The sequence below is a fragment of the Monodelphis domestica genome, chromosome 6 (assembly GCF_027887165.1).
Source record: "Monodelphis domestica isolate mMonDom1 chromosome 6, mMonDom1.pri, whole genome shotgun sequence".
NCBI lineage: Eukaryota > Metazoa > Chordata > Mammalia > Didelphimorphia > Didelphidae > Monodelphis > Monodelphis domestica.
In genome coordinates this window covers 15,803,210-15,875,298 of record NC_077232.1, presented here as the reverse complement: position 1 = coordinate 15,875,298, position 72,089 = coordinate 15,803,210, and the positions used below count along the sequence as shown (strand labels likewise).

The 72,089-nt window shown below is 34.0% G+C and overlaps 1 protein-coding gene across 2 annotated transcripts; it reads left to right on the top strand.

Annotated features, from left to right (window-relative positions):
• The first annotated feature begins 27,133 nt into the window (after positions 1–27,133).
• VN2R618 (vomeronasal 2 receptor 618) lies at positions 27,134–52,036 on the top strand. Of its 2 annotated transcripts, XM_007497302.3 has the most exons (6): positions 27,134–27,378; positions 30,998–31,289; positions 33,788–34,591; positions 44,705–44,923; positions 46,534–46,657; positions 51,132–52,036. In XM_007497302.3, exons 1-6 carry the CDS (start codon positions 27,134–27,136, stop codon positions 52,034–52,036), a joined length of 2,589 nt encoding a protein of 862 aa, XP_007497364.3.
• The last annotated feature ends 20,053 nt before the right edge of the window (positions 52,037–72,089 follow it).

The window sequence follows — 72,089 nt, the reverse complement described above, 5'->3', positions numbered from 1 at the left end:
GAGGAATAAATGGAGGAAATTTCATGGTAAAGGGGAAGAGGAAATGGAGGACTAGTAGTGCCAGTATTCTACTCTCATCTGATCTGGAATAAAGAGAGAAAATATGCAATTAGAAGAATAAAAATCTTAACACATAGAGAAACAAGAGGGAAAGTTGTGGGCATGAGAGGGACTGGGATAGGATATGGGAAGGATCAAGCAAAAGAAGGCTCCTTAAGGGATTGAGGAACTAAGAGAAGGAAGAGTAGATTAAGCAAAAAGAAGGCAAAGGCATAATAAAAAGAAAGAATACTGAGAAGGAAGTATCAAGAAATAGGGAGATATGGTGAGGGGATATGGGAGGGACTTAGAATAAAATAAGTGTGAGGAGGGATATAGCAATAAGAAAGGTATAGAAGGATAAGCAGTGATGAAAAATTAGAATGGAGGGAAATACACAACTCATACTTTTGATATCAAATGTGAATGGATAAATTTACCTTCAAAATAAAAATGGAAAGAAGAATGGAACAAAAATTGAAGCCAGACATTATGTTGTTTATAAGAAACACACTTAAAAATGAAAGATATATATGGAGTAAAAATAAAGGGTTGGAGGAGAATGTATACTATCTGATATAAAAAAACCCACAGGAGTACTAATCATTATCTGTGACAAAGCTAAAGCTAAAATACATATAATTAAAGTGAAAAACATGGAGTGTTTGTTTGGGATAAAAGGCAGCATAAATAATTAAGCATTGTTGATTTTAAATTTATATTCACCAAATACTGTAGCATTCAAATATTTTAAAGAAAAATTCAATAAGCCAGAGGTGGAAATAGAAAACAAACAAAAAAAAGCACTAATCAGGGACTTTAATCTTCTTCACTCAGAAATAGATAAATCTACCTGAAAAATAAACAAAAAAGAAGTCAAGGAGAAGAATAGAATCTTAGATAAGTTAAATATAATAGATATCTGGAGAGAATTGAATGGGAACAGAAAAAAATTATATCCCTTCTCAGCCAGAAAACTGACCATATATTAGGGGAAAACTATTATAGTTAAATGTAGATAAGCAGAAATACTAAATACCACATTCTCTGACTATAATGCAATAAAAATCATATATCATGAAGGATAATGAAAATAAAAAGTAAAATAAAAATGAGGTTTAAATAACCAAATCTTAAAGAATGAGTAGGCTAAAGAGCAAATTATTGGAACAATAAATAATTTCATTAAAGAAAATGAAAATGAGACAACATGCCAAAATCTATGAGATATAGCAACAGCAGTAATTAGAAGAAAAAAATTATGTTTCTAAATGATTGCATTAATAAAATAGAGAAGGAAAAGTTCAGTGAATTGAGAATATAATTTTAAAAATCTAGAAAAAACACATTTTAAAATCCTAAAAAACCACAAAGTAGAAATTCTAAAAATTAAAGGACTTTGGGCTAGTCCTCAAATTGTTGTGGGTCTCAGTTTCTTCAGCTGTAAAAGAAAATAATAATAAATTTACTACCTTTCAAGAAAAAAAAATAAATAACTTAAAAAAAATAAACTGTCCTGTCTAAACCCTTAAAAAAAAGAAATTGAATAAACCATAAATGAACTTCCTGAGAAAAATCTACCTGGAACAGATGGATTTACAAGTGAATTCTATGTACTATTTAAAGACTAAATAATTCCAATATTAAATATATATGTGTACATATATATTTGAAATAACACTTGAGAAATATTCCTTTTATGAAAGAAATATGGTATTGATGCCTAAACCAGGGAGAGCAAAAACAGAGAAAGAAAACTAGAGATCAATACTATTAATAAATATGGATTCACAAATTGCAAATAAAACAAAAGCTAGGAGATTATAACAATAAATTGCAAAGGTAATACATTCTGACTAAACAGAATTTATGCCAGAAATTCAGGGATGGTTGAATATAAGGAAAACTATCAACATAATTGGTAATATCAATAACAAAAGTAACAAAATGTATGATAGATCAATAAATGCACAAAAGCCTTTGATAAAATACAGCATGTATTCCCATTAAAATCACTGTAAAGCACAGATATGAATGGATTTTTCCTTAAAATTATATGAAGCATATACCTAAACCCATTAGTAAATATTATCTGTAGTGGGGAGAAGTTAACATCAAGAATGATACAAGGATGCCTATTATCACAAATATTATTTTTAATATAGTATTATAAATACTATCAGTAGCAATAAAAGAAAAAATTGAATCAAAATGGACAAATATGAAATAAAAATTTCTCTGTTTGCTGATAATATGATGGTATAGATAGAAAATCCCAAAAATTCAACTGAAAAGTAATTTGATTCTATAAATTATAGCAAAGTAGAAAGATATAAAATAAATCTGCACAAATAATCAGCATTTTCATATATTACTGCCAAAGCACTGTAAAAAAAATAGAAACTCCATTTAAAATAACCACAGATAAAACCAAATACCTGAGAAAAACAAACTCAAGAACTATATGATCATAATTATTAAACTTTTTTACACAAATAAAGTCAGATCTAAATAATTGGAGGAATATTAATTATTCATGAATGGGGAGAGTCAATATTATCAAAATGAAAATCCCACCCAAACCAACCTATACATTCAATGCCATACCCCCCAAATTGCCAAAAAATGTTTATTTTGAATTGGAAAATTGATAACAAAATTCATTTGGAAGAATAAAATATCAAGAATATCAAAAGAATTAATGAAAAAATATAAAGAAAGTCTAGCAGTTACCAGATTTTAAACTGTATTGTAAAGAGGTAATTATCAAAACTAGCTGGTACTAACTAGGAAAAAGAAAGATAGATCAGTGGATCAGAACAGATATACAACAAATAGTATTAGAAGATTTTATAAATTTAACATTTGAGAAAACCATAGATCCAGGTTATTGGGACAAGAAATCATTATTTGGTAAAAAAAATGCTGGGATAACTGGAAATTAATTTGGCAGACATTAGGTATAGACCAATATCTTAAAACATTCAATAAAATAAGATCAAAATGGAAATGGGTCTACATATAATAGGAGATACCATAAGTAAACTAGAAAAAGAGGGAATAAACTACCTATCAGATTTATGGGTAGGAGATGAAGTTCTACATAAACGAGATGAAATACAATATGAGATGTAAAATACAAAATATTGAACACATTAATTTGGAATGGTTTTATACAAATAACATAAACTCTGCCAAGATTAGAAGGAAAACAGAAAATTGGGGGGGGGGTTATAGACAGCCTCTCAGATGGAGATCCCATATCTAAAATATATAGTGAACATCATCAAATTTATAAGAGAAAGAGCCATTACCCAATTGATAAATGAATTCAGATTAAGAAATCAAAGCCATACACAGGTATATGAAAAACATTCTCAAAATCGCTACTAATTAGAAAAATGCAAAGCAAAACAACTCTGAGATATCACTTCACACCCACCAGGTTGTCTAAAATGACAAAAGGACAGAGTGACAAATGTTGGAGGGGATATGGAAAAAATGAGGATACTAAGGTATTTTTGGTGGAGCTGTGACCTGATTCAACCATTCTGGTGAGCAATTTGGAGTTATACCCAGAAAGTTATAAAACTACGTATGCAAATTTCCCAAGGAGTTCAAGGAGAGAGGAAAAGAACCCTTGTGTTGCAAAATATTTATAGCAGTTCTCTTTGTGGTAGCAAAGAATTAGAAACTGAAGGGATGCTCATCAACTGGGAAATGACTGAACAAATTGTGTATAATTGTGATGTAATACTATTGTGCTATAAGAAACAATGAATAGATTGATTAAAAAAACATGGAAAGAACTATATGAGATAATGAACAGTAAAATTAGTAGAACCAGGAGAATATCATATATAGACACAGAACTAATGCTGGAAGGATGAACTGTGAATGTTGCCTCGGAAAATGAAAGTAAATGTAAAACATGAAAGACTTAATTTATATGAACATTGACCTCCCTGATGGTGATGCTTTGAGATATGGGGAGGGTGGGGAGGATCAGGGACATTTGTGAGAGGTTTTTTATGTATATATGAGTTCAACATATAAGAGATTTGTGGTTTCATTTGTGTACTATAGTCTTTATCTTTATATATAGAATTGCTTGTACTGCTTGGTTTTGTAAACATTTGGAATAATTAAAAATGGGGGGTAGAATTGTAAAATAAGGAAGGGAACTTAGAAAGCAATCAGGGAAAATGGAATATTCTTAATTAAATAAGATGTTGATTGTGGCCCTAGTAGAATCAACCACAATAGGAAATTTGTACTGTCACAGCTTAAAGTTGAATAACCAAAGATTATAGACATTATAGGTGTTATTGTTGAATGGGATCATTAAGCTACTCTATTTCACTTTTCTAGTTTTATAGAACTGGGATCAAACATCTAAAGACATGAAGTGGAGAGAAGTCAGCAGGTAATCTGAATTTCCAGATTAAAGGGTTAGCCAATAATATATTTAACAGTAAAATTCAAATCTCCAGAGTCTTATACTAATCTCCTTCATGTTCTTACCTAATTAAGGTCAGCTTTGTCCAATTAGTTTTAAGCATGCTCCTAAGGATAACTAATGTGTCACTTCTAACATGTAAAGGCATTCAAAGAGCTGTGACAAAGGGAACATGTGAACCATGCTAGAAATATTTAGCCTAAAGGGAGTAGCTATTTTCATTTCATTACTAAACATGGGAGATCTGCTTTGTTTCTTGTAAGTTGTTATTCATTCAAATTTTCTCTACACCAACTGGAAAGCAAGCGTGAGTTTTGAAAAATTCCCCCAAAAGATCTAGCTGAACAATTTGAGCTCTTGAAATCTCAGGTCAAGATAAAAGAAGTCAATTTAGATCCTGATGGAGCTGAGAAGAGATGTTTCAAAGAACATATGATCTATATCTGTAGGAGACAGAAAACCTCACAAAAAATGTTTATCTATTTTTTTTAATTTATGCCAGAGACATGGCAGTATGATAAAGTCAATGGTAGGAACTTCATCTCAGAAAACATAGATTTACAAAGGGTGCTAGTGAAAATTAATATATATATATATATATACATATATTTTCCCACCCAAATTCATGGATCCCTTAAATCTATCCAGAGGACTCCAGCTAAGAATCCATATTTAAAGTGTTTACAATCATCTTCCTTTCCCTACATGAAGTATCTCTTTTAGGAACATAGAAGAGTAACCAATTATTTGATTTTTTTCTTGGTTGTAACTATATTTTTCAAAAAAGAGACTATATTGTAGTAGTTAAAATTAGTTTCTCTGCTAGAAGTATTATATTTTAGAGGTTTATTAAAGATTAAGAATTTAAGAAAATACAAAATAAGAAAGCACATGTCTAGGCCCAGAGAGCCCATTCACAACCACTCACATCTTGCCTGCTAGGTAGAGAGCCACTTGTGCTTGGAAGCGGAAGTAGGAAGAGAAAGCGAGAATAAGGCAGAGTCCATTTAAAAACCTCTCTCTCCTCTCGGCCCAGGTGATGACCGCACTTGGGATTATGGGGAACTCTGGGAGCTACCAAGGACTCCTGGGAATTGAAGTCCTGGGTTCAAATCTCCATTTTTACAATATGGAAGTAAACTCTTTGGAATAATAAGAGAAAGTGTTCTCTAATAGAGTGATTTAAAAGTTTGGAAACCATAATTCTAGTCCTGAGTGAAATTCACTAGCTACAAGACATGTCATCTCTCTCGGCTTCCTTTTACTTATCGTTAAAATAATCCTCAAGATCCATGTTTAAACACCAATTTGAGTTCTGTGAAATAAGTTTCTTAAAGATACCTGGAGAATAAGTTAAATGAAGTAGAATTCTATTCACTTTAAACACTGAGGAAGCAAAGATTTGGGGAGCTTGAGAGGGTTACTCCTAATAAAACATTAAGTATATGAGGATGGATGAAAATAAGTTCTGACTAAAATTTCAGGTTTTGATTTGCTAGGTCTTACTTTTTTTTCTCTCATGATGCTCATGAAATAGATAACCTCCAACTTTCCTTTTAGTTTGCAAGTAAATCAGCCAACTATCAAAAAATTATTCTGTGCTTATTCTTTCAGATACAATGACTGCCTCCAGGGAGTCAAAAAGACCAAAAATGAAATAGTCAATCTTCAGGGAGATTATGCTGTATCATATGAGTCAAAATGGAGAGTTGAGAGATAGAGAAATGGATGGATGAATAAATAGGTAGACAGACAGACAGACAGACAGATAGATAGATAGATAGATAGATAGAGAAAAAAGAATGAAAAAGTCCCATAAATAAATATAGAAAGGGATAGAGAGAAACTGGATAAAGGAAGAAAATATTTATAAAAAATTATTGCTTGGAATTCTAAATACAAACTTAAATGAGACAACCAATCCTTACCCTCAAGAAACATTCTAAAAGAGAAAGATAATATATACATATATGATTCATATTCTATATATGTATATATAACCTATTTATAGATATTTATTTCTATAAGATATATATATAGGTAACATTTATGAGTGCTTTAAGTTTTTCAAAGTGCTTTAAATATATACTTTACTTGAATATACAAAGTAAGGGCAAGGTATTTTGGATTTTTATATTTTGTTCATTTTGATGGAGAAGGTATGAGTAGAAGCTTTGCTCATGAAAAGGACCATGTAATTTGGAAAAGGAGTAGGTGTCAGAGAAGGGCATATGAGATGGGAGGAGGAAACAAGGAAACAATTGTCTTTTCTTCATGGGATCCACCTAATAGCAATATTTGGATATAGTAGATTAATTCACCATATGAGAAAAATCATGTTTCTTTGAGGAGTCTGTTGACATGACATAACAGTTTCATCATGAAGAAAAAAAAATTTTAAGTGAGAGTTCATATGTTCTGTCTCAAGTTAGTTACACTTTCAGATCTTCCACATTCTTGCTGTAATGTTTAGACACAAATCATTTGCCTTGATGTTCATGTCAAAAGGAATAGAGTTATTATCTCAATTCTCCTATGCAAATAAGTATTTTTATTCTTTTTCTTGCCCTGTTTCTTCTACTAATATTTTCCTTTGATTTTAGGTAAACTACTTCACATCAGCAAACAGGGGAAACTTCACCATCATTACTGAATTCATCCTGATGGAATTTTCCAGTATCTGGGAACTACAGATTATATATGCTCTTCTCTTCTTGCTTATTTACCTAGCAGCCATGATGGGGAATCTTCTCACAATCACAGCAATTGTCACTGACTCACACCTTCACTTTCCAATGTACTTCTTTCTAAGCAATCTATCACTATTAGATGTCTGCACAATTTCAGTCACAATTCCCAAATTAATTTGGAATTCCATGATTGGTAGTTGCTCCATCTCACTTCTTGGATGTACTGCTCAGATCTTTTTCTTTATATTTTTTGCATCAACTGAATTTGCTTTCCTCATTACAATGTCCTATGACCGTTTTGTGGCCATTTGCCATCCTCTTCACTATGGCATTACCATGACACCAACTAGGTGTCTTTGGGCAGCAGCTGGCTCATGGATCAGTGGGCTTCTTTATTCAGTGTTGCATACAGGCAATATTTTCCGATTTCCTTTCTCAGGATCCAATGTGATCCATCAGTTTTTCTGTGACATCCCACAGATCTTGAGGATCTCATCCTCTGAGGTATTTAAAGCAGAGTTTGTATTGATTTCCATTAGTTCGGGGATTTTTTTGTTTTGCTTTGCATTTTTAATAATGTCATATGCTCAAATATTCTCCAGGGTGCTCAAGATCCCTTCTGTTCAAGGCCGCTACAAAGCCTTGTCTACATGTTCCCCCCAGTTGATCATCCTCATCTTATTTCTACTTTCTGCAATATTTGCAGTCTTGTGGCCTCCATCAGACTCATCACCAATCCAGAATGCTCTTATTGCAATAGTCTATGCAATATTGCCCCCATTAATGAATCCCATCATTTATAGCCTAAGGAACAGGAAAATCAAGATTGCACTTGGTAGGATTATTCAGAAGAAATTTTATCCAAAAAAAGGAATATCCATCCTTGAGGAATATAAAAATGAGGCGGATATATTGACAAATTGTTGTAGATATAAAATATAGCACAACAACTGGATTAAAAGTAAAAGAAATATTTAGGTGTTTTATATGTAAGGTGACTCAGAATAAACTGATAAATTCATTCACTTATAAAAACCTACTATTTCCCAGGCACTGTTCTAGATGATAAGAATGCAAATACAAAAAGGGAAATAGTTCCTCTACTCCTGGACCCTAAATAATAGCAATAAGGTCAAAGTAACCTACAGCAGGATTAAGCTTCATCTGTGTGAAAAATTCTATACCACATGATCAAGCTTCCAATAATTCCAATCAGAATAGGAATATAATTACATTTGTCTAAAATTAGATACGGTCACTTAACAGTTCACTTCAACCAAATGTTTTCTTCAGAATAGAAGTAAGACTCTCCACTAGACATATTTCTTCATTACATACCTTGAAGGTTTACTTACATTCTTCAATTTTTCCCAAACATTGGAAGCATATTCACCTTTCATTCATCATTCATCATCATTTATAATAATCCATGTTGTTTTCCTTGAACACTTTGGTTAAAGATAACCATTGCTTATACTTTATATAGGATTGTATTTTATATATATATATATATATATATATATATATATATATAATTTTGATTTGTTTACTGTGTAATATTTTCTCTTACACCAATCTGTATCAATGCTTTACCTGTTTCACTCTATTAGCAACTTATTTAGTAGTGGAAACTTGTGTAACTATATATTTTTTCTTAACAACTAGTGAAATCCTATATTTATATAGGAAGTTTTAAAAAATATTTTTATTTAATATTTTCTCTTTCTTACATGATCACAGTATCCCACCAATTTCTTTCATTCCCTCTCCCTGAGAGCCATCCCCTAGCAAATAACATATTTAGAGAGAAAAAAAGTCAGAACAACTAGTCAATACATTGAAACATTCCAAAAATATATGCAATGTGTAACATCTGTGTGCCTCCATAAAGGGGTAGGTTGAGGTTATCTTCTCATATCTCTAAATTTGAGTTCCATTTGAAATTTATAATTTCTTACATTAACTTTGATTTTTTGGTATGTCATTATTCTTTTCATTTATGTTGTAGTTACTTGTACATTGTTTTCTTGTTTCTTCTTACCTTCTATATCAGTTCATGTAAAGCTTTCTATCCTTCTCTATATTTATCACAAGCACAAATTTTTTAAAGTTTAGTAGCATTCTTTTTTTTTAAACCCTTACCTTCCATCTTGGAGTCAATACTGTGTATTGGCTCCAAGGCAGAAGAGTGGTAACGTCTAGGCAATGGGGGTCAAGTGACTTGCCCAGGGTCACACAGCTGGGAGTGTCTGAGGCCAGATTTGAACCTAAGACCTCCCGTCTCTAGGCCTGGCTCTCAATCCACTGAGCTACCCAGCTGCCCCCTAGTAGCATTCTTTTATATTTATATGCCACAATTTGTTCATGAATTCCCCAATTGATAGGTATCTAATTTGTTTCTCTTTTAATTATCACAAAGAACTCAAATATAAATACTTTGAGTTTATGAGGACTATTTTTCTTGTTGATTGGTTCCTTAGGGAATAAACTGTGTCAGAGAGTCTTTGGCTTAAAGGTCAAGAACATTCCTATGAATACATCATGCCCATGAGTTATTTTTGATTAGTTATTTTATAAAAGATCTATTTCCTTTTTGAGATAAGATTATTGAAGATCTCAGTCACATCTTTTGAGAGTTTGAATATTTTACTATATACTATATATACTATACTAATTTTGAAGGTATTCATTTTTTTGTGTTCTCAGTTTTGTGAGTGTATAACTATTCATGATATTTTCTGACCACTTTTTAAAAATCCTTTTAGTTTTTCTATGATTTCACCTTGCTTATTTGTTATTTCATTGATTTATTTTCTACTTTATTCTTGCAAACAGATTAGTTAATGTTTATTGATTTTATCAGTCTTTTAAAAGAATCAGCTTTTTGTTTTTATTATAGTTTCAGTATTTTTTCCAACTTATTTTCTTTCTAATTTTCAATATCTGCTTTTTTGCTTATCTTAGATTTATTTATTTTCTGAAATTTTAATGCATTTTTAGATAATTAATCTTCTTTTTCTTTTTTGTTAATGCATTATTGTAAAGATATGATTTCTACTCTGACAACTGCTTTAATTCCACCTAAAAATTTTGGTATGTTCTATAATCATCACTTTATTTTACAAAATTAACAATTGCATATAATTTGTTCTTTGGTCTACCCATGATTTTTTTGTCTCTATTTAGGTCTGATATAATTTATTTTTGATCTCTGAATGGAACTATAACAAATCTGAGGTTTAATTTACAACTATACCATTATTGGGAGGCCATCTTACCAGCCATGAGAGAGTGTGTAGACAGTACAGATAAGTGTACAGAATCTGAAAAAAATTAAGCAAAAAGAGGAAGAGACACCCTCCAGATTCATGGACAGAATAATTGAGTTTGGGAGGTTGATACCTGGATTTTGACCTTTCTAAGGAAAATTGCATGAGACAAATTAGAAGGCACTTTGTCAATAACCCTTGCAAAATGATTAGGGATTATTTTAGAACACATTGCCCAAGATGGCTACTGATGAATCTTGAAGAATTATGAAATACTGCTCTATATGTTTTAAAGGGAAACAAAATAAAGGATGAAGAGACTAATGATCTCATGGAGAAAATTGAGAAATGATTGACACATTTAACAGATAGGATTGTTAAACTGGAAAGAAAAGGGCATGATACTCAACCAACGGCATTTGTCCCTCTCTAAAAATCTAATTATTGATCCATTACCTGTCAATTCTGTGAGAAGTAGGGCCATAGAATGATAGAGTACAGAATTTTATTCAAGGCAATCAGAAAGAATAGGAAGTTTAATAACAACTATAGAAATAATAATTATAGAAATAACTATAATAATGATAATGGAAACCACAACTTTAGGAATGATAACTATAGAAATAGATACTGGGAAAATGATAACTCAAACCAAATGACTCGACATCAATATAACTTAAGTGGTAAGCATCCAAAACATACTTGGGGTGCTAATGCCCCTCAGACGGGTGCCCAAGGAACTTCCCAAATACTATGAAGGTGTCCGGGGGGGGATTTGGGCACAGGAATCAGAGGATACAACCTTTGATTTTCCAGATCCTGATGTCCTACTAGCCATTGTCCTTATCCACAGCCCTCCTATACTGATGAGCCCCATATTACCTTAAAGGAGGTTAACATCTATTATGATTATCTTTTGGACACTGGAGCTTCCAGGTTTGTATTAAAGAGTACACCTGATATACATTTCTATTTCATTGGGTCAGAGAGTGTAATGGGAGTGTCAGGGATACTCCAAAGAGTTAAAAAGCTTTCCTATAGAATGGTGTCTGTAGGACCCCTAGAAGTACAATGTTCTTTCCTTTTGATTCCTGACTCCCCTTTAAATTTGCTGGGGAGGGATACTCAAACTCAAAGCCACAATAACTTGCTCCCTAGATGGTTCCTTATCATTGGAAGTACCTGAGTAATCTTTAAAATTACTCTCTGTACTTCTCTCCTAGAGTCAGGAGGGGAAAGAGCATCCCACCTTTGTAATACTTGCAGATATACCAGAGTCTCTTTGGACCACATCTTCTTCCAATGTACACTTACTTAAGTCAGCTGTTCCTGTGAAGATAAAAACTAAATTTAGCCTACTTCCTTCCATTCCTCAGTATCCCCTCTTAAAAGATGGTATTACCCCAGTAATAAACTCATTAATTGATCAGTGAATAATAACCCTTGTAAATCTGAATATAATTCGCCTATCCTGCCCATTAAAAAACCAAAAATAGGCTGCAAGGCAAACAACTCTATAGATTCATACAGAATTTGAGGGCTGTGAACAACCATTTTATAAAGAGACATTCTGTAGTTTCCAATATACATATGATTATTTCTTCTATTCCTAGCATAGCTACATACTTTGTAGTAATGGACATGTGCTCAGCCTTTTTTTCCATATCCATACATGACAACTCCAGGCATATCTTTGCTTTCACCTGGAAAGGCTCTAATTTACATGGAATTGTCTGACACAAGGGTTTGTGGAAAGCCTGAGTTTATTTGCACAAATTTTGAGCCAAGACACAGATAATATAACATATAAAATATAACAGTTAAAATTTAGGGAGACTGAGACAGGTAGAAATTAGTTTCTCTCTGCAAAGAATATTATATTTTTTAGAGGTTTATTAAAGGTTAAAGATTAAAGAAAATACAGAATAAGAAAAAACACGTACCTAGGCCAGAGGCCTAGGCCAGATAACCTCACATCACAGAAGAGACACATCTGCTCCAAAATGGAAGTCCAAAAGACCCTCAAAAGCCTTTGTAATCAGATTAAATACCTTCTCGATCTTGCCCACCTCAGAATTCCATGGGATTACAAAGCATTTTGGGGAAGTGGAGCAAGGGCTTGTGGGGATTGAAGTCCAGAGTTCAAATCTCAATTTTACAAAAAGCAGTAAATTAATCAAATAAGTAGATGATCTACTCTTGGCTTCAACAGATGCAGAAGCATGTCAGGAAGATAGTAAACACTTTCTTTTGGAACTGCACAAAAAGGGGCACAAGATCTTGAAGAATAAAGTTTAATGGTGTCTCCATAAAGTAGAATATTTGGGTTTCATCCTGACTGTGGGTGCCTGCTCTATTTCTCCCAAGTGAATTGAAAATATTCAAAATTTAAGTGCTCCAACTACTATGAAACAGTTGAGAGAAATTTTAGGAGGAACAGGGTTTTGTAGACAATGGATTCCTTGCTATGGGGAAATTACTAAACCCCTTATAGCACTAACAAGGGATTTGGTCCCTTAACCCCTCAAATTAGAGCCAGAACACTAGTGTCCATGGCAGAAAAGCCTCTCTTTCTCTCTCTCTCTCTCTCTCTCTCTCTCTCTCTCTCTCTCTCTCTCTCTCTCTCTCTCTCTCTCTCTCTCTCTCTCTCTCTCTCTCTCTCTCTCTCTCTCTCTCTCTCTCTCTCTCTCTCTCTCTCTCTCTCTCTCTCTCTCTCTCTCTCTCTCTCTCTCTCTCTCTCTCTCTCTCTCCTTCCCTAAATTCCTTCTCTCATTATTAATTAAAATCTCCATAAAATCCCAGCTGACTTGGGTAACTTTTCGTATTTGGGAATTTCCCATGGTGACCACTTATTTTAGATTTTAAGTCAAAACACTAAAATTATCCTTACAGTTTTGGTGTTTACAGTTTTTGGCATTTATAGTGGTAAGCTTCACTGCTCTCTAATATTTGTGCTCAAGGGGCAGAACTCATAGCTCTGAAACACGCCTTTTTAATAGCCAAGAAAAAAGGCAACAATTTATACAGATTCTAGATATGCTTTTGGCATTTGTCACTCATTTGGCATGCTATAATTCCAGAGAGGATTTTTAACTTCAGCTGGAAACTCTATAGCTAATGCAGAAATTATTAGTTCTTTCTGCTCTTCATCTGCCTGAAGCCCTAGCTGTAGTTCATTGCTCTGCCCATACAGGTGACACTGTCCTTGTCTCTAGGGGAAATGACCAAGCAGATCTTGCTGCAAAGCTAACAGTCATTGAAGGACATGAATTAATTTTAACATTAACAACCAATGATGACTTATATTTGTCACTTTCCTATAATGAAAAGGAAGTGGAAAAATAGAAGCAAAAATTCAAAGCAAAACACATTAATGGAGTATGGGTGTCATCTGAAGGTAAACCCCTGCTCCCTAGAAGTTTCTATCACCAAATTTGCCGATATATTCATAAAAATAGTCACTTTGGTACCCAGGGAATTGTGGACTCTGTTAAGAGAGTGTGGATAGCCCCTGGTATAACTACTATAGCCTGTAAATTGCATACAGCCTGCTCAACCTGCCAAGCATATAACCAACATGCCTTTTGTGGCAAAGCTTTTGGTGGGAGTCCTCTGGCTTACACACCTTTTGAGCACCTAGAGATAGATTTCATAACAATGCTGTGACCATGAAAATATGGTTTTAAATAAAAAATAAGTGGTCGCCATGGGAAAAATTCACATATATGAAATACCCAAGTCAACTGGGTTTTATGGAGATTTTAATTAATACAAATGAAGGAATTAAGGAAAGAGAGAGAGACAGAGTAAGAGGAAATAGTAGGAAAAAGCCTAGTGCCTAGGCCAACTGGCCTAGGCCTGGCCTAAGCCTTAAGAGAGATTGGTCAGTCTTTAATCACTCATGACAAGATTTGTCCCATTAAAAATCCAATTCTTCACTGAAATCCTCAACTCCTGAACTGAGTTCTGAGACCAGCTCTGACTCCTGACCTCCAATTCAGCTTCCAAAAGCTGAACTCACTAGAGACCTCAAGCTCCTTCCTTTTAAAGAGAATTTTCTCCTATGTCACCTCCCCTAAATTTTCACATCTACAAATCACAGTAGATGTTTTCCAAAGGACTGACCTTTCTTAATTCACATCTTGTTATCACCTTCTTAATTCACATCTTGTTATCACCTTCTCTGGGTAGACTAAAACTTTACACCTTTTGCTAAGCTTTGCCCTTTGTAAGTTGCTTTGACCTTTTAGTGATTAATTTGACCTTTATAGGTACATGACACCCTTTTGTAATAGATCTAAAAATAGACCTAGCTTAAGGTTTTTTTCTTCACTATAAGTATGAGTTAAGTACCTTTCATTGTTCAGTAAGGAGTTTTACAACTTTATCTTCTCCTAAAGTATGCCTAAGTATGGGTGGAGTAATGTTAGAGTTCTCACATACATTTCTGATTAAATAGCTCCATTGTTTAAAATGGGGAAGCCTTAACAAAATGTTTTTTGTTATTTTTATCTTCTTTTGATAATTGACTCATACACCCATTACTCAACATTGCATCCTGAGCTGAACTGGATGTTTCTTAACACCCACTTTGTAGGGGAGGTTGGATTGTATTTTAATAAAAATCCAATATTTTGAAATTTAATTTTGTTTGAGAAAAGATATTCAAGGAAAGATTCTTAATAACTCCTAAATCAAGAGAATGAATTGTTGCAGAAATATGGCAGAAAACCTACACTACATCAAGAAGATCCAGACTGAACTTTGGTTGTGGTTGATTGAACTGAAGTTTGATTGAACATTTATTTGAATGTATACCCTTATGCCAAAAGGGGACTGCCCCCTAATTGGTTTTTATCAATGCATACAGCATATATTGATTTTTCTGTCTTTCTCTCTTCTGTTCCACTCTTCTATATACTGTAGTTTCCTCTTAGAAGGTGAAATTATGTATGCACCTGCAGTTTGGATTTGAATTTGAAGGTGCAAGATGATTGTGTTTAGTGATCAATTGGGGAGACTAGTCTCCCCATTATTATCAGAGGGGATTGTGAACTTTAGATTACTTCACCCTACTTAGTCTAACAAAAACAGGAATGTCTACACCCAGACTTAAAGATTTTAAGGATTTAGGGCCTATGACAGACATGTGCTAGCAAATGACAAATCAGAAACAACTGACAGATCCCTGGACTGTCCTAAGTCAAGCTTAAGCTACCATTGGTATATGTGAGACACAGGAAAGTGATGTAAAAACCATCTATATATTTCATGTCACTTCCTCTCTCTGCTCATTTTGGTGGCTGAGAGGTGGCTAGAGGCAGAGTACTGAGTGTCTTGGCATCTTGGTGTGGCTTCTGCTATTGTCCAGGTTTAGTGGTGAGTTTTCCTTGATACCGTACTGGGAGAAGCTGAGTAGCCTACATCAGGAGAAGTGTCTTTTCTGAGCTCTCTCTGAGTTTAGGCTGATTCTTTCTCCTTTACTTTTCAAACATTATCCTCTTAGAAAATCTCTAATCTTCTTCAGAGACCTCATGGAGGGAATCTTGAACTACCCCCCCCCCGGGCACAGGCCAGGCATGAGAAATCCTCTACCCTCTTTCTCTCTCTTCTCCTCAATTCCTTCCCTCTATTTTAATTAAAATTACCATAAATTTCCAACTGACTTGGGTATTTTATTTGGGATTTCCTCTGGTGACCAAATTAATTTAGATTTAGGTCACAACCCTAAAATTATCCTTACAATTATTGCTATATTACATATTATGTTATATATATATAAATGAATAGTAACTTAAAAGAATATAAAAATAAATAAAAAGGAATGAGAAAGAAACTTCTTATATTTTGGTGAAAGGAACCAGAGGAAAAAATATCATAGATAACATCATAGAAACTCCAGAGGCCATTGCCCTGGCCTTGGGCAGTGCTAGGCAAATTAAAAGACTGTGATTGGTTTCCATAAAATGGAGAAGGGACAGGAAGTGACAAGGAAAAAGGACTATAAAAAGTCATGAACTTTCTTTCCAAGGGACTTCTTTGGACTTCTCTTTGAATTTTTTCTCCTTTGGAGTTTGTCTTTGGACACTATGCATTGATGAGCTAAACTGAAGGAGGAGACTCTTTCCCTGGATCCTGTGTGGGCTTACTGGGAGAATATCTGGCCTTCCTTTCCTGAAGGAGGCTCTGTTGGTAGAACTCTAGCTGAAAAACTCCACTGGACTTTTTGTACAAACTGCTGTCTAAGCTGTCTGACATCCCTTTCTTTGGAAAGGTTCAGTTCTATATATCTACCTCCCAGCTCAATTAGTCTGTCCATAAATTGGGAGGGATTTTCATCTATTTTTTTGTCTTAAGTTTTCAAATTTCTTCCATGTGCCTGGTCTGTTAGAACATGCCCTCATTGATGTTAATAATTAATAATGCCTCTCTAGACTGGCATAATCTTATGTAATCATGATCATTATTGGTGTTGCATTTTGGGTCATCATGTGGCCAATTAATTTCTTTCCTTTCTTGAACCTGATTAACAAGAGAGATAATCTTATTTTTCTCTCTTTCTGTAAAAAAGGCTTGTAGTAGGTTTTCAACATCCACCTATCTGGGGTCATTTGTGAGAAAGATACCTTCTAGTTTCTTGATTACTACAATTGGTTCATCTTCAAAAGAAGGATTACCTTGTTTGAATCTTTCAATATCCTGGGGGTGAATGATGAAGAGTGCCTAAGGGAAACTATTTTAATATTTTAATTTAAAAGTAGTCAAAAGGAGATCCTGTCTTCAGTCTAGTGAGGTACTAAATAGGGGTACTTAAGACAGTGTTAACTCAAGATAGACAGTAGAGTAAAGAATTTGCTTTCACACTGCCTTGTATAGGGCTTTAATTCTTCACTGCAAGATTAGACAGGGGCACTATCCCTTTCCATTCACTTGCACAGGCAAAGTGTCCAAAGGACTGTCTTGTATTGAGGCTTGGGTCTCTCACTTTGGTGTTGGGCAGAAGCCCCATTATGGGCTTCAAATGAATAAGCACAGTATGGATAGCCTTGCACATCAGTTTCAGTCCTCGTTGAGAATTTGAGAAAGAGCTCTGCATCAACTCTTGCATTTGAACCAGTCAGCTATACTGTGGACTGCTTTGCCTTGCTGTGAGATTTTGCTATGAATCCATAGCACATTCATATGAATTCAGAGAATTTAAGAGGTATTCACAGGGATACTCTTATGTTGACTTGGGGAATGTCTTTGGTTTTTAGAGCTTACTTGAATACAGATATACAGATTCAGAACTCTGAATAGTTGTGTAGAATAAGGGGAGGCTTGTTTTTGGCTTGTGCCTGTGATTCTAGGTGTGGTCTTGCTGTGGGATAGGTCCCCCTCTCACTTCAGTGAACCTATCTCTGTCTACCTTTTAAAGTCTTTTCTGAAGGAAAATCAACTCACTGTTTTCTAGTTGGTTCTGCCACTCAGGTATTCATTTGGAAGTCATATTTCATTGTTGTCTTTACAAGATTCTCAGAGAAATTTGAGCTTTCCTTACCTCAACTCTTTTGTTTCAGGAATGTCTCTAAGCTTTCATATTTAAAAATAAATTTTATTTTATGTAGAATCTTTTTTAAAAATGAGCACAAACACTTAAAAAAACCAAAAGACAAGATTTGTCTATTGGTCCATATCTGAACTGATCTGCTTTTATTTTGCAAATCTCTACTTTAGACTGATATAAAGTCATTTTGTCCTCTCTCTGTCCTACTCTTTAGAGGAAGTCAGTCAGCATTTATTGATCACCCATTGTGTGCAATGCATTATGGTAGGCACTGTGGATATGATACTATGTCATGTTCCAATTTAACTGTAGGTAATCCTTGGCATGGAATGAAATTGGTTCTAAGTATTCAATTTAGATAGTGTTAAAATGAGCCAATAAAAAAATTACAAACTCCAATTACTTAATTAAAAGAGTGAGATTTTAAAAAGAAATTTTAAAATAAATATTGTCAGATGGCAGTTTGCTATAATGAAGGTCTTATAAAGGAAATTAGTATAGAGATCATCATTTCTAAAAAGCATGGGTACACTATATGGGGCCTAGATTATCTGGTAAATGTAAAAATAAACCATTAGGTGTCAGTGTGTTCCATTTGTATTATTTAGAGAAATTAGAGAATATATGCAAGATAAATATTAATTCCCAAATGAGAAACCAATGGGAGTACAGAGACAAGTCTCTCCCTCAATTGACAGTTATATCTGTATCATGATCAAAATCTATGATAGAAAATGTCACCTTGAGGACTTCATACCAGGACCTGATGAATATTTCAGATAAATTACTTAGCTTTGACCTTAGCCTCATGTGAATGAGCATAAAGATCTAAGTAGACCCCAATTTATTTTGTCATTTCACTTTTTAACTCCAGAAGTAAGATGGGGGTGCAATGTTTTAGGGCATGATGGTTTCCAGCAACCCTCACTTCTAGATACTCTCATCATATTTGTTTATCTTGCACTCCAGAGGCATAACTATGTGGCAGCTTCCATTATTTACCACACATGGAGCAAAGTGAATAATATGCAGGAGGCAAAAATGCCTCAGAATTATGTTCTGTTCTGGGTAGCTCTCTCCTTTGTCCTAAACAGAGATATGCCATGTATCTCACATTACAATTTCCAAATTATAAGGGACAGTTCAAGCCTGGAACATATATTAGAAAAAAGAATCTCTAGTCACAGAGAATATGTTAACATGAACAAAGACCCTCAGTCATCTTAAGATTCCCCTACTTCTTAGCTTTGTAGATTTTGAATAGTGGCCATGGACTTGGGTGAGCTGGGATTCTCTTTCTCTAGATTATTTGTTATCCTGATTTTTCCATTTTCATTTTCTGAGTACCATATAGGAAATCATCCTTGTCATTTAAAAAGAGAGTACAGTCTCACATATAGAAAAAGAGGGACCCAGTCATAGAGGGATTCTTCTCCTTCTTTGTGATGACTGAGTCTCAAATTCCCAGGACCTTCTTCAAGTATTCTCTTTAGCTGGATTGGTATAGATAAAAGGTAAGATGTTTTGTTCAGTGTTCCTTTTTTCAGATTTATGAAATACAGTTATTCATGTGTCTCTATGATTGGCCTTGTGAGTAGTGTGGTGTTTTATTTGGGCTCAGAACTTTGGTTAATCAAAGACTTAAGTAGAGTAGCTTCTTTGCAGCTGATATCACAGAGTAGCAGCTCTGCTATATAGTTGAAGCTTCCTCTGAGTTGTGAAGCTAGCATACCTTCTGGGTCAGATTTGGCATATTTAGTGGGGTCTGGTAATTTAGCATCTCCCTTTCCAAACTCAGGTGGAGGTTCTTCCATTGTTCACCTTGTCATCATTTGTCAGGGGGAGGTCCTGATGCCCTTCCAGAGTGAGAACAAGGGAATGGGATATGTTATAATGGAGGACCACTATAGGTAATTAATTATTTCTAAGAATAATAAAAGTATTTAATAAAACAGAGAAGGCACAAAGCTGATGCCTAACAAAGAATATCACAGATCATAAGACATAGAATGGATAATTGAACAATCTACTATTCACACTTAACTAATGTTGAAACTACAGGTGTTGCAGTTGATTTTTAACTAGTGAGAAATATAAGATTTCAAAGTATGAGGGTCCCATTCCTATTAATACCCCCTTCTACTGACTGTCAGTTCACATCACTACCATTATTACAGTTCTTTAACCAACCAAAAGCTTTAGGATTTATATGTCTGGTATAAATTTAATGTTGGAAAAAGACAAAATCTTTATTTTTGCCTATCAGCTTTTAATGGCTTTAGGACAACTTAGTCTAAGCTGCCTCATATTGTAGTGCTATCATTACAATTGTACCATCAAAGTATAAATAAAGTGCAAAACAACACAAAGTTTACAATGACCAAATTGGCAAGGTGTATTAGATATTTGAAAAAATTCAACATTTATATTGACTTTTTACTATTTCTACACATATAAGTATCATAGAATCTCTGGGACAATTTCATTCAATTGAATTGAACAGTCTGTCCACTCTGTGATGTTGTGAACAAGGTATTAAAAATAAATAAAAACTCTGGGCTCCAAAATTGTGTCATTTATTATTACAACAAAGTTAGCTGTATCTGAGATATTCATTTGTGCAAATAATGCATCTTCTGAACAATGACATTCTGCTTTTTGAGCCTTTAGACAAAGGGTTTAGAAGGGAAAAAATTCATTTCATTTCTCATTATTAACCCTAATCTTTTTACTCTGCTTTCTTACCTTTCATCTCCTCTGCTTTCTTAAACCTTTTATGGTTTTAAAATGTTAGGAAGGACCAGAAATTGGATCAGATGTTGGAATTATCCTCAATAGATGCAGAAAAAGCCTTCAGCAAAATACAACACCCATTCCTAATATTTTTATTTTATTAGATTTTATTTTTATATATTTAAAAATTTTTGTCTTTATTTTTATTCCAATAACAAATTTACACACACACAATTACATGATTCATGTTGTGTCCCACCTCCATCCCCTCCCCTATCCTGGAGCTGACAAGAAATTTCACTGGGTTATACATGTATTATCACTGAAAACAGATTTCCAGATTATTCATTTATGTAAGAGCACAATCTCATAAAAACCAAAACGCCCAATCATATACTTAAATAAACAAGTGATAAATCATATGTTTTCATCTGCATTTCAACTCCAACAGTTCTTTCTTTAGAGGTGGATGGCATTATTTTCCATAATTCCCTCAGAATTGTCCTGGATCATTGTATTGCTGTTAAAAGCAAAGCTAATCACATTTGATTGTCCCACAATATTTCAATTTTAGTGTGCAATGTTTTTCTGGTTCTACATCAGTTCATGTAGATCTTTCCAATTCTTTCTGAAATCACCTTGTTCATCTTTACTTATAGCACAATAGTATCCCATCACCATTATATACCACAATGACTTCAGCCAATCCCTAACTGAGGATCATTCCTTTAGTTTCCAATTCTTTGCTACCACAAAAAGAACAGCTATAGATATTTTTTGTAAAAACAGGTCCTTTCCCATTTTTAAAGATATTTTTGGGAAATAGACCTAGTAGTGGTTTTCCTGGATCAAATGATGTGCATTCTTTAAAAACCCTTTGGTCATAATTCCAAATTACTTTCTAGAAACCATTCCTATTCAAACATTAGAAAGCATAGAAATAAATGGATCTTTCCTTAAAATGATAAGTGAAATATACCTAAAACCTTCTGAAAGTATCATCTGCAATAGGGATAAGTTAGGAATCTTGCCAATGAGATGAAGGGTGAAGCAAGGATGCCCATTATCACCACCTCTATTTAATATTGTATTAAAAATGCCAGCTTTAGCAAAAAGGAAAGAAAAAGAAATTGAAGGAATTAAAGAAGGCAATAAGGAAACTAAACTATCAGTCATCACAGATGATATGATGCTATACTTAGAGAATCCTAGAGAATCAAGTAAAAAACTACTTGAAATAATTAATAACTTTAGTAAAGTTACAGGATACAAAATAAGCCCACATAAATCATTAGCATTTTTATATATTACCAACAAAGTCCAGCAGCAAGTGTTAAAAAGAGAAATTTCATTAAAAATTACTCTAAACAATATGAAATACCTGGAAATCTACTTGCCAAAGCAAACATAGGAATTGTCCTTATAGGTTATCAAATGTTGCCAGAGATAATGGAATGGTATTGTTGTCTCTTGTAGGACATCTCTAAATTGTGATTTTTGAAATCCACACTATTTCTTATTTCTCCTCTGCATCTTATTTACTCAGTGGGTGAAGCTGATTTAATATTAGGAAAACTATCAGCATAATTGACCATATCAATAACCAAATCACATTATTATCCCAATAGATATAGAAAAGGATTATGCCAACATTCAACACCCACTCCTGTTAATAATAGTAGAATTCGTAGGAATAGATGGGCCTTTCCATTAAATAATAAGAGGTATCTACCTCAAATTATCAATAAGGATTTTCTATAATGTGGATAAGTGAGGAGCCTCCCAATAAAATTAGGGTTAAAGCAAGTATTCCCTTTATCACCACTATTATTTAAAATTACACTAGAAATACTAGCTTTAACAGTAAGTAAATAAAAAGAAATTGGAGTTAAAGTAAACAAAGAATAACCAAAACTATCATTTTTGAAGACAATATGATAATATATAGGGAGAATCCTATAGAATCAACAAAAAATTACTCAAAATATTTAATAATTTTATCAAAATTGTACAGTCCAAAATAAATCAATATGAATCATTATATTTTTAATTATACCTTTGATTTTTAGAGTTTCTAATTTATTCCTTAATTAAGTATTTTTAATTTATTCTTTCCGTTTTTTAAGTTGTATAGCTAACTCAATGATGTTTTCTCTATTTTATTGATGTTGATCTTTAGAGATAGACATTTTCCTCTAGTTACTGTGGCTGTCGCTCATAACATTTTGATATGTGTCTCCATACTTTCTTTCTCAATAATGGCATTATTTATTTGTTCTTTGACCCACCACTTCTTTAGAATTAGATTGTTTAGTTTCCAAATAATTTTTGATTTCTCTTTCTGGGGAACTTTGATGCTAATTTTTATTGCATTATGATGAGAATAGGTCCTTGTATTGCTCATAAGAAGGAATACATCTTTCTATTTCCATTCAATTGCTCCAGAGAGCTTTTATATCTAAAATTTTTAAAATTCCATTCACCTACTTCACTTCTTTCTTGTCTACTTTTTGGTTAGAGTGAGGTACCATACTAGAATTGTTTTATTGTCTATTTTCTTCTCTAACTCATTTCATTTCACCTTTTAAAAATTCTGAGGCTATAGTAGATGTTTAATGTTGATATTATTTCATTTCAATCCCCCTCCTTACTAAGATGTAATTTTCTTCCTTATCTCTTTTAATTAGAACTAGTTTTGCTTAATGATCTCTGAGATCTAGATAACTAATCTTGCCTTTTTGCACCAGCTAATACATTTGCTCCATCCTCTGACATCTGCTCTCTTTCTATCTCCCTGCCTCAAATGTGTTATTGTAGACAACATATCATGAGATTTTGATTTTTGATTCACTTTATCTGATTCCATCTTATGAATGAGTTCATCCCACTCATATTTATTGCTTTGATTACTAAATGTTCATTCTCTTCCATCTTATTTTCTCATCTTGATTCTGCCTTTATCTCTATTCACTCTTCCTTATCCAGACAGTTTGATTTGAACTGCTGCCTCCCTCATTTCATCCTCCCTTCCATTAATTCTCCCTCTTTGTCTCTGCTCCTTTGTGTGACCTTGCTGTGGAATAATCTCCTTTCTCACCTCACCGTAACTCACCCTTTCTTTCTTTCTTCCCAGATATTTTCTATAAAAAAGTTGTTTCACTCTGTTTCCTTGTTGGTTCTATTCCACCAAAATTCTTCTTAAAGTGCTATTTCAAGGATATTTGGAGAGTATAGTCAGAGAGTTTTGAGCTTTCCTTTCCCCTACTCCACCATCTTGGCTACACTTCTCAGCTTTAACATTTCAAAAGAATATACTCTTTTATTTAAAATGTAAAAGAAAATACTCCAAATTCTCTAAAAATCTTGTAGAAGACCATATTTTGTCCATATGTCCATATCTGAACTCAGGTGCTTAAATTTTTCCATACTCTACTATGGACTATAGTCAAGCCATTTTGTCCTCTGTTATAAGGGTTCTCTGACCCTTATAGATTATAGGTATTGGTATGGGTATTAGCAACAGCTGTGCCCTGATTGAACAGGCTGTTGATTTGACTGTTGAGAAAGATGACTTCTCAAAGCAGTCTAAAGAATTCTGGCTCAGGCTAGTTATATAAAAATATTTGTTGTAGATATAAAAAAATTAAAATAATGGACAGCAAAAGGAAAACCAAGTAGAAAGATATTTCTTATATTATGTAGGTCCCTATGCTAATAAATATTAACTATAACCATCCAACCAATCTGGTCCATGAGGACTTGCTTCTTCTTTGACATAGTCGAAGAAATCCTCTCTTCCTATTTATCTAAAAACCTAAAATCCTTATCTATCTGAATAAAAATTATAACTTCATAAATAAAAGGAATAAGTAAGGCTTATCTTCTCTGTTATGCAGATCTGAATTTCAACTGGTAAGAAATTCCACTGTCTTTTCCACTAAACAGGTCAGACTTTACCACCACCTATTGGAGCAGCCACAGGAACTGCACCCAATAATCTCCTTCACTTCTCTGACCTGATAATTCTTTTAGATGTGAATTCACTGAAATTTTCCAACTTCACAGAGCTGCTCTTTGGACCACCTTCCTTAAACAGGGTCAGCCCAAAGACTGAGCCATTGGATCAACTGCCTTTCTCAAGCTCCTTTAGAAAATTCTCTCCAATATTCTCTGAAATTCTATTCAGATTTAAAGAAACTCAACTCATTAATCTCTCTTATGTATCTATGAATAACTTATGCTACCTAACTATTTCCTGATGTATTTTAAATTAATTAATAAATATTTCACTACATATCTTCCTATCTTGCTTTTGAGAGCAAGAAATCAGCCAGCATTTGTTCATCACCTCTTATATGTAAAGTGCTGTTCTAGACATTGCAAATAAAATGATTGACCACGCACCAATGTAGCTGTAGGTAATCATGGGCTTAGAATGAAATTGTTCTTAAGTAGTTAATTCAGGAAGGGTCACAGCAATGAGTTGATAGAACATTACAAAGAAATCTCTAATTCTTTAATGAAAAGGGTGATATTTTAAAAATAAATACTTTTATTAGGTATTATCAAAGTAGAGTTTGTTATAAGGAAACTAGTGTAGTGATCATTATTCCTTATATGCAAGTGTAAAATGTAAGTAGACTGGATCACATGATAAGTGTAGCAATAAGTGATGAAGTGATAGCATATTCTTTGCTTACATTTGCCTTGTTTTGAGAAATCAGGGATACGTGTAGGATAAGTGGTGGTCCCAAATGGTAAAGTGATGGAAAGTGTGAAGATTTAAATTGTAACCCAGGCCTATTTTTAGATTTTAATCTCCAAAAGTGTAAACGCTTTACTTAAAAATTGAGTATGAAGATCTGCCCATTTTAGATTTAATCTCCAAAGGTTCAAACATCCCATTCACACTTGAGTGGGGGATGTCTGTGACTCATGTGTGCAATAGTGGGTGACAAATCAGAATTGACTGACTGCCTTCTGGGCAGTCCTAGACAGGGTGTTAACTGTGATTGGTAGACATAGAATTAGGGGAAGGCACAGGAAGTGATGCAAGAGAAAATGTCTTTAAAAAGGTGTGACAACTTCCTGAAAGGAGTTTAATTTGTCATGTTTTCGAGTTGATACTGGTGAAGAGGGTCAGAAGAAACTGCTGACTGGACCTGAGACCCTGTTCCTTTGAACTGACATATGGTGAATGAAAAGCTGACTCTTTCCTGCTGAATTTTCTGGAAAAAAAAACTAACCTCTTGAGAGAAACATGGATATCTTACCTTATCCTCTCTCTGATTTCTTACTTTACTCTTTCTATATTTTGTAAATAAATTGTAAAGAAACTCTTTTTGGAATTAATTAGATTCCTGGTGATCATAGTCTTAAATAATCAAGTCCAACACTTTTAAAATTATTTCCTTCCACCCCCCCCTTACAGAAGACTGAGAAAAGGATCTTCCATAATAGACCTGTATATCTGGGTTGTGATCTAAGTCTCTGGAAGAAAAACTGATGGTAAGGGTATCATCAACTGTTGAATTTTTTATTACTATTAGATAGATAGATAGATAGATAGATAGATAGATAGATAGATAGATAGATAGATTAGGTAGATAGATAGATTTAGGATTGATTTAGTGTGTACTTCTACTGGCCAAAGCCTTGTGGTTAATATTATCAAGGCTAGAATCAATACCTTCTAGGAATTGTTGGACCTTGTCATGGAAACTATCACTCACCCTTTCTGCCTTTTCATCTAGCTGGAGTCGGCCTGGTGTAATATCTGGAAATACTGAGATTTTCCATTTCAATTGTAGAGATTTAGTTTGGTGAGAGTAGAAGTATCACTCCAGAAGTCCTTAAGCACTCAATTAAGGCAGATCAGACAGCACTTTGGACATCTCAAACCCCAGAGAAGCTGATAATATGGCAAGGATATAAACAAGAAAACAGGTTGCCAAACTTACTTTATCACCTGAGTTTTTAAATCAGGAGGGAGAATGCAGGTGAAGAGTTGCAGGGCAGGATGGTCCCCAGATGCTCTCACTTTTAGATTCTGGTCAACATATTTTTTTTACTAAAACTCCAGAGGCATAAAGCTGTGGCAGTTTTCACTCCCTATCCATAGGGAATAGGGTGAATAATATCCAGAAGGCAAAAATGTCCCATAAATATATCCTATTTGGGTATCATTTTCCTTTATCCTAAATGGAGGCCCATGTCATGACTCCTATTAGGATTTCCCAAATATATGGGGATGTTTAAAATAGAACAGTTTTTAAAAAATTATTAGAAAAGTAAAGTCTTTAGAAACAGAGAATGTGTCTGTAGATTCATGAAAAAAGACCCCAATCCTATTAGATTTCTATTTTCCTTAATACTTCATAAATTTTGCAGTTTGGTTATGGGTTTTGGGAAACTGTGGCTATTTTTCTCTACGTTATTTGTGATCCTGATTTTTCAGTTTTCTTTTTCTAAATATCAGATGCGGGAGCCTCCTTGTCAGTTAAAAAGAGATTACAGCCCCACATATACAAAGGAAGGAGACATAGTTATAGGAGCCTTCCTGTCCTTATATATGAAGCCTGAATGGCATATTGACAAGAAATTTTTCAAAAATCCTCCAGTACGGAAAACTGTAGAAACATGGTAAGTTGTTATTGTGTTATTTTTGTCATTGGTAAAATGTAGTCATCAATATTCCTGATTTCCTCTGATCTTGTGGGTAGAATTGTGTTTTACCTAGCCCCACAGCTTTGGTAAGGAAAATATTTGGGTTCAAATGTTATAAGGAAAACTATATACAGAACCTGGTAAAATCATAGGGCTTTTTGATTGTGTATTATGGAGCAAGCAGATAGACAAAAAGTATATATACATACTATGTGACAACATAGATAGTGAGGAATTTATCACCATGGATAGAAGCAACTCATTGAGAACAATGATTAGGGAGACATAGCAGGGAGGGAATACACTTAATATTGAGATTCAAGTGGCAAAATTAGGTTCCCCAAGAATATCCTTATTTGAGAAAAGGTTATACCAGTCCCAAATATAGAAAGACAGATTTCTTATCAGACACATATTAGTGAAGAAGTTTTGGGGATCACTTACTTAAAAATCCTCTGTTTGGATGCAGTTTTCCAGGGAGCAGTCTCTGAATCTGATATAACAAACTAGAAGCAGGATCTATCATTAACCAGAAAAGAGAACTAATTCAGAATTCAACAATCACTCTACAGCTTCATCCAACCAAAACCTTCACATCTCATCTGTCTGAAAGAGATTAAGCAGTGGAAAAGTACAAAATGTTTATCTTTCCCTACAAGCTTTTATGGGGTTTAGGAGAACTTCCTGAATTTTTTTTTGCTGAAAATATTAGAGTTTTATCATTATAATATAATAGCAAAATATAAATAAAATACCAAACAATATTAAGTTTTAAATGACCACATGGGCCATGTATTTAGATGCCTGAAAAAACTGTCAATTAAGAACATGGCAAAAATAGCAATATTTGACATTATTATTTGTGTCAATAATTCCCCTTTTGAATAAGATTGCTCTTTTGGAACCCTGAGAGACTGAGACTTCTCTTGATTAACCCCAATCATTTTACTCTGATTTCCCTATTTTTTCTTTCCTACTCTTTCTCAAACTTCTGATATTTTTTTCTTTAGTTTTAGAAGAGAAGATAGTGATTTAATCTGATTTTAGAATTGCCATCAGATGATTATCACAATGTCCTCCAAGAAAATGGCATCATGCTGTCTTCTAGGATACATCCAGTTGTGTGAAGTGCATTATATTTCTTATTCCTCCTACACACATTATCTAGTCAGCAGGTGGAGTTTTGCTAAGCCATGGACATTCAAAGTCTCTCACAACTATTTTCCTTCCTCTCATTTAATTCTTCTCCATTACATATGACAAGATATTATGGCTTCTCATATCCTTCCTTCAAAGTTGTATTCCTTTTTAGTCCTTTTCTTGGTTAATAATTGTTTTCTTTCTTTCCAGAATTCCTTCATCTTGTCTTTATTATGAACATACAATTCTGAGGATGGAGAAAGTATTTCAGCAATCACATTAGGTTTTGTTATGACTAAAGGATTTCTTAAAACTAATAAATTTCAGCATTCTTTTTTGAAAAATCTTCAAAGTTAGTGACTGACCACTCTTCTGCATATAATGGAAGGACCCCAGTCTTTTCAATCAATATTGTCCCCAAATGCAATAACTCAATTCCCAACTTTCCTATGGGCTTAGTGAAGTACAAGAATGCAATCCATCATCTTTTCAGAAGACACAGAGCTAGAAGGCTTTAATAAAAGAAGGAATGTAAACTCAAGTCAAAAGCTGTCTTGGAAGAGGTGATGATAGCAAAGGAGTCAAGGAAGGAGAATCTTGACTGTGCTATATGCATTCTTTACTTTGCCTTTAAAATCTGCAATACCAAAATAAAACAACTGACATGGTTACAATGAGAAAAAAAAAGTATTGGAAAAATTTAGTGAAAAATGAAATGATTGAAAGAGAAGAATTTTCTTATACTACAAAAAATGTGAGGGTTTCTCAGTATAAAAGTCTAGTCAGACTACTTTTGGTGGATTGTGTTATATTCAGCATTGTAGAAAATTCAACAGAGGTTGAAGAGCATGTGGAAACCTAGAAAAAGACATGTGTAAATGTTATCATGTACCAAAGGTTGATTTGGACAACTTACTTCCTTTTTTAATGGTTTTGAATCAAATTCATAAATATGAGAGCTTTTTTAAATTTGCCAACACAGAAATTTAGGGTTCTTGGAAGGAAATACTTCCTAATGGTTAAAGTGATGTAAATATTGAATGAATTCCTTTTAGATATTGTGGAGTCCTGAAAGTTAAAAGAAGGCAGAAGATCTGATGTATCATGGAAAGATTAGTTTTTGGTAGGAATGGTTAGGTCTTCAAAAAGCTTCTAGAATAATATTTGATTAACACAAAGTGTTTGTGTTAATATTATTCCTTGGTTCCAGGTACAAAAAAAAATCAATGACTAATTATGGCTTACAGGATCAAATTAGAGCATATCTGTTACAGTTTTAGAGCTTTCAGGCTTTGACTCAAAACTATGTTTCCTTTAAAAGTTTATTGCACAACACTCTTTTTCAAGCTATTGACAATGAGTCTAAACTGATTTACTTGCTTTCTTTCATCCATGAAATCACAGCTGTTTCATGATATTTTAACACAGACAGTTACCTATGTCCAGAAGATGCTTGTATGCCTTCTTTATCTCTCAAAATACTTTTTCTTCCTTTAAAGATGATCATGTGCCCAATTTCCAATGAGGATTTTACTTTGAATCTTCAAGTTATTGTAACTAAATTCATGAAATTTCTTTATAAGTTTTTTTGTGTATCTATTTTGTACTTTTATTGCATGTGTATATGTATCCATACAAGCTATTTGATATGAATCAAATATAAGGAAAAATACACATTAGGATTTAATTTTTATATAGATTTCTAGCTCCAAGAATTGTTTTTGGTACAGAAATGTATTTTGCAAATAAATATATAAATAATATATGATGGAGAAAATCAAAGGAAGGTACAAGTTACTAGTCTTTTCGAGTGTGGAATTTCTGTGATAGCATGACTTCTCAAACAGCAATAATCACTTATATAAGTATTGTCAAACACCTACCCCAGATTATTCCTAGTAATTATTACTTCTCCTACTCAGGTAGTATTAAAAATTGAGAGTATCACAAAAACTTGCAGACTGATTTCACTACAAAATTTGCAAATGTATAGTTGTATACTGCTATGAGTGATTTCTTTTTCATCTTTCCACAATAGCTATTCTAAATCTACACTTGCATTTGCAAACTTCCAATATATCATTATTCTCCTAAACTTCAATTGTGGTGTTTGCCTTAAAATATACTGAAAACAGAAGTCATTAAGTTTATTTGTTAATCCTCCCACTCTATTGCCAACACACTATTCTTGCAGTTATCTATCCTTTATCCATTGATTCCAGTGTCTGATGAAGAGGTATATACACTCTCTTCCACACTCATAATTTTAACTAATGTGTAAACTTTTCCACTGACATCTTTTTTCCTTCACTCAATGACAGCCCTTTAAGTATTAGTCATGGTTTATATATAGTCTTTGAAACATTCATGACCCATTTTTTATCCATCATGATACTTTGCCATTCTTGTGCCTTCCAAGTTGTGCCTAATTCTTAATTTCTCCTTGTCACTTTAGGTACATGCTCAAACATTACCAACATTTTCTCACTGTCCAATTTGCTGTGGATGAGATCAACAAGGACCCCCATTTGCTGCCCAATGTGACTCTGGGATATCAGTTTCTCAATAACTTTCATCAAAGTCAAATGGCTGTGGAGAACTCATTGATGTGGTTGTCAGGGAAGGGGCCAACAATCCCTAACTATAGCTGTGACAGGCAGCACAAATCAATGGTTGTCATTGGAGGGATGTCATCTACACTGTCCATGGCCATGGCCACCTTGTTAGGACTATATAAAGTTCCACAGGTAAGTGAGAGAATACTGTTGTCCATTTTCAACCCATATGATCTCTGTGTTTATAATACCCAATATTTAATATAATCTGTACTGACACCAGTGAGCACAATCACATTCATCAAGAAGACGCAGACACAGATTTGAAATAAGGCATAGAAAAAAAAAGAGAAAAAAGTCCCTTCCTTGAAGAAACTCTCTGTTCTTTAAGAGGTGATGCTATATTGAATTATTTGTTTTGAATGATGATTTTGAATCAAATAAATATCTTCCCAAGCAATAGTCCTATCCTCTCAGTTCACCTTGATATATTTGACTAAAATTCTGAGGAATTTAGGGAGGTTTTCTTTTTTTTCCACTTTCACAACAGAAAATTGTCAGGGTAAGGATTATGTTCTTATTCATTGTGAAATTAATTTGTACATTTATTCTACATATATGAAGCACTTGTCCATCCCTTCAGTACTCTGTTCTAAAAATTACTATTCAATTTCGCATTTACAGTTGTCTTTAAATTTCAGCTGAAAATGTGTTCCCTTCTTTAATCTGGGCCTCATTTGTCAAATATGTGATATATCCTTTTTTTCTTTTTTCTTTTTTAAACCCTTACCTTCTGTCTTTTAATCAATACTGTATATTGGTTCCAAGGCAGAAAAGTGGTAAGAGTTAGGCAATTGGGGTTAAGTTATTTGCCCAGGATTACACAGCTGGGAAGTATCTGAGGCCAGATTTGAACCCATAACCTCCCATCGCTAGGCCTGGCTCTCAATCCACTGAGTTACCCAGCTGAACACTGTAGTATATTCTTTAGACCCAAATTGTTTATCTATTCAATTTAACTTATTTCTGGGGAATAAGTATCAAATATCTAATGTGCATTCTCAAACTGGATCTTTAGAGAATATTATTATGAAGAAGAAAAAAACCCCTGGGTGGTCTGGATATAGAGTCATCATCATGACAATGAAGCAGGATCAAGAGCTGGTTAAGTGCAAAGGCAGATTGCCATTTATTTGCTTGTTGAAACCCATCCCGCCATAGGCAAGGAAGCTGGATATTTGTATTAAGGAAGTAAGAAATTATATATTTTGTTAAATTTTCTGATGTTTCTCTACTACAACTTACTTATAATGTCATTGTTTCTTTACATTATCCTTTGGGAGTCTCACAGTTGTCATTTTTCAAAGATCATGATGATTCATCATCCCTTTTTTTTTTTTAGCAGTTTCCTATGAGTAGTAGTTGTGAATATCAGCATTCATTTGAAGTTAGGATTACTCAAATGCATGAATAATTGCCCAAATAGGAATCAGTACAATTCCATTCAAACCGCATTGATTTTGCAGTGTCATGTGATATCCAAAATTAGTATTAAGGAAAATATAATTACAAAAAAATAGCAATATCCTCATTATTTTATGTAGTTTTTATTATTCTGTGGGGTCAGAAAATGGATAAACTAATTATGTAATACTCATAAGTTACTTTTGTACTTCCTTTGCTGCTTTACCTGCCTTCATGACCTTTGGAACAAATTGTTCTCATCAGCCCATTTTGATGCAGCAGCTCTTCACTTCCTTGAGATAGACATCCTATCTGCTTCACTAGTTTGAGGTTGGACACTTACTCTCCACCTGGTTTAGACTATCTGCAAATAAGGTTTTACTGGTATGTGGTCACTTTGCACATTAGAGCTCCTAGGAGCCACAGGTGAGTGTTGATGAACACCAAAAGTTATTGAATTTTCCGGGTGGGGGGAATAACAACTCCTATTAAGACTTACTGAGTCCTATTCAGGGTTGTCCAAATTATTCCTATATACATATATACACCTGATTTGTAACTTTTGTGGTCCCGGTGATTAAAAACTCTTTAGCCTTAAATTTCTCCTTCTTATCCTTACATGAATTAAATCCTTGGCATAGAAAGGTTGAATAAATGAATAGCTGCTGTATGAGGTTAAAAAGCAATGAGATCGATTACAAGGACATGTAACTATACTTTAATATTAAACTTATGAGTTTATTCAAGAGACTTAGTCTGTTCTATTTGCATCAAAATTAAAGAATTTGGAGCAATGAGTAGATGTTCCAAAGAAGCTGATTTTTAAAATTATGAATGTAAGAAAAGAGCGACAAATAGGAAGAGTTGTCTAAAAGTAGAATAGTTTTTTAGAGGAAAATTATATTTCTTCATTACAAACTTTGAAAGAGAGAATTAATTTTTTAAGGAAACATGAGAAAAAGGATTTTTGATCCAGTATAGATTGAGTTCCTTTGAAATTGTCACATTTTTCAATTCTGTCATTTTGTGATCTGTAACTTGAATCCACCTACAAAATTGACTTCTCTTAAATCTATTGTAGTCAAGATCTTTCCAATTGAGTTAAAGAGAATTTATCAGTATCTTCAATGTATAAGGCTCTGATCATTACTTGAGATGAAATTTAAAGAATTCAAAAAATACTTTTATATCAGCACTCCAGTTATTTCTTCTTTATATTCATGTAGCTCACCTATGGCCTATTTGATCTTCTCTTGTCTGATGAGGTCCAGTATCCATTTGTCTATCAACTGGGCAGCAGGGAATCCACTCTGCACCTGGCAGCAGTTCAACTGATGCTACATTTTGGCTGGACTTGGGTGGGGCTGGTTATTTCAGATGACCTGACAGGGGAACAATTCTTCAGGCTTCTGAAAGAGGAGATGGCCTCGAATGGTTTATGTCTGGCTTTTACAGAAGGAGTTCCTAAAAATTTTAAACATGAAGATGACGACATTAAACTCTTGTCTAGGATCCTTGGGTCCTCATCCAATGTGATTTTCATCTATGGAAATACAGACTCCCTTAATCTATTTTCTGAATTATTGGCTTTTTTTGTATTGTATGGGAAGATGTTGGTCATTAGCTCTTCCTGGGATTATTCTGCAGATTCTATTAATGAAATGATGATCAATTTTCATGGTACATTAATATTTTCTCAATCCAAGAGGGAGATTCCTGGTTTCACAGATTTCCTAAGAAGTGTGCATCCTTGTGCCAACCCTGAGGACATTTTCCTAAAGTCTTTCTGGGAGGTGGTCTTTTCTTGCATACTTTCAGAAAGAAGAACATTAGATATGTTGTTTTCTCAATGTGATGAAAGTTTGTCCTTTGCAGAGGTACCTCCTATTTTTTTTGACAAGAGCATTATGGAAAAGAGTTCTAATATCTACAATGGAATTCATTTATTGGCTCATGCTCTCCACCAAATACTTCAGACTGAGGCAAAAGATTTATCAGAACTTGTAGCAAACCCACTTCTTTCTTGGAAGGTAATATTTTTTTACAACCTAGAATTTGGCACAAGCTACTCACAGTTATTTTTTTTGCTTTATCTTTATTTTATTTTAATAACAAATTTTCATGTGTTTTCCATAATTGTATTATTCATACTGTCTCCCTCCTTTTTCCCTCCCCACTCCTGAAGTTTAGAAGCAATTCAATCTGGGTTATACATGTATTATCACTCAAAACATATATACATTTTTGGAAGTGAATAATCTGTTAAAACCCAAACCACAAATCATATCCCAAAATAAACAAATACTCACATTATTCAATGATATATATCATCTCTTATTTGTATGATATTGCAATCATCTGAGACTTTAATATGATCACTTGCTCCCTATTTTTTGTCTTTTTTAGTGATTAAATGACATTCTGTGCAAAACCCAACATATTCTCTAAGATAATCCCCATTTACTCCAATTCTGATATAATAATCTTGGTGAAAATATTGATGTTATTCCTTATACACATTTCTCAGGATATGAGTCCATGTGTTAGGAGAGTTCCATTGAATCAGCTCCAATTTTGGGTATTTATTCTAGGCTGGATCACAATCCTACCAATACTATGATGCCTATATACAGTATCTCATTAATCAATTTTGTTTTAACTTCTAACAATAAATGCATGCTGACCAAAATATTTTATATTTGCACATGAATAAACATACACAGAGTTGTCTGTCTTTCTTAAAAGATAGAGAACCCATTAGTGAAATTTGTATTCCATATTTTATTCTTACCTCCTGGAGTAACTAGTTGCTTTAGTGGACAAGTTGGGAACCTAGAAGTATAAGGATTTATCTTAGCCTAGTAGAATTCATAAAATAAGCTAGTATATCTAGGTACAGAAAGCCTAGACTTTGCATAAGCATGCTTAAAATATAATTATAAAAAATATTTGCTATGAACTACAGGATCAATCACCAAAGGACAGATTTGGAAGTTCAATGAATTTTATTTAGTAGTCATTAAGAGTGTGAGGGGCTAAAATTTGGTGGGTAGGAATTTGAACAAAACCAGTGTACAGTTTATTAAATGCAAAACACTTTGCTTATTATTAGGAAATATGGATAGGAAATAGAAAAGAGGAAAGTGAAAGTAATCTTATAACAGCTTATATCTATACCCTGGATCCCAGTCCTAACTAAAATTCTCTAACTAACCTTAAACTATCTACCTTCATGAACAGTTGCTTCTGCCAGTGAGGTTCTGGCCTATTTTTTTTCTACTCTTACTTTCTAATAAATTTCCCACTCCCTATCTACCTATCTTTCCAAGATAATCAATAATCAATAAGGCTGATAAGGACTTATTCCATTTCTCTGCCTCTAATCAGAGAGAGTGCCAGCAGCACACCCTCTCCCCAGGATCAGAGACAAAAAGCCCTTTCCAATTCTCTGCAACTAATCATTCTATTACACCCTTCTAACTGTCATTAACTGACAAATAGCACAGCAGAGGGTCTCTAACTGCCAACCTGCATGGGGGGGAGTCTCTTACTTAAAAATATTATTGCTTCTTTTTCCTCTTAAATATGAAAAGGTAGAAATTAATAAAAACTCTCTTAATATATCTCCCCTGAGATCCATGAGACCTATCTCCCCAATGGATCTTTCAAATAAAACTATTCTATATTTTATATTATAATTAAGGAGAAGTACAGAAAGTAAAAAAGCAAAACAATTCTTGCAGTATACAAGACTGAAATAATATAAAATTCCAAATATTTACAATTACAGAAATTATAATCATAAAATTCATACTATGCTCTACATAAATAAAACCTATTATTATTATACTTTATAGAAATAAGAACCTAAAGATATCAATTCAAATATACCTTATAATTACTGTGCACACAAAAAATAAACAAGAACCTCATATATACATTATATGTATCTCTAAAAATATATAAGAACCTTATATACACATTAATAAACATCAAATATATACTTTATATGTGCATATACATATATATATATTATATATATATATATTATATGTACCCCTTAGGAGGATCTTGTTCAACACATAACATTTTATCATTTACTTATCATTTAGTTCATTTTAACTTTTTCTATAATAGTATATTATATATAATATATATATAGTATATCTATAACTTTTTCTATACTCCTATAAAAGTATATTACTAATTATTTCTACTTAGAAATCTTAACTCCTATAATATAATATATAACAAATAATATAATAAAATAACAATATAAATTATATTTACCCATTACATTCCATTTCAAACCTTTATGTACAAGAAACCTTTATTTACCTGCAAAGTTTAATGTCCTTAATATAATGTCCATTTGTAGTAGTCCTTGTAATAATCCAGTGTTATTTTAAATATGTTCCAATTGTCCAATTGTCCACTAGTAATCTTCTTCTTGAATTTCAATGTCCTTAAAAACAGTGTCCAATTGTATCTGTAGTCTTGTCCTCAATGTGTGCAGCTAATCATTTTCAATGACAAGTATCTGGAATGGACCTTCCTAGGCTGGTTGAGTTACTTCTATTTGCTAAAAGTTTTTATATCAACTGTATCACCCATCAGAGTCTTTACATTTCACCTATAGTTCTTAGGCCATAAAATAAAACTCTGTATATTAGTGTTTTTTTTACTTCATTTGTAGCAAAGAACCATATTACAATGTGGTTCATACCTATGTAGGGAAGAATGGATTGGGATAACTGGTGAAATTATATCTGTTTTAAAATCAAATGTTTCACTATTTGATTCCAGAGTCCTTTCTCCCCTGGCAAACCTTCATAAAGGACCATGTGCACCCCCTCTGAGATTCCCCTCACTGAGGAGCAATTATAATTTGGCTATTACATGGATGTGCCCCTTTGTGGTTTTATTGTAACAAGTCATTTGTCTCAGTTGTTTACTGTTTCTATTATTCCCATAATTTCCAAAATTTGGAAATTCTTTCTGTTTTTATTATTATTTGTAGAATTGTTATCGTGTCTAAAATACTTATTCCTAAACTTCCCACCATTATTTCTAAAATTTCTGAGTATTTGATTCTAGCATCTGCAATTTATCATCAGGTCCAGTTTTTCCACACAAGTAGCACATAGGCCTCTGGTTTGAATATGTTCTTTGGACAAAAAAGACAAAAAGACAAAAAGGTCTTTTCAACTGTTTGCAACTAACTAACCACACTCAACCATAACTTCTAACTGTCACTGACAAACAGCACAGGAGGAGATCTTGTAAAATCTAAAATTATAGCTCTAATAATAAAAATATGATATGTTATGAGGTTTATTAAGTATCATTAGACATCAAGGCATAAATAGGATACAAATAAAAGCCATGTGCCCATGGCTGGTTAGCAATTTCCCCACTCACCACCATCACTGCTGATTGTTGCCCAAAAGAGAGGACTTGGGAGTAGTTACTGCCAGTTAAATACCAATAAGGTGATTCCCACCAATGTGGAGATGCAGGAGACATTATAGGGAATTTTAGGAAATACCAAGGACTTCTGGGTAATGAAGTCAAAGGTTCAAAATCTCCATTATTTATTCCTCCCCTGAGAGCTGAGGAAGACTAGTCTCTCCGATGGGTCTTGTAAACATACCAACTTTGAAATTACAATAATTTGAGGATAAGAGGAATAGAGAACAAAACCAATGATTGCTAGTCACATTGACAAAAAGCAAGTTAGGGGGCAGTTCCCTTCAGCATGAGTATACAGACAAAACAAATGCATTTAAACCCCACACAGTTCAAATGACCACATCTCAAAGCTCACTCTGGATCTTCTGGTACATGGTGTTGTCTGTGCAAGCATCTTAATGATATCTTCTCCAAACAATTCACTGTCTGGATTTGGAAAGGTAGCATGTTTCTTATCCTAAAACTACTCTTAAAAAGAATTTAAATTTTTCAATTTAAAATAATAATTATACTTGCTCCCCTGAAGAGGGTGATTGAAAAACATATGGATCACCTAGGGATGCAAGAGAAATTTTAAAAAATGTCAAAAAATTCAAATAAAAGAGAAAAGATAACTTCTGGATGAAATATAGACTAACAAAGTCTTATGTGTAAAAATTCTAAGTAAAAGAAAAATAAATTTATAACAGGTCCTGGTTTCATGGCCCAATTAAATTAATGTCTATCCTACAAGTCTGTAGAACAAAATGTGGTAATATTTCACTTGCCCATTTGCAGCCAAGACTACAAGAAGTTGCTGTACTATAAGAGAGAAAAAGATACTGATATGGAAGTGTCATTTCATGGTCTGATTTTACCTTCACTCTCAGGGATAAGGGAGCCAGAATGGTCAGTTGTTAGGCACTGTTATAGAAAGCATTTTTTCACAAGGGGTGTGGTTCAAAGAGTCCTGCATTTAACACATGTTAAACAGCCACAACCTCAAACCCCAAACAAGTTCAAGTTCTCTTGACATGGCTTAGAAGTTCAGCAATCCCACATGGATTGGTTTCTTTTTTGACTCGTGTGAACTTTTTGACACTATTCAGGTTGCTTTATTCTTCTCTGGCATTGTTCAATGGTTCTTTTTTTATTCCCTTCTCCTGGAATCTAGCAGAATCATTAATCAAAGTCCAATAAATATTTTTAAATGATCAATGGAATCATTTTTGTAGTCTAAAGCTTTTTGGTATGCATTAATATTATAGCAAATATATTTAAACTAATATTATTGCAAATTCAAAAAACCTTAAAGAAAATCTCAGTACTGGTGACATGTGCTTTAAATACAAAAATGAGAGAAAAACTGAAAAAAACTGAAATAATATATTGAGCATGCAAGAAAAACAATAATAAAAGAGTTTGAAAAAATATATAGCTTATCATCAGTGACACACTGTGTCAGCCATGTGTCAGTACAAAATTATTTTCAGAATAAAACAGTAACACAGTACATAATGCACATTCAAAAAAGTACCAATGTCCCCCAAATTCATAATAGCCCAGTTAATTACAATAACAAACCCACTATCATATTTTGCATAAGTTGCTGTGTGACATTAAAAAAAAACTTATGAACTAATGGATGTTTGTCCCAATTTTTACAGATGTAGCAATTCTTTCCACCTGTGTAAATATAATTTTAAACAGAGTAAAATTTATTTGAGTGTAGAACATCATCAAGAAATGTAGATTGTTCTTGTGGAAGTAATTAAAATGAAGAGTTTTGCAGGAGCTCCTTTTTCGGCTTCCTGATTCATAGAAGCCCCCTGGTAGGAACATTTCTTTGTTTCTCTACCTTTAATACAACATTCTTTATTATTTATATTTATATATATACATATATATGTACATATGTATATTTTTTAAAATCTTCCATTCAGAAACTACTAGTTACTAAAAATATTTCTGAAGACCCCTTAGAATTACCATTTAAATTCTTATCTCATTAAATTTTCCAAAGGTTGCACACAATTTAACCAGTTTTGATGAAGTCCATCCATCCTTTATGTAACAATTTCCAAAGCCAAAATAGAAAAAAGAACTTTTTTATATGAGCTTATTCAATAATATTTGTTCAGTATAGTTATAGGGGAAAGGTAACAGAATATAACAGTAGTTAAAACCCAGTACATTAAAATGAAATAGTGTAACAGAATGGTATTGAATACATTAATATATAATCTTGATCCCACAAAATTAAATCTTAAACAAAACAATTAAAAAAATAAAAAAAATACAGACTTTCATAAAACATTGGAGTCTAAAAAGTCTTAAAATTTTAACCTCTAGTCTATTTAAAGTTCACTTTTTTTTTAATCCACTGAGATTCTTTTTGTCAGTATTGTGGCATTTCCCATAGTGAGGGAGAGCATGGGTTTTAAGAATCTCAAACTGGGAAGGAAGGCACAAATGGTAAAGAGTTGCAGGGAGATGAATTTCTACCCTGAATCTCAGGTAAGATAAGTAAAATGATCAGTGCACTCATGAAAAAACATTCTAAAGCTGGAAGCTGTTTGAAATAGGCAATGCATTGCTCTCTCAAATAATAAAACATGCTTATAATCAAATTCCTATTTGGAAGAGTCTCTTCCTTCTCCTCAAACCCCCCCCCCCCAATATCCTTCCATGTGGAGACTAATTGTTGCCTAAAGAAAGAACACCATCTTTTTACCATCTACCCTGACTCCTACTTTCTCGGTGGCAGCAATCAGCAACAGCAGTAGGGTTCAGGGTCCTGTTGGAGGTCAATTTTAGGAGCAGAGATGGAGATCAGGAGGAGTATTTCTTGAAGCTAGGGGCTGGGGGCTGGGCTGAATGATCTATCTGGGTCAAGAATGTCAGTAGTGGATAGCTGGAGGTAGGAGTGGGCAGCAGGAGCAAGAGTAGGATCAAGAGTAGAAGCAAGCCACTGGAATTTAGCAGCAGGAGCAAGTGGAATTGGGATAAGAACCTTTTCAAGGATGGGTGGGTGGGTGGAGTGGTTGAAAAGCCTTGGCAGGAGAAATATTGCTTAAAAAATTATTTAGACTATCTTTAAAAAATTGAGAGGTTTTTCTCGTCTCTTCTGGTCACCAAAACTGTAAAATCTGAAATTATATCTCTAATAACAAAAATAATATATTTTATAAAGTAACTTTAGAAATCAAGGAATAAAGAAGATACAAAATAAAAAACATGTGCCCATGGCTGGTTATCCATTTTCAGCTATCTCCACTCACCACCATCACTGCTAATTGTTGCCCAAAAAAGAGGATGTGGGAGGAGTTACTGCCAGTTAAATAGTAATAAAGTGATCCCTCCAATGTGGAGTTGCAGGAGGGAATAGGGAATTTTGGGAAATACTAAGGACTTCTGGGTAATTAAGTCAATGGTTCAAAATATCCATTTATACAGTCTCTAACTGCCCACCTGAATAGCAAGGGGTCTCCTTTTTTTCTCTTAAATATAAAAAAAGGATTAAAATTAATGAAAACTCTCTTAACAAGAATTTTGAGGAAGAAAAACATGACTTACTTACATAGACTAATGATGAAGCAGAGAAACTTACCAACTGAGACATATTTGTTACAAGATCAGGAGAAAGAAGTTTAACCAGGTAATAGATGATCCCTCCCCCCTCAAAAAAGAACAGACATGTGGTACTATATGGATAGTGCCAAGAGCAGCAAATAGCCAGTTTCTATTGGGGAAAAAATGAGATTGCTCAAAGATGTAATATTAAAATATTTTGTTGATACTAAAATGTATGAAAGAATAAAAGTGAAGAACAGATAAGAACCCAGCTCTGAGTGCATGGGTAAATGAGAATTTCCAATAGAAAAAATGACTGCTTAATTTGTTTCCCAAATTGTGTTTTCCACGAATAAATGTTTTTACAATAGAATGCAGAAAAATAAAACAGTAGAGAGGAAGTAGTTTGGTCTAGATGTGAGTCAGATTATGAAATCCTTTAATCTCTCAATAAGCACCATGAGACTTAGTAAATGTACTGGTAAAGGATAGTCAGACCAGGGCAGGGATGAAGGTGACCCAACTAAAAGTTTGGATTCACAGACTTCAGTTTCTAAGGTCATTTGGTGCTGTGTGTCCGTGGTCAAAAAATGAGAGACAGAAGCTCCTGTCCTTTGGGTACTGACTTCACTGCCTCCCATCTATTAAATGACCAGACAGCCATGACAATTGACTAAGTTAGAAGGACCTCATCTAAAACCAAACCTCAAATATGTAATAACTGTCATTCTGGACAAGTCATTTAATCTCTTTTTTCTCATAGTTCTCAATTATAACATAGGGATAAAATAGCATCTTCCTTTTTTGGTGGTCATGATAATAAAATTATTTCCAATTTATGGTAGAACATGATGTCTTCCATTTAGTAGGTACTATGCAAAAGCTAGTTTTAATAAATATGGTAATTATTTTAATCAATATGTGTATAATGATTACTAAATATAAAATGTGATTGTTAAATATTAAAAATAATGTAAAATATATTGTAAAATGTGTAATTATATAATAGCATAATAGAAATACCACCCTACTACTACTACTACTACTACTACTTCTACTATGACTAGGACTACAACTAAGATTATTAATACTTCCATTTTATTACTGCTACTATTATTAATACTACTACTACTTCTACTATGACTATGACTACTAAGACTACTACAACTATTACTACTACTATGACTACTAGTTCTACTAGGATTAAGACTATGATTATTAATACTACTACTAATATTACAGCTACTATTATTGATACTACTCCTATTCCTATGACTACTACTACCCCTACTAACTCTAGGCAAGCACACTTGTTCTGGAATACTTTAAAAATTTCTAGAATAGATTATAATTTAGCTATTATTTGAGCTCTTGACTTGTTGACATTTAAAAAAGTGATGGATAAAATGTTAAAACTGCAGATTAAATTTAGGAGCATGTCAAGGGAAGAGGTTTTAAAGAGAAAGTTTTTTTGGTTTCAAGTATGTTATTAGCAGATATCTCCTGTTTTTTTCCATAACATTTTAATACTTTAATAATATTATTTATTTGATCACAACATTCTTTTCTTTATAAATTTTGACTTCTGAATTCTCTCTACCTTCCACCACTTTTTCCATTCATTGAGATGGCAAGAAATGTGATTAAAAAATACATGTGAAATTATACAAAACATGTCTCTATTAGTCTTGTGACTGAAGAAAAAAGAAGAAAAAGGAAAAAAAGTGAGAAATTAAACTTTATTTTACACTAGGAGTTCATTAATCTCTCTAGTAGTGTCTAATATGTTTTCATGATGAATTCTTTGGAATTGTCTTGGTTCATATTATTGATCAGAGAAGTCAAATCTTTCACAATTATTCATCACAACTACAGTATTATTACTGTGCACAATGTCCTGGTTCCTTCCTTCACTTTCCATCAGTTCATAAAAGCTTTGTCATGTTTTTATGAAACCAACCCCATTGATATTTCTCTATTTTGGCTTTTGTTTTATCAGAGATCTTGATTGGAACCTTTTGATTTTTGACCTCAGCAAAATACTAGACATTCTGCTCCAGCCCTTACTTAATTCCAAGATCCTTTTGTTTCCCATATTATTATTGTACACAATATATTGCTCAATCTTGATTTCTTATGCATTCTGCTCTGATTCTATTTATGGGTGAATCCATGTCATTTACACTCATATTCATGATTACACCACTGCCTATTTCTCTCCATTGTATTTTCTTGTTTTTCCTTCAAATTCTTTTTTTTGGTCCTATTTTCTTCTTAAAATTCTATTTTCTATTCATTTGCCTAATCTTTTACTTTCTTTTATTCTCTTCCATATTACTTCTCTGAGGTTCAACTTTTATTTTCCTTTAGTTTGCAAAAGTTCTTTCTTGGGATTCTTTTTTATATAAATTAATTTCTCTATTTGTCCTCTCACTTCCAACAAAATAATTATCTTGGTATATTAAAAATTGTTCTCTCTCAAATTTTCCTCAATTTGTGTTATTATTTCATTTTCTTACTATCAATCATAATTCAATGACCTCTTACCTTTTCTCTTTTACTGGAATTATTTTTCCTTATTTTGTTTCAATGGACTTTTAGAATTGTTTACTCTTTCAATTATTCGTATTCTCCTTCTCTTCTTTACCTTGAATTTGAGAAGTATGAATAAAAAATGGTCCCTTAGTCCTAAATTTATCTTATCAAATATTCTAATGATCTTGAATAGACTTTTTTCAAATTAAAAAGACTTCAGCTTGTTAAAAACCATATGTTGTCTGTGAGATACAGATTTTACAAAAGAACTTGGAATAGCAGATATCAGAGATATTTGAAAGAAATTCATGATTTGGTGGAGGGAAGCTAAAATTACTTTTGGGGTCTGTTCATTATCTAGAATATAGCTAGAATATTACTCTTCTGTAACCTATGACTTGCTAGGGAAAAAAAGAGAAATAGAGTACAGAGTACTTGGTAAAACTCAGTAACAATTCTACAGAGAATGGCAGCTTTTGTAATCTTCAAACACATAGCTCATTTTGTGTTGATTATCAAGACTTAGACCACTGAATGAACCCTTCTTTCCCTAAGTAGTAACAAACTTCTGCCCTTGCCTTCAGCTCCTCCACTTCCTGAAGTGTGTTAATCCTGTCAATGGAATCAAAAATGAACTATGTGGGGATGGACCCTCCATGACTGCTGAGACATACGATATCCTGAATTTTAGATCTTTACCTGGTAAGATTTGGACAGAGGTGAAAGTTGGAGAAGTGATTCCTCATGAAAAAGTGTTAAGCATTAATGAAGAGGACATAGATTGGCCAGAAGATTTCCCTCAGGTAAGTCAGGTGAATGTGAGAGCTAGATAAATGAGGCTGTTAGAAGCCTGGACACTGTTGTCTTTTCATTAGACCTTGGAACTTCCCTGAAGACATTGGGAATGACTAGGACAGGATTGAAGAATCAACTTTTCTGTTTTTCTCTCAGTAAAACAGAACCTTGATTCCTCTGATTTCATTTTCTCACTACTCTTTTTTTCTGATTAAGTTTTGTAAAGATGTGAATTCATTATATGATGAAATTCTTGAAATACTTCAGATCAAGTGGACAATTTTGAATAACAACAGGAGGGAGAGTAGAAAAAGTTTACCTTCAAAAGAGACTTATAGCACCAAAGTATAACTGATATAAACATTTGATCAAGAGTTTATGTCCCAGAGGGCAGCTGGGTAGCTAAGTGGATTGAGAGTCAGACCTAGAGACAGGAGGTCCTAGGTTCAAATCTGGCCTCAGACACTTCCCAGGTGTGTGACCCTGGGCAAGTCACTTGACCCCCATTGCCTAGCCCTTACCACTCTTCTGCCTTGGAACCAATACACAGTATTGGCTCCAAGACAGAAGGTAAGGGTTTAAAAAAAAAAGAGTTTGTGTCCCTAAGATTTTCCATGAGTTCTTTTAGAGATTTTTAATTAAACTGTGTTTGCATAATGGGAAGTGTCAGGAGTCAGGAGTCAGGGAAACTCCTTTTCTTCAGTTCAAATGTCGCTTCAAATGCTTACGAGCTCCATCAGTCTGGGCAAGCCACTTAATCCTTTTTCCTTTAATTTTTTTATGTTTGTAAAATCTATTGGAGAAGGAAATGGTAAATAACTCCAGGATCTTTGCCAAGAAAATCCCAAGGAGGTTTGTGAGAAATTACATAAATGCAAAATGACTGAACAGCAAGTCAAATATTGTGGGTATTTCCTCTTCTGAGATAGAACTGACATATAGATTCAATTCTGTTTTTCTATGGGAAGTCATAAATCTTACCTTCTATGAATCAGAATGCTGATTCATACCTCCAGATGCCAGACTAAGAAACAAGATCAACCACTCAAATCACCTGATTCTTATTAATCAAACAGATTCAATCAAGTGGAAATATTGATTAATTATAATTTTTAAATTTTTAAATTAAAAATTTATTATAAACTCTCTAAAGTTGTGACTCCCTGAAAAATTCAGGATAATTTACTCAAATACCAAGAACAGGACTTTTTTAGTGAACAAAAATATAAAGAAATATTTCCTCTCCTGTGAGCAATACATTACTTCAACATCTCTTGTACAAAATGAAGTTCATTGTAGAGATGTGCTGTCATATATTTGGTGGAAAATATGCTATCAACACATTTGTATTTTTAAAAATTTGAGCAGTTATAGTGGGTCTTGTGCAGATTCTGTCCATATTCATGTCTTTAGGAAAAGATGATATTGAGGAGAAGAGGGAGAGTTGAGAGAAAATCTCCATTCAGAAATTTATCATCCTTGCACTTCCAGACTTCAAAAAAGTTATTCTAAATGTCTGCCACAGGAGAAGTCTTAAATCTTCATTTCCTCAGTGAATCTCCCTTTTAGCAATCATTCTTGCACTGATTTTTTTTCTCTTCCTTTTACTGAAACTCAGATTCCAACTTCTACCTGCAGTGTGGCCTGTGGCCCCGGCTTCAGGAAGCAATTACGTGAAGGCCAGCCCATCTGCTGCTTTGACTGTACCTTGTGCCCTGATGGGAAGATTTCCAATAAAACAGGTGGGTGCCTAAAGAGAATGAGTTATGCCAAATTATAGGCATTCGATTTCTTTCTTTTTATTTAATTTTATTTTTTGTGGCTGAACCTCAGAAATTTTAATCTTACCATAGTAATATGGAAATATTTCAGTGTTATATTGTAGTCCTAAGAATATTTACCTCAATTAGTAAAATTCCATTCACCACAGCTTAGACCTTGAAAATTATATTTGGATATTTTTCCACACCATTATATTCCATTCATTCTTTACTTATTAATTAAAACTAACTTTATTTTGAGGTTTCAGAATGCAGAGAATACATTATAGTAGATTTATATTAATGTAGTGATATTATATATGTAATATATCCAATATATTTAAAAACTTCTTGTAAATTATAGTAAAATGATTGTCAAAGTAAAACTGTGTTGATTATAGTGAACTTATTATTTTCTTTTTAAAATATTCCATTAAACATTCAATAGTGTTCAGATATCTATTGGTATTATCTTATTGTTAGAAAGATCAATTCATAATCCAATAACATCCGGTTTAAAACATATTTTAACTGTAATTCTGAAACAAAAATTTCTTAAGTTTCAAAAATATAAGATAAATTAGAAATACAGTATTAATGTATAATACGATATATTTAAAATTATGATCAAAGGACAGGAACAATAACAATTCCTTATTCCCTGATAAGTATTTTGCATTTAAATTAGAAAGAGATGAAAGAATTATTTAGTATTGTAAAAGAAAGAATTTGCAATGCATGCAAAGGACATCATCTGTCAATCAAAAGGAACATTCCATTTGTAATATTCCCAGGAAAAGACAGTTGGAGCCAAGCCAGCAGTGGAACTGAGAGATTTACTTCTGACCTAGGCAGAGAGAGACCTTTGTGGCTTCTGACAGAATGGTGGAGAAGAAGCTAGGGTTTCTGGTTTTTCAACTAACTTTTAGTTGTTTGTGGCTGATGGTGAAGACCCTGAAGCTTTTGCTGCCTGACTGATATTTACCTGGCTGGTTAAAAGAAGAAAGAAGAAAAAATATTTGTCCTCCAAATTCTCTGACTGTCTCTGCCAGTGACTCCCTGACAGACTTTGTGTCACAACTGTGACTGAACTGCCATTTTCCCAATATCCTCAAAGCCAAGACTCCTTGTATAGACTAGGGAAAACCCCATCCCTCTTACCTCATCCTCTATCCTTGTCCTATCTTCCCCAATAAACCTCCTTACTAGAGAAAGAAAGAGTATCTTCTCTAAACCTCATAGTTCACCTTGAGTTACTTAGAAGATGACTAAGAAGCGGGGAGGAGAAGGGAGACAGGAGGGAGAGGTTGAAAAAATTGGAGGTATTGAGGGGGGGGGAGGAAAAATCTTGATCCATTAGCCATCCAGTAGTGATTAATAGACCCTCTCAAGTATCCTTTTATTGCAACTGGCATCTTTAAGACAGACTGAACACCACAATCCTTAGAAAGGCAGAGAAATAGAAGGCATATTTAAGCTAATTATCTGTGAATCTGTGATTGTGGCAGTTATTGCTTGTTTTTGGGTCCACAACATACTTTACAGCAGAATGACCTATATGATCTTTGACTCTATTGATTACATTGGCAACACAATGTTTCTACTGCAGTTGCCTTTTCAAACAGACCCTAAACTCTGGCAGGTTTTGGTTCAAGTATTTGCCCTTGTTATGGCAGCTCTTCAGACTCTAACCTATTTAAAGAAGGTATTTAGATCTGTGATTCCCCTAAAGGCAGAAAAGATACTAGTTATTGATAACAATCTGGAAACTGTGATAAAGAACTTATTTGAGGAATTGATCAAGGAAAAAAAAACTAGATAAGTTTGAGGGCAAGGACAATGGACAGTCAGATAGTGTACCTAAGAGAAATGAAAGTGACAATGACAACAAGCCTGACAGTGAACCAGAGATAATTTGTCCATTGAAAGAGGTCACCAAGCTGTCCAGTACAACTGGTGTACTGCAGTCTAAGGTTCACAGGCAATTCACCTCACAGGAACTGGGATCCCTAAAATGACATTTGCCCAAATACATAGAAAAACATTCAAATCACAAAAGGAACTGAAATGTGCTTTTAGGATTTTTGACCCTGATTTTGAGTATGTTGAGTTTCTCATCTCAGAACTGTTCAGCCGCCATGACCAAAGGCAATTCCTAGAAATGACAAGATCTGATAGTAACCTAACTAGCTGGCCTACTGTGAAGCAAAGGGAAGATATAGACTTTGCAAACCCCACTAATATGTCCTATCTAAGGAAATACAGGGAAGATTTGCTCCAAGCAATTAAACAGTGCTGCTCAAAGCCAAATGCATGGGCTAGTTTTGATAAGATCATGCAGAGCAAAGGGGAATATCCTGCCACATACATTGACCTTCTTTCAGAAATGGTAGAATCAATATTAGGTCTAGAGACAAATAGGAAGAGTCTGCAAGTCATATAAGAAGTCAATTTTTGAGAGGATGCACACCTCATTTAAAGAACTTCTTTAGGCATTATTTCCCTAAGTATGATACGGGTTAGCCTCATTGAACTGCATGAAACATCAAGTTACTTGCATGATAATCAGTCAGAACAAAACAAACAGATGCAAGATCTAAGAGACAAATTAGAAATAACAGAGAAAAATCCAAAGGAAAAGGAGATAGAAGAAACCAAGAAACTAAACATGGTTAGGACTTACACAAAATCTAGTTACACAAAACCTAGTTACAAACCTAAACCAGTGCAGAGAAAAACTAGGGAATATTTCTTTTATCACAAGCGAGGACATCTCATAAAAAATTGTTTTTTTTTTTAAGAAGAAGAAATATGAAGTCAATAATAACAAGATTACACAAAATAAATACAAAAAGTCCAATTGTTGTTCTCATTGCATGCTAAAGTCCACTAAGCAAGCATCTGATTTGCATGAGATGCAAAAAACTATTAATTCTGGAGCTAAATAAACCTAAGTACTCAGACATGACTAGGAAAGAGTTATGAAGCCAGGCCTTTAAAGTATTGAGTGTGACAAATGGAGATAGAAGAGATAGTATATGAAATTAATGAATATACTATTTCATTCACACCAGTCTATTTCCCTTTTTCCTAACTCCTCCATTTCCAATGCATAGGCAGAATAGAGTATATAAGCCTTAGAAACATCTTTTATGATGTTTGCTTCTTTTATATTTTTTCTTCCTTGTTTGCTAAGATTGCATAAAATAATGAAGGTATAACATACTAAGAATACATGACTGCCTCCATTTCTTAATGGGGAAAAAGGATTAAAAGATTATTAATCTCGTTCAAATGAAATGGAGAAACTGAGTGGGGAAATTCCATGTATAAATCACAAAGGGTGACTGGTCACTTTTCCTTCTACCTACTATTAATTCATTTTACTTTTATATATTTTTGTCCAAGGCTCGATGGTAAGAAAGGGTTTATATCCAATATATCCAGATCATGACTAAAATGGCATCCACCCCCTATTTGAATAATGAATTATTTCTAAGCCACCACTGTGTTTGAATAAATGGTATTTTATCAAATTTCTTTTCCTATAAGCTTTCTCTTGTATATCTCTAAATTTCACTCTCTACCCAAATCTCATGAGTTTAATAAAAATCTTAGTTTATAAGTATATACGTTATTAATAGTTCAGGTAAAATATAGTAAAGAATTAGACATTTATGTACATTTATAAGAAACACACTTGGTGAGAGTAATAGTCCCTGAAACTGAAATAAGGCTTATGTATACAATAAAAGTATCATCCTGATGACTGGAAATTGTGAAGAAAACAGGTTTGAAATCTACAGTTAATAACCTGAGGAAAGTATGGAGCCATTGCCATAGATTCATGACATAGTTTCCAATTTAAAAAATAAAAATATTCATGAAAACCATCTTTAACAACTTTCATTGGGGGACGTTTGATTTCCATCAACAGAATCATGGACTTGCAATTGTGAATTTTCTTTAAAAGATTGTTATATAAAACAAAGATGATAGAATACAGTATTCTCTATTTCATTACTATTGTGAGAATATTCTCTCTCTCTCTCTCTCTATATATATATATATATATATATACATATATATATATATACATATATATATTCCAAAATTTAACTATCCACAGTAAGGACTAAGTGATTACTATATACTGATCATTTAGGCCTTACTGTGGATAGTTAAATTTTGGAATGGGTCATAGTTTAGTTTTCATTTAAGAAATATATGATGGAATGAATAATTAACAATTTTTTGTTCACAATCAGAGATAAGGAGAAACTGAAATATGTATTTATTTTGTTGACTGTTCAGAAGTCTTATTCTTCTTACTGAGAAGGAGGAGTCAAAAAACAAGCTGAGATTTATGTGGAATGACTAATACTGAACTTTACTGGAGAAAGAAAACTATGCTGAATATAAAACAGAGTGAGATTCATTTTTGTTATATTCCCAGATACAGTACAATGTATGCAATGTCCTGAAGATCAGTACCCAAGCAAGGAGAAAGACAGATGCCTGCCCAAGACAATGACTTACTTGACTTATGAAGAGACTCTGGGAATGTTTCTGGCCTTTGCAGCTCTCTGCTTCTCCATTCTCACAACCTTTGTCCTTGGAGTGTTTGTGATGTACAGAGACACGCCCATAGTTAAAGCCAATAATCGCAGTCTTAGCTACATTCTGCTCACCTCTCTCATCCTTTGCTTCCTTTCTTCCTTACTCTTCATTGGTCGTCCTACACCAGCCATCTGCATCTTAAGACAAACCACATTTGCCATTGTGTTCACTGTGTCTATTGGTTCCATTTTGGCCAAAACCATCACTGTGGTTCTGGCCTTTAGGGCCACTAAGCCAGGGAGCCAGCTCAGGAGGTGGCTGAGACCAGCAGTATCTCATTCCCTCATTTTCATTTGTACACTTATCCAGATGTGCCTCTGCAGCATCTGGCTGGGGACAGATCCCCCATTCCTTGAGATGGATACACACTCTGAGGCTTCCTTCATTGTCATTCAGTGCAATGAGGGCTCCCTTGTTACCTTCTACTGTGTCCTTGGCTACATGGGCTTCCTGGCCTTGGTCAGCTTTACATTGGCTTTCCTGGCAAGGAATCTGCCAGATACTTTCAATGAAGCCAAGTACCTGACATTCAGCATGCTGGTGTTTTGCAGTGTCTGGATTTCCTTCTTGCCCACATATCAGAGCACCAAAGGGAAGGCTATGGTAGCCATGGAGATCTTTTCCATTGTGGTCTCCAGTGCTGGGATTCTCATCTGTATCTTTGCTCCCAAATGCTATGTGATCCTTCTGAGGGCAGATAGAAATACCCTGGAGATATTGAAAAATAAATCTAATCATTGAGGGGGCAATGAGTTCTCAAACTCTTCTTCACCAGTCCAAGAGATATAGCTCCTGCTTCTTAATGAATGACTTAAAATTATCTAGCTTTTATTCTATTTTTTTCTGTTATCATCATCTTTCTTTTGTGCTAAACTTAAAAAGTATTTTGAAGAAAGTCATATTGCTAGATTTCTGAATAGAAGTAGAATTAAATTACTAAGTATATAAAATGCCTTCTTAAGAATAGTCCCTAAATATATAAAAATCAATATATTATACATATATAATTTAATTAAGTTTATTTATTTAATTGATTAATTTAGAATATTCTTCCATGGTTTCATGATTCATGCTCTTTCCCTCCCCTCTTTTATCCCCCCCCAAGAGTCAATGAGCAGTTAGTTCTACTTGACTTTACATGTGTCATTGATCAAGACATTTCTATATTATTAATATGTGCTCTAGAGTGATCGTTTAGAGTCTATATTCCCAATCATATCTCTGTTGGACACAAGCAAATATTTTTCTTCTCAGTTTCTGCTCCAAGAAATCTTTCTCTGGATGTGGATAACATTCCTTCTCATAAGTTCCTTAGAATTTTCCTGTATCATTGCATTGCTTCTGGTAGAAAAGTCCATTACATTAAACTGTGCAACAGTGTATCTGTCTCTATGTACAATGTTCTCCTGGTTCTGCTCCTTTCACTCTGCATCAATTCCTGGATGTCATTCCAAATCACATGGAATTCCTCCAGTTCATTATTACTTTTAGCATAATAATAGTATTCTATCACCAACAGATACCACAATTTGTTCAGCCATTCCTCAATTGAAGAGCATCCCCTCATTTTCAAATTTTCTACCACCATAAAAAGAGTGGCTATGAATATTTTTGTGCAAGTATTTTCATCTATTATCTCTTTGTGGTACAAATCCAGCAGTGGTATGACTGAGTCAGAGGACAGGCAGTCTTTTAAAATCCTTTGGCCATAATTTAAAATTGCCTTCCAGAATGATTGGATTAATTCACAACTCCACTAGCAATACATTGGTGTCCCAATTTTCCCACAACCCCTCCAACATTTATTATTTCCCTTTGCTGTCATATTAGCCAATCTGCTAGGTGTGAGGTTGTACTCTAGAGTTGTTTTGATTTGCATTTATCTAATTTTGAGAGACTTAGAAAATTTTTCATGAGCTTTTTGATAGTTTTGATTTCTTTACCTGAAAATTGCCTATTCATGTCCCTTGCCTAGTTATCAATTGGAGAATGGCTTGCTTTTTTGTACAATTGATTTAGCTCATAAATTTGAGTAATTAGATGTTTGTCAGAGGTTTTTGTTATAAAGAGTTTTTTTTTTCCCCAAGTTTTTGCTTCCCTTTTCATTTTGATTGCTTTGGCTTTTTTTTTTTTGTACAAAAACTTCTTAATTTAATGTGATCAAAATTATTCATTTTACATTCTGTAATATTCTTTATCTCTTGCTTGGTCTTAAAAATGTTTCCTTTCCCATAGATCTGACAGGTAAACTATTCTATGTTCACCTAATTTACTTTTTAGTTACCTTCTTTATATTCAAGTCATTCACTCATTCTGAATTTATCTTGGTGTAGGGAATGAAATATTGATGTAAACTTAATCCCTCCCAAACTTTTTTCCAATTTCCCAGCAGCTTTGTCAAATACTGGGTTTTTGTCCCCAAAGCAGGGAAATTCGGGTTTATTGTACACTATCTTCCTGAGCTCATTTACCCCAAGTCTATTCTATTGATCCTCCCCTCTGTCTCTTAGCCAGTACCATATTATTTTGATGACTATTGCTTTATAGTACAGTTTATGATCTGGTACTGCTAAGTCGACATCCTTGACATTTTTTTTTATTAGTTCCCTAACTATTCTAGATCTTTTTTCTTCCAAATGAACTTTGTTATAATTTTTTCTAATTTGGTAAAGAAATTTCTTAGTAGTTTGATAGGTAAATTAATTGGGGTAGGATTGCCATTTTTATTATATTAGCTTGTCCTACCCATGAGCAATTAATGTTTTTCAATTATTTAGGTCTAGTTTTAATTGTGCACAAAGTGTTTTGTAGTTGTGTTCATATAATTCCTGTATTTATCTTGGGAAATAGATTCCTAATGATTTCATATTGTCTAGGGTGATTTTAAACGAAAGTTATTTTTCTAAGTCTTGCTGCTGAGTTGTGTTTCAAATATATCAAAATGGTGATTATTTATGTGGATTTATTTTGCACCCTGCAACTTTGCCAAAATTGTTGATTATTTCCAATGTTTTTTTAGTTGATTTTCTAGGATTCTTTAAGTAGACCATCATATCATCTGCAAAGAGTGATAGTTTCATTTCCTCATTGCCCACTTTAGTCTCTTCAATTTCTTTTTCTTCTCTAATTGCTACAACTGGCATTTCTAGTACAATGTTAAATAGTAGAGGTGGCAATGGTCATCCTTGCTTCACTCTTGATCTTACTGGGAAGACTTCTAACTTATCCCCATTGCAGATGATGCTTGCTGATGATTTTAAATATATACTGTTTATTATTTTTAGGAAAGCCCTTTCTATTTTTATACTTTCTCGTGTTTTCAAAAGGAATGAGTTTTAAATATTGTCAAAGGCTCACCAAAACTATTTTGAAAAATGTGGGAAGAGTCTATTCTTCTAAACTTTTTATGAAACAAATTTTGCTACTGTTGTATTTAAATTAGTATTTCCAATACTCAAAGTATTATATTTTTATAAAGTTTATTATCTAACAAAATGGAACCATTGCTCAAAAGGTCTGCTCCACCAAAGCAGCAACAGGAAGGAAAGAGGCCACGAGGCAGAACTATCCAGAATTTATGTTCTGGCTACATTAGCATATAATGGCAGGAAGAGAGTAGGATGTTGGAATAATAGTTTTGCTGGGAATTGTAGTTTTTCCAGGAACTGTAGTTTATTTTTAGGGTAACAGATTCTAATTACACACTACCTAAACCAAGAAGAACTAAAACAGACAAAGAAAATAATAGACCAATCTCCCTCATGAATATTGATACAAACATTTTAAATAATATACTGACAGGGCAAATATATTATATCACAAGAATCATATACCATGATCAGGTGGGTTTGTGTGTGTGTGTGTGTGTGTGTGTGTGTGTGTGTGTGTTTTGTTTTGTTTTACCAGGAGTTCAGGTTTGGATCACTATTAGGAAAACCATCAAAATAATTGACCTTATCAATAACAAAACCCAAATAAACAACATGATAGCATTAATAGATGCAGAAAAACATTAGTCTCATTAGAAATAGGATTTAGGTCAGAGAAAGGGATTTTTACTTTTTATTCTGCCCCCTTTAAGAGAGGGGACAGACAGTTTCCTATGGGCTCTTTAAGAGGCCTACCTTAAAAAGAAACTGGCTTGGGAGTTCTGGACCTGTCTCTTGGACTTCCTCCGAAGAGCAGGTTGCTAGGTTTTTTCTCTGACAGAAAAAGATCTTTAGTGGCTTTAGATACCATTTATTTGAGAGTTGAGATATATACTGAACTGAGAAAGAGTGTTTACTGAGAGTTTTCCCTCTCTGAGCCAGAGGGGGAACCGAAGAGTGTTTTTTATCAACTGAGGTGACAGTTGGATTGGAGTGAAGCAAGACTAACTGTCAGAGACCTGCTTCTTCTCTGACTTCTGGAGAGGGAAACTGCTTCAACTTCTCTCTGAAGATTATATACATTACTTTAAGAGTTTATTATATATTTAAAGTTCATCATTTTAGCATAGATTAGTAAGTTAGAATTTAATATTTTAGTCAGTGAGTGTAGTTAAGTGTAGTGTCTACCTTGGGGAATAAGAAGAAGCTCTGTGAGGAGCAGTTTTGGGGTATTGTTTTATTTAGAAATCTTAGTTTAAGATTTCTTAGGTTTAAGAGATTCCCATCCTATTCCTAAATCCTATTTCCTATCCTTGACTTTTCTCATAGAGATAAATGAATTAGAGTTGGATTAAACTGCTCCTGGACATCTATCTACCATCTGAAATTCAGTTTAGTCTCTCACAGCTTTGGCTGATTATAATAACTGTCAACTAATTTTTTTATAAATATTCAATATTATTCCAGATTAATTATACTTACAACAACTTGGCCCCACCTCCTTGGTGTGTTGGTTATATGCTTGGCATGTGGAGAAGACTGAACACACTTTAGAGTCTAGGGTAGTTATGTCAGGGGCTATCCATACTTTTTTAACAGAGTCTGCAATGCCCTAGGTGCCAAAGTGTCTGTTTTTATAAATGGATTGGCATATTTGGTGAGAAAACTTTCTAGGGATCAGGGGTTTTCTTTCAGATGACACCCATACTTCATTGATCTGTTTTGCTTTGAACTTTTGTTTCCATTTTTCCACTTTCTTTTCATTATAGGAAAGTGATAAATCTGATTCTTTACTCATTGACAAAGTTAAAATTAATTCAGGCCCTTCTAAGGCAGCAAGTTTTGTGGCAGTGTCTGCCTGGTTGTTCCATCTAGAGATAGGGTCAATTCCCTTTGTTTAGGTTGAGCAATGAACTAGGTCTAGGGCTTTGGAAAGCAGAAAGAACTTCATTATTTCTGCATTTGCTATACATTTTCTGCTGATGTTAAAAATCCACTTTGAAGCCATAAAATACCCACTGCATGACAAATTCCAAATGCATATCTGGAATCCATATAAATTGTTGTCTTTTTATCTTTGGAAATTATACAGGAATGTTTTATATCTATAAGTTCTGCACCTCGAGCACTTATATTTGAGGGCAGTAAAGCTGACCACACAGTGGAAAATTCTGTGACTATAGCAGCTTCAGTGTAATGTATAACATTCCTCATGAAAGAAGAACCATTAGTGAAGAAGACTAAATCTGGGTTGTCTAAAGGAGTGTCCCAGAGATTATCTCAAGGTTTTTCAGCCATGGACACTAATGATTCACAACTGTGTAAAAGTTCTCCTGAATCTGGCATATCTGGAAGCAAAGTGGCAAGATTAACAGTTGTACTGCATTTTAAAGTAATATTCTCATTGTCCAACAAGGTTACTTTGTATCTTGAGAGTCTTTGATCCAAAAATGCCTGTGTTCTATGGCTTAGCAACAATGCTTTGACTTCATGTGGGCATATTATTGTTAATTGACATCCCAATACTAAATCTGTAGCATAAGTTACTAATAAAACTGTGGCAGCTATGCTTTTAAGACATGGTTGTACTCCAGAAGCTACTGGGTCCACCTGGGCTAAACAATAAGCAACTGGACACTAAACAGGTCTCAAAGTTTTGGTTAAAACACCTGAAGTTACCCCTCTCTGTTCATGTACATATAAAGTAAAAGGCTTTTTGTAATCTGGAATGATTAGAACAAGGACAGACAAGGCAGCCAGTTTTAATTTTGAAAGAGCTGACAGGTGTTCTGCCTCTAATCTAAGTGGTTCAGTGACTGAATTTTTTGTTAGTGCTATACGGGGTTTAGTGATTTCCCCATAGCAAGGGATCCATTTTCTACAAAATCCTACTGTTCCCAAAAAATCTGTTTTTTGGTGGAGGGAGCACTCAGTTTTTCTTCAATATGTTTGGGAGAAATAGAACAGACACCAACAGTTAAAATAAACTCTAAATAATCCATTTTGGGGAGGCACTAGCACTAAACCTTTGCCTTTGAGACCTTGTAGCCTCTTTTATGCAATTTTAAAAGAAGATGCTTACTATCTTCTTGACATATTGTGGCATTTGGTGAGGCCAAGAGCAAATCATCCATGTATTGAATTAAATAGCTATTTTAAAATTTAATATTATATAAATCTTGACTCAATTTTTGTGAGAACAATGTAGGATTGTCCACCAACCCTTGTGGCAGCCAGCACCAGATCCACTGAGAACCTTTCTTGGTCAAGGCTAATATATTCCTTGAATTCTCATGAATTGGTATTGAGAAGAATGCTAAGCACAAGTCTACTATGGTAAAGTCTGTTGTTGTGCTAGGAATAGAGAAGGTAATTATGGCTGTGGTTTGGAACTACAGGATGTCTTTTTTATGAAATGATTATTTATAGCCCTTAAATCTTATACAAATCTATATACATATTTTCCACATGGGCCCAATTTTGACTTTTAATAGGTAAAATAACCACCTAGGGGGACTTCTATGGTCCTGACTGTAGCGGTGGGGACTGAGGTGCTAGCCCACATTGAGGTCATTGGGGTCTCCTGTGCCGCCCTCTAGACCCTGAACCCACCTGGCATAGCAGGGGTTCAGTTAAGTAGCTTAGTGAATTGAAGTCAAACCTAGAGACAGGAGATCCTAGGTTCATAATTTGGCCTCAGGCACTATCTACCTATTTTGGCGAGTCATTAGCAATTTAATAGGTGCTCCCTGCCAAGAATCCATAAGGTCTAGTGCACCCAGCCCCCAACCTTGGAAACACTTGGCCACTGGCTTTAACCCTGGTGGGGGTGGAAGGGATGAAACTCTTCTCCCAAACATTCCTTGTGAGGCTTTTACTCCTAGCCAATCCATTCTAGGGTATTGCCACCTTCAGACAGGAAGTAGATTTGCAACCAATTTAATAAGTAGAATTGCAAGCATCACCCACTCCATGAAAGAGCAGTATATTACCAAAGCTTTAAGGTATTTTTTTTCTTCAGGAGAACCCAGAAAAACACAAACCTCTGTACTACTGATGAAAACATTTTGGATCATTACTGGGTGCACTTTTCCTTATGATTAGCTTGAATAATCCTAAGATTAAGGGGGGAGATTCATCTCCCTATGCCCCCTTGCCATTTTGGCCTGCCCAATCTCTGCAACAAATCCAATATGGGGCTTGACCACACTATGCCCCGTGCTGATATGAGGAACTCTAGAAGTGTGATCAAATAAATCTAAATGAATGGTGATACTCAGGAGGAGAAGGAACCTTAAAGAGCCTGGAGGTGAATTTTTAAGCCTTTTCAGACTTCATTGTTTTATCGGTTAACTGTTCCAGTTTGTTCCCCTCCATATTGTGAAGAAGTCTCTGTAATACAGCTATTGGGATTGGAGAAAAGGACTCTTGAACTCAGTGCCTGTATCCTGCCACATATATTGTATTTGTTGATTGTTTCCTTTAAGATTTAATTTTGTTTTTTAAGTTCACATATTCATCTAATGTATAATATTCTGTTATACTGAATCATTTTAGCTACTGTGTTTTGGCCATTAACTATATGTTCTGTTACATTGTCTTTATTTGTACCTCCTCATATGACTGGACTAGAGAAAATACCATTGTAAGAGCACATTGTCAACTTGGATAAACCCTTTTCTGTGACAAAACCATAGGTCCTTATGGATGCTTGGTTTGTCATCAGATCCATTGAGGTCACATGTTGCCTATACAACCTTTTATGCCTTTTTGCCTTTGCTAATTGTCACAGATGATGATAGATGGACCCCATCAAACTGGTTACACCCTTTATACAACTTTTGGAGAATTTAATGACCTAAAAATTTCAACTGATTTTACTGGATCTTCATAAGTCATTTTCAGATATCTAGTGGCATCACTACCTCTCACTGATCATTTCCCTACCTTTGAACTGTTTGTAACATGAGTACTTGGGGCAAAGTGCTATAGCACTATTGCATTCTCCACCTTTGCATTTATAAAAATGTAATGAATGAGACATCTAAATTTATTTTCACTATTATAGTCCTTGCCTCCATGTTTTAATATGTGGGAAATGCCTTTTAAGACTGTTACAACTTGTTTGCCGGCTATGGGAGAAGTGATGGGAGGGGGGCGGGGGGAGGAAAAGATAATGATCATTGTTTCCATGTGAAAAAGAGAATGAGAGGGAAAAGCTACCTCAACTATATACAAACAATGTAATGAAGCACATACACAAAAGGGAAAAAGGAAATTTAGGATGAGGAAAAAATGCTGGGAGATGAAGTCCAAAGGATACAAAATTTCCACTTATACAATCTAGCCCTAATATTAATGTATACCCAAAAGCTTTAGACTATGGAAATCTACCATTGATAGTTTAATAATATGTGACTTTGATTAATGATTATGTCTGATTCCAGTAGAAGTGATCACAAAAGAGCCATTACACAGTGTGACAAAGCACAGTGCCAAGAAGCACAAGATCAATGAGACCAAACAATCCTGATGAGATTGATAAGAATCTGCACCAAGACAGAAGATATATTTTAGAATTCAAGGAAGTGGCTGTTTGACAATGTCAGACACAGGATTTCCCTGTGCCCTATCCCTGAAAGTGAAGGTAAAATCAGTTCAGGGAATGATATTTCCCATTTGCTGCAAAAATCTAATGTCCTTTCTTTCTTTCATAGGGTGGCAATTTTCTATAGTCCTGGATGCTGATTGGTTAAGTGCTTAATTGCCACTACAGGCTTGTGGAACATAAAGCACTTTAATCGGGCCCTGATTCAAAAATCTGTTATAGGTTTATTTTCCTTAGATTTTTTACACATGAAACTGACATTTTTTGTTTCATTCAAAAGTTACTTTTTCTTCTTTTTATGTTTTTTATTTTCTTTTGAAAAAAGATTCATATACCTCATAAATCAGCCATTGATCCCTGGGTGATCTGTGTGTTTGTCAACATCCTCCTTGGAGGGGGTGGGGATTGCATAATTGTCATAAAATTCTTGATTTATAAAAATTTTTCTTGTTTGAGAGTAATTTCAGGATAAGAAACTTGCTACCTCCTGAAATCCAGAAAGTGAACTGTTTGGAGAAGGTACTATGGAGATGCCTGCAGAAACCACACACTGCACTAGAAGATCCAGAGTGAACTTTTTGGAATGTGATAATTTGAACTGCCAGGGGTTTAACACAGTTATTTTGAATGTGCACTTTTATGCCAAAGGGGACTGTCCCCAATTGGCTTTTTGTCAAGTGCCTAGTAATCATTAGTTGTGTTTTATTTCTTTTTTATTTCCTGGTTATCCCCAAATTATTATAATTTCCCCTTAGAAAGTGCAATATTGCATGTACCTCTAGTTGGAGTTCTTTAGATATAAGTTGGTTATGTGTACTGATTCCATGACAAAACTAGCATATAAATCTGGGAGATTTCCACATGTACATTACCCAGGGGAATCACAGGAGGGATTGTGTAATTTGTATCTGTTCCCAGCAACAACAATTCTCAGCATCCCATTTTCCTTCTCATTTTACATGCTGATGTAGGAAGGATATAAGATTTGTGAAGTTCCACCTCTCTCTCTCTCTCTCTCTCTCTCTCTCTCTCTCTCTCTCTCTCTCTCTCTCTCTCTCTCTCTCTCTCTCTCTCTCTCTCTCTTTCTGTGATGGTGGCTGTGGAGGCTGGCTTTTGGCTGAGGCAGGAGAACTTACATATGTGAGTTTACTTTTTGTTAGATAATTAGGTTTGAATTTCTATCTCTTTCAGCTTATTTCTTTTCTACTTCAAGTGATTATTAATAAACTTTATAAAATATAATACTTGGATGCTGGGGGCCATCAGTCCACAACGCCTTGACAGAGTCACGCATGGTAGCTGGGGAGACCACAGAGTGGTCTTTGGAGAGATGTGACTGCCCAATCTATCCCCTTTACATGACCTTTCATCAATGCCCCTTACTTATGAATTGACATGATTATTATTCCCTCTAGTCTCAAAAGAAATAATGTAAGAGCAAAACACCTGTACCCTAATTCTCCAAAACATCACCAAAAGATCAGACCCTCAAACGCAATCCCAAAAGACTATCGTGGGTTAACTTTTACTTAGGTACATAATTCCCAGCAAAACTGCAGCTACAGGCCAAGCCCAAAATTTTCTCATGAAGCCAGTACACAAATCAATCATAGAGGCCCATACAATATGTACCGATACAATACAGGTACTCTAAGCCTTCAATATGCCTCAGTGACTCAATTACACAAATCAGGAACTCAGACTCCATAGTAAGCCACCTGTGATGAAATCATTTATCTTGTATTCTGTCTGTAATCACAATACAAAAATATAGAATGTTAATCAAGTGATTTGTTAAAAGTTAATGTATCACTTTTCCAATTATCCAATTATCTCTCTTTGAACATGTGTGTTAGGTAATGTGATCTGGATGCCAAGAAAATGGATATAAAAATATATCCCAGGCCTGGGAATATCGGAGCAGTTGAGATGCAAAGCAATCCCATGGCCGTTATGATTAAGCTGTCTTCCGTTTGTTATTTATTTTATTTTATTTATTTTGACTGATTGTTCACCACCTGTCAGGAACCCTGGAGTCATGAGTGAGGCTGGACCCTGACCATGGAACTTGGAGTTATTGGCTGTTAATTTAAATCCTACAATATGAACAGATTTTTTCAGAGGAAGAAATTTAAAATTATCCTTAGTTATATGAAAAAATTCTCTAAATCACTTTAGAATAACAAAATGGAATTTGAAATATCTCTGAAATACCACCTCACATCTATCAGATTGGCTAACATGACAAAAAAGGAAAATAATAGAGATTGGAGAGGATGTGGAAAAATTGGGACTTTAATACAGAGTTGTTGGAACTGTGAACTGATACAACAATTCTGCTGATTAAAATGGAACCAGGCTCAGAGGGCCACAAAACTATGCATGCCCTTTGAATCAGCAGTATCACTATTGGGTCTGTCTCCAAAAGAGATAAAAAATAAGGGGAAATTATCTACCTCTTCCAAAACAATTTTAGCATTTCTTTTTGAGTTGTCCATCACTTACAGAATGGATGAATAAGTTGTGGCATATGGTTGCAATGAAGTACTATTGCAGCATAAGGAACTAAGAACAAGATAAATTCAGAAAATCCTGGAAAGACTTGAATGAATTGATGCAATGTGAAGGTTGGCAGAAACAGGATAACAATGTATAAAATAACAGAAATATTATATGATAATTAACTGTGAAGGACTAAACTATTATCAGCAAAACATGTGTCCAACATAATCATAAGAGACTAAATGCTTTACACAGCTAAAGAAGGAACTATTAGAGTCTGAGTGCAGATTAAAGCATTCCATCCTCTACTATACTTCCTCCATGAAATTTCTATTATATCTGCAATATGTCCTCTATCACAACATGATAAATATGGAAGTATATATTACATAAAATTATGGACATAACCTATACCAGACAATATATTCACTGCATCAGAGAGGGTACGAAGGAAGAAAATCTGAATTTTAAAATGTCAAAAAATGATTATCAAAAATTGTTTCTCCATGTAAAAAATTTTAGAAATTGAAAAAAAAATAGCTGGTCATCTATTTCTTTGATTAAGGCTTTCAGATGTTCCAATAATTCTTAAATTGTCTTTCCTCAATCCATTTTTCAGATCAATTGTTTTGCTAATGAGATAGTTGACATTTTCTTCTATTTTTCATTCTTTGGACTTTTATTGTTGCTTTTTTAATTAAAAATTTGCATGCGTTTACTCAATTTTTAAGTTTTCTGACATTTTGTGATCTATGTTGTCTCCATCCCTCTCCTTTCCCCAAGATAGCAGGAAATATAATCTAGGTTATACATGTATTAGCATATAATACATATTTTTATGTTCATTATCCTGCAAAATAAGGCATATTGATTACACTAGAGAAAAATGAATGGAGAAAATAAAGTAAAGAATGATATGCTTCTCTCAGCATTCAGACTCTGTCAGTCCTTTCTATGCTTGCATATATTTTCTGTAACTGTGTACAGAATTCTTATTCTGATCACTTTACTTTGCATTATTTTATATCTTTCCTATTTTTTGTGATCATCTTTTTTGTTTATCATAAGAAATCATTTCTTAAGAAGCAATAATATTTTATCACAATCATATTCCACAATTTATCAAGACATTTCCCAATTGATGGACATCCCTACAGTTTCCAGATCTTTGCCACAATAAAAAGAGTTGTTATAAAACTTTTTGTTCAAATACGTGTGAGAAATAACTTGACTCCTACCTTATTTTAGTAGTCTCAAGTCCACCTTAAATCAGTAATTTTATGCTGCTTAGTTCTAATCAGTATTATCTAGTTTAATATGATTCCATAGGGACAGTGATCAGTTATCAACAAATAGTAATCAAAAGTCTGTAGTCATAGTTCTAGTTATCATTTATGGGTTGGTTATTAAAAAAGGAGGGTTTTTTTTCCCTTCCCAGGAGTTTTATATCAGACTTTGTCTTAGTCAATGCAACTTGAAGAGAATCAGCTTGTGTAGGAAAATAGTAAAATTCTCTTTGAATCTTTGTGAGATTCCTTGGGACTTCCTAATTGAAATGGGTCCTGTGAAAGCTTAAACTCCAGAAATTCATTTTAAGGAACTATAGTCTCTCCAGTCAAAATAGAATCATCTTAGTTGCAGCTTTTATTTTTAAATCTCTCAAAAGTCATCAATTCATCAATGAATGGGGAATGGAAATATTTTTGTAATTAATAGTGGAATTTTCTCCTGTTGCCATTGAAATTTGAATTTTTTCTGTTTTTTTCCTATGAATGCTTTTGTAATTGGTGGAATTATGCTGTTTAAGGAAAGTCTTTGAAAACTTTAATCTGTTGCTTTTTGAAGTTGTGATACCAAGTATAAGTATCTGATCTATCATTAATCCATTTGTCTAACATTCAATGGAATGCCTTGTTTTTCTGTAGTTTGTGGACTGTCTAGGTAGATGTTTGTCTCTGGGTCTCTTGAGAGGTATGATATTCCATGGAGTCAAAACCAAGCTAAGCTACTGATGGAAAATGGAATGTTACTTGGAAAATTTCTACCCCAGTGCTGTGCAAGTCACTTGACTACTTTGAGACTATTTCCCCACTGAAAAAATTTAGAATAATTTTCTAGAAAATTAATGCTTCAAATAATTGTGGCAAGGCAATAATTTTGGAGATGCAGAAAAAAATACATTTTAGTTATTATTTAATCATGAATAATTTTCCAGAGTAGTCAATTTGTATTTTAGTTTTGTGCATTATAAGTATAATTTTGAAAACAACATCAAACTTTAACTATATTTTAAGTAAATAATTTTGTGTTGAATTCCTCCTACCTCTCAATGTACATATATATAAATATAGATCAGATATCTTGAAATATCTCAGATGTAACATATTACATATCATATATTATATATTTACATGTTACTATTATATATACCTATGTAAATACACATGACTATATACATATCTATCTACTTACCTATCTCTCTGTTCATTCCTACAGTGAAGTCAAAGATGAACTAATATTTTTAGGACATATCTCACATATACTCTCTCACCCTTACCATGTCCAAAATTGTTGAGGATTTCTTTTAAAAAATATGTGATTCAGGGGGCAGCTGGGTAGCTCAGTGGATTGAGAACCAGGCCTAGAGACTGGAGGTCCTAGGTTCAAATCTGGCCTCAGACACTTCCCAGCTGTGTGACCCTGGGCAAGTCACTTGACCCCCATTGCCTAGCCCTTACCACTCTTCTGCCTTGGAGCCAATACACAGTATTGACTCCAAGACGGAAGGTAAGGGTTATTTAAAAGAAAATGTGATTCACATTATCATTGTATTTATAAAATGATATTTTGTGATTTTTCATGTAGATCTAACACTGTCATGAAAAGGACAGTTAACAGAAAACAAATTTAGTTAGTCTCTCTTTTGGGTAATTGAAGATTACATCAAAGTCCTTCATGGATTGTTAGAGATCTAAATGACTGGAATTGGTGGACACTTTTAATAAAACAAAAGGGAATACTTACCATGCCTGTCTAATTATTCTCAAGAGAAGGCACATAAAAATCATAACAAATATGGAGGTGGTGTCCCCCTTGGCTACTCTGGATGCTGTAGGGACTAGTTTTTCAAAGGTCTCTTAATAAGCAGTATTTCTCCAGAGTCGATCATATAAGCAATGCCATCTATATCACAGATGACAATGGCTTAACATGTACTTACCTTCATTCACTCCTCTTAATCTCCCAGTGAGGTGTCTATTAGCTTAGTGAGGAGAACATGTCTTAACATGTTTTGATTTGATAAGGGCAATAGTAAGTAACACCCTTAGATGGAAAGGAGAAGTTCTACACCTTCTAATTCACATTTTTGTCATTCCCCCGCCCACCTCCCACTGCCTATAGACTCGAGGTTTTTCACATCACTTGCTAAAAGTATGAAACCAAGGTCATGGTTTGATCACTTATTAGTCATTAGTTTCTTTAGGGGCAAAGCTGTCATTTAAGATGATGAAAACAAAACAAAACAAAACAAAATCTTTCTCCAGTAGTGATTACCTATATTAACCTAGGTAAGTCTCAAATTATTCTTTTAAAAAAAAAAAGGAAATTATCACTTGTTGTATGTACCTTGAACTGCTAGTGTAAGGCTTTGAAGAATATGATGTGTGAATCTCAAGATCAAAATAAATGCCTGCTATTGTAGTAGTAGTAGTAGTAGTAGTAGTAGTAGTAGTAGTAGTAGTAGTAGTAGTAGTAGTAGTTGTAGTAGTAGTAGTAGTAGTAGTAGTAATAGTAGTAGCAGCAGCAGCAGCAGCAGCAGCAGTAGTAGCAATAGCAGCGACATCAATAGTAGTAATAATATTATTCTGTTCTACAAATACAAAACGACTTTCTTATTCAAATTAGCTACAAGTGTGTAGTTGTTAGGGAGAACTGGGTCAAAAGGCCAAATGTCACTAATTAATTAGAATGTGTCTTAGTCTCCTAAACCCCAGAATTCTTTGCTAAAAAGAGAACTGGGGGAGAGTTGAGGAGGTCTATGTTATAGGTTGTTTTTCTGTTCTTCCAAATCCCCATCAGTAAAGGGGAATCTGTTCTAACAATGGTTTTGTCATAGTCCCATCATATAAGTTTTCTAGGAGGAATTCCTTTGAAAAATGGGATGTTTTCTGAACAATCCAGCTTTGTGCTTTTCATACATGGATCTCCATGAATGAGAATATTAGCCCTCTTAAACTAAGCAGAATGGAACTTTAAAATAGCTCCATAAGAGTCAGGAGAGTGATAGAAGCTATGCAAGAGAATGAAACCTTGGGCTATTTTAAGAGGTAAAGCTTCTAGGAATAGGGAAGAGATAGGTTAGTCCCTCTGCCCATATCTAGGTCATTGAGGTAAGTTCTGGTTGCTATAGTATATAAATGTCATGACTAGAGAAAGGTAATCATGATGGTAAAGTGCCTCATGTTTATTCCACATGAAATGAAAGAAAGAAAAGAATTGGGAATAACCGTAGGGAAAAGAAGACTGGGAAAATAACTATGTCCAAATATTTGAACTTCTAATATGTAAAAAAAAGGACTGGTTAAATAATGTTTTTGCCTTAGAGGGTAGAATTAAGGAAAATATGTGAAAGTTGCAGAAACCAATTTAGATTTGGTGTTAGACACACAAAGTAACAGTGGTAGGAACAGTAGCAACAGCAAGGAAACATCCTAACAATTTGACTTATCTTAAAAATGGAATTAGCTACAATATCAGTTAGAGGATCTCTTTCACTGAAGGTCTTTAAGCAAAGATTGGATGTTCCCTTGTTGGGTGTTTCCTGGATGGATTAGATGTGGGCTCTCTTCTCTCTCAATTCTAAATTACATTCTTTTTTCAGCAAGCATGTGTGTGTGCATGTGTGTGTCTGTGTATGCACGTGCACATACATTTCATGTTTGGCCATACATGCTTGGGGAAGGAAAGGGGGTGTTAAGAGAAACTAACCTGATAGAGAGTAGGGAAGAGCACACTGACTTGGTGATATGAGCTACTAGCAAGATATCACTCTTAAAATTAATTGAATGATTAGATTAATAATAAAAGCAGAAAACTAGGTAGTAATCCTGATGAAGATAGGATTATTTACAAAAGACTTATGATATTTTATTAATTTTAGACAAGGTTTAGGACCATATGGATCCTCATGACCAGAGGAAGCTCATGAATTATACTTTGAAAAGCAGCTTTTATACTGGTGATTGAAAACTACTTGTCCCATGCTATCTGTGAAAGTCATTATTCTCTTTTTTAATTATTTTCCAGAGAATAATTAGAGAATTTATAGTAATCAGGATGGTTTAAACATTTGAGAATGATACAATGAGAAGAGCACTGGAGTTGGAGCCAGAAGATAAGGAATGAAATCACATCAGTATCTCTTACTACCTGTTGACCAATGAAAATTGTCCTCCTTTTGCTGAAGGCTCCTCATCTGTAAAATGAGACGTTTCGATTAGATCATCTATAAGATCCTTTCAAAATCAGATTATATATCTTCATGATTCAAATTGAAAGTTAATTTCTAATAAAGAGGAGCCACGCTCCTGCCAGAGTCTCAGCGATACATCATCTATGCTCTAAGAATGTCTGACAGGCTTTTTTTCACATGGGACATCTTTCATTGAGCAAAAGTAGACAGACTCCCTGTATATTTAGCAAAATAAATAAGTAAATAAAAAGAACTCTCTACTCAGAACAAACATCTAGTCTCATAGATAATCAAATTTAAAAGATATAGAGAAATGACCTATGGCCCCTGAAAATATGTACAGTGCTTTGTTTTGTTGTTGTTTCTCTGATCATTCTCAATTTTTAGAATCATTTCTGAGAGTAGTGTTTTTTTTTTTAATGCTCTTTGATATTTGGTTATACATTAGTTTTTTTTAAACCATTATCAGTACAAAGACCTTCAGTGAAAGAGATCCTCTAACTGATATTGTAGCTAATTCCATTTTTAAGATAAGTCAAATTGTGTTAGGATGTTTCCTTGCTGTTGCTACTGTTCCTACCACTGTTACTTTGTTGTGTCTAACACCAAATCTAAATTGGTTTCTGCAACTTTCACATATTTTCCTTAATTCTACCCTCTAAGGCAAAACATTATTTAACCAGTCCTTTTTTTACATATTAGAAGTTCAAATATTTGGACACAGTTATCATTTTCCCAGTCTTCTTTTCCCTACGGTACAAAGAAGCCAGGGAATTGGAAGAGACTGATGACCACACTCCTGTGTCATCCACATTAGCTCTGATCAATGAGAATTCTAGAGAAGATAAGAACAGTAAAGAAAAAATGCAGAAGGGTAGTTATGACAAATTATAAAGTAGCTAAGTACAAGGTCACTATATTTTATATACAAACATATTATGAAGTTTTCAGTTATGTGTTTGTGAAGTCTTTTAGCCTAGTTTGTCACTGCAAAGGCCTTGGTAATGGCAAGACTCTTGATCATCAAATATTTAGTAGCTATTTGCTACATGTCATGCATTCTTCTAAAGTGTTAGGTTATAAAAACTAACCAGTCTTGTTATTGTGCTAAACTAAGATGATGAAAAAATAACTGAAGGAGGACTTGCAAACTTAATGGGAGGGGATAAAGCCTAAACAATGGGACTTGCTCAATAGGCACTGAATTAAGTGTTAATTCTAATTTGGAATTACTCATAAGGGATGGAAAGTTCATAGCTCCTTTCTCTGTGTCTTCCCATGGGATTACATCATAGTAGAAGGACTCTGCATTATATGTATCCTTGTGTATGGGAAAGGTATGTTTGTTAAGACTGACCATGTGTAGTGTAGGGCTTTGGACAATGGTGAGTTTGTAATTAGAAAATGGCTTCATAATGAATTATGATTATTGTATGATTATTGTATGAGCTTTAATGTAGGTTGCCTGATTGGGAAATTAGTGATTTCAAGGTTTGTTGGATTTAAGTTTGTGTGGAAAACTTAGCAAGAGTTCTGAAGTCTAGAGATGAGCTGTCATATGAGTAGTTGGGCATGGTTGTTGGAGGAAGGGATTACAATGTTAGTGGTTTAAAGATAATCTAATGGTTCACTTAGGGAAGACAACATACATTCCTTTTACTCAATACTGTATGTGGCCATGTCCATGTGCCAAAAAAAAAAAAAAAGAGCATAACATCATATTTTTGGAAATCTTAAAAGGAGTGACCAATATACAGTAACATGATTCTCATCTGAACTTTTCAGTGAGGGAAGATCACACATACATACATAATTATATATATAGAAGTGTATTTCACTGAATAGTGAAAGGAAAGTAAAAAGGAAGAAAGAAGGTAATTTTCAGGAAGGATTAACCCTAAGCAAAAGGAACTCTTTTAGTTGTTGTTTAGTCATTTAGCTGTATCCAACTTTTCATGATCCCATTTGGGAATTTCTTGGCAAAGATACTGGAGTGGTGTACCATTCTCTTCTACAATTCATTTTACAAATGAAGATCTGAGGCAAACATGGTTAAGTGACTGACTTTCCCAGGATCACATAGCTAATAAGTGTCTCAGATCAGATTTGAATTCAGGAAGATTTTTTGACTCCAGACCTGGTATTCTATCCACTCTGCTACTTAGTTGCTCCCGTAGACAAATTCTAATGATGTACAAAAATATTTATTTTAATTTACTTTTTATCTAATTTATTTTTATTATTTTCTTTTTCAAGCCACAAAGAATTATAATCTGAGGAGGTACTCATAAACTGGGAATTGATCCAGCAAGTTATATTATGTAAAAATGACAGAAAAATTTTATGCTGTAATAAATTATTCAAGGTATGATTATAGAGAAAACTGGGGAAACTTTTATGAACTGATGCGAGCTGAAGTCAATAGAATTGGAGAAAAATTATACAATATCAAAATTTTGGGAAAGAAATAAATTTGAAAGAGTTAACTCTGGTCAGTATAATGATCAACTTTAATTACAGAGGGCTTATAATGAAGCTTGCTCCCAATTTGTAGAAAAAAAGTGAATAATTCATTTCAGAATGAGACTTTTTTCAGAATGGCCAACGTTTTTTTACTAGTGAGGGAGGCCGGAAAATGGCCAAATCCTAGCAGGAAGGCCTAATGAGATGGTCAGCCTTGAGAAACTTGTCAGAACCGTAAATATGCCAAACCGCCAGATGCAGTAGGTACCAGATAAAGGCCAGGAGGACCCCAATAAATATGTCAAACAACAGGCCAGGAAGACCCCAATAATATAGAATTGTCAAAGTTCCAAGAATAGTAGGAAGCAGATAAGAGCCATACATGCAGGCAAAATTCCAAGGATAAGGGGCTGGAAAACTGGGCTTACAGAAAAGAATTTAAAGCCCAGCCTGTCAGAAGCAACTGGGAACTCTGATGATAGAGGTTCCCGCTGATGCCCGTATCAGTTCAATAAATGGCCTTTCTCTGCCTGTTTGCATTGATCGTGGACTTCCATGGTGGTGGGTAAAACCCTGGACCTTAACATTAGATAATGCATATTCATAATAATGGTTGGATTTTTTCCTTTTGTTGTCATTTGGAATTGGGAATGAAGAGGTATAAGGAAAAAATTGCTGATTGAAAAGAATATGTTCAAAAGAAATAATTCATATAATTTACAAATTGAAAGCCTTGAAATTTAGGGGGGGGGAAATTTAAGGACTACAGAATTAGAAACATCATAAAATTACTCAAATGCTATATCGCCACTATTTTTTTTTTTAGAAATATACCATGATCTTTGTCTCTTTTCCCATATCACATGGAAACTAATAGTAAAAAAATGCATCACCTTCCCTTTATTGCACAGCCCAGTCACGCATTTTTTCTTTCTCTAAATTGTCTTTCCTCACATTTTTCAGATAGTACTTTCCTGCTGTTTTCTGACCAACTGCACCTTATAATAGCAACAACAAGAAAAATAATTATAATAAACATTAATAGAGTGCTTACTCTGTGTCAGGCACAAAAGTACTTTATATATATATTTATATATATGCTTTATATATTATTATCCCATTTGATCCTGAGAAGGAAGTGGGTGCAGTAATTAACCCATTTTCTAGAGGTAACAACAAACAGGAGTTAATTGATTTGCTCAGGGTCATACAGTTAGAAAATTGTCTGAGGCTGGGTTTTAGCATGTTTCCCTGCCTCTAGGTCTAGTGCTATATCCATTTCACTACCTAACTCTACATTACAAAGACTCTAGTAGCTCTAGATGGTAACTGATTAATGACTCAGCTCTAGAGTTAGCATCTCTCTCCTCAGTATCATAA

Bases quoted from the DNA above. Each gene is read 5' to 3' on its own strand.
- VN2R618 (XM_007497302.3), top strand. From the start codon at position 27,134: ATGGGTTTTGGGAAACTGTGGCTATTTTTCTCTACGTTATTTGTGATC. The intron at 31,290-33,787 runs GTAAGTGAGAGA...ATATTCATGTAG, and splicing joins GACTATATAAAGTTCCACAG to CTCACCTATGGCCTATTTGA. The intron at 34,592-44,704 runs GTAATATTTTTT...CCTTGCCTTCAG, and splicing joins ACCCACTTCTTTCTTGGAAG to CTCCTCCACTTCCTGAAGTG.